Here is a 72089-nt window from a genome sequence, read left to right as displayed (position 1 = left end):
GAATGTGTGTGTACCTCAAACCCACTCTAACTGGCTGAAGAAGAGTGACAAAGGCGTTGAAGGCTTTCCGAACCACTTCTACCGAGAGAAAAGAACCAAGCCAGAAATTGGTGTACAGTCTCAGATCTAAGCTATCAACTGCTTTTCTTCATGTTTCTCTCATACTGTGAGAGTCCACTTGGAGTGATCATGGAGAAAGATCTGTTCTAACATTTTCTTATGATGCTGGTATATTGGTTGACGAATGGACAAGACATGAGTGGTAAAGATGAGACATTGAAATTGGGACATTATCATGGGCCGTCCACTTTGAACTGTAAAGTTATCTGAAGAAGAACGAAAGAGACGCTAGAAGATTCAGTGCCTGAGAGGGGGGGTTGGTCAACTGTGCCATTAAATTGTTTATACTTTTGTGGTATCAGGTTGATTGAAGAGGTCTACACCATGTAAATTGTAGTAATTTAGATTAAGAATGCATTGAGATACTGATCTGTATTATAATCATGATTAAAAAAGTTAATAGTAGAATTATGGGATAATTATACTGAATGTAAGTAAATCTGCTAATATTGATGTGTGTTAAATTGAGGTTTTTACTTTGAGTGATAAGACAAATTTGAATCACTGAGGAATGCTATTCTAAATATTGGTTGGATAAATAGTTGGGTTGTTACTTATGATTTGGAATATGAATGATTTCACTGCCCTATGCTCTATTCCTGAGTATATTTCTGAGCATGAGGACTTAGAGTGATGTCTGTCCTATATGTTTTGATGGGGTCTGTGTTTAGATACTGGTTCTCATGTAACTTAGGGAGCATTTCTAAATATGTTATGTTTTTCTTTTCCTCAAATGGATTATTCTGTGTTATTAAACATGTGCAAGTTTGTCTTGTAGAATAAAGGTTGTAAACTTAGTTTCAGAAGGGAGAAAGCTTACATATAAGCTACGGTATTTGACATTGAGGGGATTTGAATTTTATATTGAGTATGTAATTAATATTCTGATTCTTTAGAAGGGACAATGTCCCTTGAGAGGGGAATGTTGGGGAATAATCAGAATTAGTTGGTAACATAGGTAAGATGTTTTATATTCATCATATGTATTACAATATTACCATATTACAAAACACTGTCTAGAGTTTGTCCCAGCCAAAAATGGACTTGTGTTCTATCAGCACAGCAAAGCTGCCCTCTGCTGATCAGACCTGTGTTGAAATAGAATTTTCTTGAGCCTGCCTGATGTGCCAGATGGGTGGGGTTTTCACTTACGGGACTATTCTATAGGAAAACCAGTAACACTTTATTTTACGGTACATAAATGACCAGGTATTTACTAAAACAATAACATGATAAAATGGTAATTATATATTTGTAATAACCGATACATTTCATTGGGAATAATTAAAACATTGAATTCCCATTGGGAATAATGGTAAAAAGTATCATTACATTGGGTCTCTACGTGCTTGTTACTTGTTGGGGAATAATCAGAATTAGTTGGTAACATAGGTAAGATGTTTTATATTCATCATATGTTTGTAAGTTACTTCTCATCAGAATGTTCTTTTTGTATAATACTGTGGCGGGGTCGCAGTATCTGTTCTATGTCAAGACTAAGTTGCTTGGGCCGGAGAGAGGGGAGAGGTCAAGCGTGTATCTCTTGGCTCCCCAATGTCTGTGTGCCAGTCAGTGTGTCTCTGTGATCTTGTCAAGATAGGATGGATTTGATATATGGCTGTTGATATGGAGGATTTGTTTATGGTTCTGAGTTTGAGAAAAGAGCATAGTTTAGGAGACAAAGCTGAACGATAAATTATGTGTGTCTTTTGCTATTAAAGGATCTCAGCTGCAATGTGTAAGGGACTCTCAGAGAATTCATTGATAGACACTGAATTGATCTGAGAGTCACAGGGTTGTGATAGAGCTCATATAATTAAAGATGGACTTTGATAACTAACTCTGACTTGTGTGTGGTTTGCTCTCATGAAATTTCCACGACATACTGTTGACTTGAAGATTAAAATATCAGGAGGCATAAAATGTGATGCATTAAATTAAAAGAATTTCGAATTTTAAGCTCAGCAATGTTTGTATTGTATCGGTCTATCAAATAAACAAAATATTATTATCACTGTAAACAATAGTGTATGATGCTGAAATGTCATGTTTAAAAAAAAAATGTATTCCACATCTGCAGCGTAAGTACAAATACCGTAGATATGTAGTTACTCTACATAGCTCATAGCTTCATCACTAGAAAGCTCCTTGAGCTGCTTTACTGTAGCAGACCATATCTGAAACCATGGGTCCATTTATTCTGCCTGGGTTAGTACAGTATTTATGGCTGCCATATACAGGCCTGAAGCAAAACTGTGAGGACAGCATACCAGCATGTTTGGATATTCCTTTTCAGCAGTTCTGGCCCAAAATAAGTTCCAGCACTTTTTGTACATAGTCCCAGCATTTTAAGGGACCAAAATTATTGGGACAAATTCACTTGTGTTAAAGTAGTCAAAAGTTGAATATTTGGTCCTATATCCCTAGCACGCAATGATTACATCAAGCTTGTGACTACAAACTTGAATGCATTTACGGTTTGTTTTGTAAATGAATGGTAAATAATGTATTGTGTCATTTTGGAGTCACTTTTATTGTAAATAAGAATAGAATATGTTTCTAAACACTTTTACATTAAAGACGATGCTACCATGATTACGTATTGTCCAAATTAATTGTGAATAATGATGAGTGAGAAAGTTACAGATGCACAAATATCTGACCCCCAAGACAAGCTAACCTCTCACTATTACAATAACAGGAGAAGTCATTATTTTTGGGTGGTATGACATTTGTGCGTTTGTAATTTCAAAAAGGTTCACCTGATATAGATGATAATATCCCCTGACAGTGTTAATTTTAACATTATGGTCATTGTATCATTTAAAATCCAAAGTGCTGGAGTATAGAGCCAAAACAACAACAAATGTGTCACTCTCTTTTGGAGCTCACTGTATGTATTTTCTATTTCCTCTCTCTCCATCTGTTACTCTCCCAACCCTTTCATTTTGTGCCCCCCAAAATGATTAAAAAATGGAACATGGGAGGAAGATTGACAATGTATTAGCTGAGGTGAAAGAGTAAGAATACAGATGAGAGCGGGAGACTTCTCGTAGCACGACGGCGTTGACAGAGATGGTCGCCTCACTTCGAGTCCTTAGGAAACCATGCAGTATGTCGTTTTGTATGTATTATTTCTTACATTGTTACCCCAATACATTTGAAATCTTATTACATACAGCCAGGAAGAACTATTGAATATAAGAGAAACGTCAACTTATCAACATTACGACTAGAGGTCGACCGAATATGATTTTTCAACGCCGATACCGATAGCGATTATTGGAGGACCAAAAAAAGCCGTTACCAATTAATGGGACGATTTTTATATATATGTTTGTAATAATGACTATTACAACTGTGCTGAATTGTCACGGCCGTTGCTTGAAGAAGACCAAGGTGCAGAGTGGTGAGCGTACATTTCTTTATTTTTTAGAAATGACGCTGACAAAACAACAAACGGAAAAACAACTGTGAAGCTTACAGTGCATTAGTGCCACAAACAAAGTTAACTTCCCACACTGAAAGGAGGGTAAAGGGCTACCTAAGTATGGTTCCCAATCAGAGACAACGATAGACAGCTGTCCCTGATTGAGAACCATACCCGGCCAAAACATAGAAATACAAAATCATAGAAAACAAAAACATAGAATGCCCACCCCAAATCATACCCTGACCAAACCAAATAGAGACATAAAAAGGCTCTCTAAGGTCAGGGCGTGACATGAATGAACAATTTTATTTTAACTTAATATAATACATCAATATAATCTATTTAGTCTCAAATAAATAATGAAATATGTTCAATTTGGTTTAAATAATGCAAAAACACAGTGTTAGAGAAGAAAGTAAAAGTGCAATATGTGCCATGTAAAAAAGCTAACGTTTAAGTTCCTTGCTCAGAACATGAGAACATATGAAAGCTGGTGGTTCCTTTTAACATGAGTCTTCAATATTCCCAGGTAAGAAGTTTTTAGGTTGTAGTTATTAGAGGGATTATAGGACTATTTCTCTCTATACCATTTCTATTTAGTTTTCCTTTGACTATTGGATGTTCTTATAGGCACTATAGTATTGCCAGCCTAATCTCAAGAGTTGATAGGCTGGAAGTCATAAACAGCGCTGTACTTCAAGCATTGCAAAGAGCTGCTGGCAAACGCAGGAAAGTGCTGTTTGAATGAATGCTTACGAGCCTGCTGCTGCCTACCACCGCTCAGTAAGAATGCTATATTAAATATCAAATCATAGACTTAATTATAATATAATAAACACACAGAAATACGAGACTTAGGTCATTCATAGGGTCAAATCCGGAAACTATCATTTCAAAAACAAAACGTTGATTCTTTCAGTGAAATACGGAACCTCTCCGTATTTTATCGAATGGGTGGCAACCTTAATTAAGTCTAAATATTGCTTTTACATTGCACAACCGTCAATGTTACATCATAATTATGTAGAATTCTGGCAAATGAATTGCGGTCTTTGTTAGGAAGAAATGGTCTTCACACAGTTCGCAACTAGCCAGGCGGCCCAAACCGCTGCATATTTATTGACTCTGCTTGCACTGAACGCAAGAGAAGTGACACAATTTCCCTAGTTAATATTGCCTGCTAACATGAATTTCTTTTAACTAAATATGCAGGTTTAAAAATATATATATATATTTTTAAACTAATATGTTTATAATTTTCCAATAAAAAATAAAATAAAAAAGACAGCAATACTAACAATGACATTCATTGTACTGTTGAATGGGATGGCCAATTTAGAGGACAAAACAAAACTTAACTCACACATACACAAAATAAAACAAAATCCTATTAGGTGGTACATGTATAAGAAGACACCATATAGTCATTACAAGCAGTGTAGTTAAACCAAAAATAAATATTGAGTGGAGTACAGCACAGAGTAGCAGCAGATCATCAAAACAGTTATGAAGCGGGACTAGACCATTTATCCAGTATCGGCTGCCATATTTTGTAAAACATTGGACTTCTATTGGAGGTATTGTATCGAATCTTTTCCATATGTATTACATTCCCTAAATCCCGTAACCACATTTCAAAGGTAGGTACAGTCTCCAGTTTCCAAAATTGCAATATGAGTCTTTTGGCTCATAGAGTACAAAGAGAGACAGCTTTCCCTTCGTGGTTATTCCCATCAACTGTACCAAACAGAGCGGTCAATGGGTCTGGGGCTAGAACTCTATCAAAGGCACTAGATAAGTAATTAAAAATGAGAGCCCAGTAAACATGTAACTTAGGACATGTTCAGAATAAGTGGGTCAACGTCCCCTCATCCTGCTTGCACCTCTCACACAGTGGTGAGGTGTCCGGGAATATTTTATGCAGTTTTACTTTTGAGTAACGTAACCTGTGTATCACCTTAAACTGTACAAGGTTGTGTCTGGCATTCCCTGAACTGTGGTTTATATTCCTGAGAGCTTCTACCCAGTCCTCATCTGAGATTTCTGAACCAAGTTCTTGTTCCCAAGCCCTTTTAATGTGTCTGTGGATACCTCTATGTGGGCCTGTAGCACATCATACAGTCTAGAGACCGACCCTTTTGAATGGGGTTTGACAAGGATCAAGCGATCTAATGTAGGACTATTTGGCTTCATGCCATACTGTGGGGTATGTGTCCTTACGAAATTCCTGATTTGTAGGTATCTGAAAAAATGTGTTGTTGGCATGTTGAACTTTCCCTGTAATTGTTGAAATGAAGCTAACTGACCATCTATGTATAGATTACCAATTGTTGTGAGCCCCTTCTCCCTCCACTGTGAAAACACCACATCATCCAATGCGGGGTGGAAAGCATAATTCAGGCAAATCGGGCTGTCAATGTATACAGTGGGTATGTTAAGAAAATACCTAATCTGTTTCCAGATCCTAAGCGTATGACAAATGACTGGGTTAGAGTCATAAGTGGATTTTTTCACATATGATGGGCTATTAAGTTAACAAGTGCAGGGAGTGAGGAACGTTGACAGGAGGCCTGCTCAATCAAAAGCCTTGAAGTCATATTATTCTGTCTCATCGCAGGTAAACTTTCCCTCCAGAAAGACACAATGTTCAGATTAGCAGCCCAATAATACAGTTTAAAGTAAGGAAAGCCAAAGCCCCTCTCTATCTTGCACTTGCATAAATGCTTCTTTGAAATTCTGGCTGCCTTGTTATCCCATAAAAATGGAGTTACTATTGAATCCAGTTTCTTAAAATAGCTTTGTGGTATGAAATTGGGTAGACATTGGAAGAGGTAAAGAAACCTGGTTAGGACAACCATTTTAATTTATACGTTTATACGACCAACCAAGGTGATAGTTACGACCAACCAAGGTGATAGGCAGAGTTTTCCAAAAATCTATATTTTGTTTAAGCTGATATATTTTCATGTCCCAATTCGCTTTCAATAGCTGATCAAGTTCTCTTGTCACTACAATGCCAAGGCTTGTGAACTTGTCCATCACTGTTCTAAACGGGGTAGATTGCAGAAATTGCATATCCACAGGCCGTGATATTGGCATCAACTCACGTTTTTGCCAGTTTATCTTGTAGCCAGAGAAGGAGCCAAATGTGTTTATCAAGTTAAGTAAGGGTGTAATAGAAGTTTGAGGCTTGGACAAAAACAAAAGAACATCGTCTGCATATAGGGAAATGTTGTGCTGTGTGTCCTTTATTTTAACAGAAGCTATATCAGCACATGCCCGAATGCGAGTAGCAAGGGGTTCCATGGCTATAGCGAAGAGAGCAGGCGAAATAGGGCACCCCTGTCGGCACCCCTTGAACAAGCGGAATGACTGCGACATTTCTTGATTGGTTACCACGGACGCCATTGAGGGTGCATCAATAATTCTCATCCAATTGATAAATTCCTTTCCAAACCCGAAGTGCTCCAGAACCGACATCATATACTTCCACTCAATCCGATCAAAAGCCTTCTCTGCATCAAAAGCTATTACCACTGCCTCAACCTTATGATTGTGATACATTACGTTGAAAAGGCGTCTCAAATTGTAGTATATATGTCGGCCCGGGATAATACCTGTCAGAAATATATGTTTTCAATCGGTTTGCCAATATCTTTGTCAACACCTTGTTTTCTATGGGGAGTAACGATATGGGGCGATAAGACGACATCTCCATGGAATCTCTATCTTTTTTCAAGATCAGTGCTATTGTAGCCTCATACAGTGTTTGCGGGAGTTTGGCATTTTCTTTGGATTGTTTAAACATTCGCAACATAAGTGGAGATAGACTGGCGCAGTACTTCTTATAGAATTCTATTACATATCCATTGGGCCCAGGGGCCTTGCTGTTTGGAAATTGTGCTATCGCTGTGTTAATTTCCTCTAAAGTTATCCCAGCATCGAGTGCAGCAGCTGCTCCCCTGTCTAGTTTAGGAAGTTCACATTCAGCGAGAAAGCGTTTCATAGTTTGTGAATCAGTAGCATCTCATTTTGATTGGTATAGCTCTGAGTAAAACTGCGCAAAGCATGTATTAATATCCTGCGGATCTGTTACTATTTTACCCTTCTTGTCTTTTATTTTGTGATTAGCTCTAGATGCCTGTACATGCCTTAGCTGGCTTTTCTTATTTTAAAGCCAAATTGTTGCTGTCATACAAAACCCAGAAGAAAAACGTCCCACCATGCGGGAGCTTGTCATGCCACCTGTATTAATAATAAACATGAACATAAAACACAGACCCCATCCCCCCTCCCATCCCTTTTCTGAGTGACTTCCCCAAACGAAGCACTCCTTGGCTAACACACAAACCTTAGGGTGTCTAGACATACAGCTTGAACTAATCGTCGTCTATAGATGCTCCGCATATAAACTAATATTAAATAACACTTAACACTTAACTCTCACGTTAGGGAGTGAGTGGCGCTAAAACATGATATGCTAAACAATGCTATATTAGCCACAACATCTCACCTATCATATAAGTCCCAATTTCTGATCTTCTAATCGAAAAGACATAGGCCGGAAATTCAAACACATTCCTGGCCTGTATTTGGTCATTTAGCCGGCTGACACAGCCGTTCTGTATCCTCAGCCAGGGAGCTTGCTTGTCAAGAACAGATCGGCCTCTTTTGGGTTGTCAAACGTACGTGTTGATCCTTCGACTGTCACCTTAAACCGGGCCGGGAAGAGGAATCCATATCGGATGTTGGCCACCCTGCATTTGTTGCGTACCTCATCATACTCTTTCCGTTGGTTCCTCACCTCCAAGGTAAGATCTGGGTAGAAAGACCCTGGCTCCGTTGTAGTTAAGGGGAAACTTTTGACTAGCCAGCTTGAGGATGGGATCCCTGGTCTGGGGATAGTTTGATTTGATTTGATTTAGTGCAGCCGTACAATGAATGGCCTTGGTAGCCCGCCCTTGGCCGGGTTCGTTGCCTGAGATCTGTGTGCGCGGTCGATCAGGATGGCCGTTTTGAAGTGTTCACTCCCCAGCAATGCCTGTATCAGCTCCGAGACAAATTCAGTGGGTTTCCCTTTCCCAGTGTCCTCATGGATCCCACATATTCGGATGTTCTGGCGTCTTGAATGCGACTCGAGCATTTCCAGTCGGGCTTTCAGGGTTTTGTTGTCATTTTCGAATGTTGCGCACTGTTTCTCTATGTCCTGTAGCCTGGCCTCGTGATCGACTGTTGTCTGCTCAACCTCATGCACCCTTCCCTTAGTTGCCTTCACAGTTTCGGCCAAAGTCCCAATACTCTTTGAGATATCATCCAACCTTGTGTTCACCTTCTTGCTTAGGGAGTTTATGGCAGCCAGTATGTCACTTTGAGTAGGCTCTGTGGGGAACTCTTGGAAGCTAGCCTCTTCAGCTAACTCCTTGTGGGTCGGCGCCGTTGAAATTGGTTCGCTGTCTATCTCATTCAAATGATCTTATCTTTAAGTTATAGGTCGTGAGAGGTGAGAGGTTACTCCATAGCACGCTCTCGATGATAGATTAACAGGTACCGCATTGATTATATGCAGTGCAGGACAAGCTAGTTAAACTAGTAATATCATCAACCATGTGTAGTTAACTAGTTATTATGTTAAGATTGATTGTTTTTTATAAGATAAGTTTAATGCTAGCTAACAACTTACCTTGGTTCCTTTCTGCAGTTGCGTAACAGGTGGTCAGCCTGCCACACAGTCTCCTCGTGGATGACAATGTAATCAGCCATAATCAGCGTCCAAAAATGCAGATTACCGATTGTTATGAAAACTTGAAATCAGCCCTAATTAATCGGCCATGCCATGATGAGTATTGCAAGATATGTAAACATTATTAATGTGACATTATTAAAGTGACTAGTGTTCCATTTATTAAAGTGGCCAATGATTTCAGGTCTGTGTCTATAGACCGCAGCCTCTCTGTGCTGTGATGATGATGTGATGGCTATTTAACAGTCTGATGGCCTTGAGATAGAAGCTGATTTTCAGTCTCTCTGTGCCAGCTTTGATGCACCTGAACTGACCTCGCCTTCTGGATGATAGCAGGGTGAACAGGCAGTGGCTCGGGTAGTTGTTGTCTTTGATGATCTTTTTGGCCTTCCTGTGACATCGAGAGCCCTGCGGTTGTGGGTGGTGATACAGCCCGACAGGCTGCTCTCAATTGTGCATCTGTAAAGGTTTGTGAGGGTTTTAGGTGACAAGCCACATTTCTTCAGCCTCATGAGGTTGAAGAGGCACTGTTGCGCCTTCTTCACCACACTGTCTGTGTGGGTGGTCCATTTCATGTGTACGCCAAGGAACTTAGTGTATTATACATTCAAAAGTTCTATCTCACGACTCAATGAAACCTTCACTCTTGCGCAGACATTTAGAAACAAAACATGCCAATTTGAAAAATAAGCCACAGGAGTTTTTTGAGGGAGAATTAAGACGACTTTTGATTAGTAAGACATGTATAAAAGCAACAGATACCATTAATAAGAAGGGGCTAGAGCGTGTTATATGGTGAGCTACCGAGTGACTAGGACAGGCAAGCCCCATACTATTGTGGAGGACTTAATTCTTCCTGCTACAGCGGATATGGCTGGGACAATGCTGGGGGAAAAGGCCCAAAAACCAAATAGACAATGCCTTCATCAAACAACACTGTTTTGCGACGCATCAGTGACATGGCAGCAGATGTTTTGAAACAATTACTGCTTCGCAAACAAGCCAGTGAATTCTATGCGTTACAGCTGGATGAGTCAACAGACGTGGTGGGCCTGGCACAGCTCCTGGTATATGTTTGTTAAGTTTATGTGGGGTCAATTAAGGAAGACATCCTCTTCTGTAAACCAGGACAACAGGAGAGGATATTTTTAAGGTACTGGACAGCTTTGTGACATGAAATGGACTTTGGTGGTCAAGATGTGTTAGTATCTGTACTGATGGGGCAAAAGCCATGACAGGGAGACAAAGATGTTTTGGACACTACAGTGAAAATGATTAACTTTTAGGGAGAGGCGTCCCACTAACGGGACACCTGTTGACAACATCCGGTGAAATTGGAGGGTGCGCAATTCAAATAAATAATCGTAATATTAAACATTCAAGTATCTTACATGCATATCATTTAAAAGCTTAAATTATTGTTCACCTAACTGTGTTGTCCGATTTACAATAGGCTTTACAGTAAAAGCATACCATGCGATTGTCCGAGGACAGCACCTAGAGATCAACATATTTTTCAACCAGCGCAGTTGGCGCCATCGATTTTAGCAATCCACTCGTTCAACATGCAGACAAAGGAGTCCAAAAAGCTACCACTAAACTTCATCCAAACAAGTCGAATAACATTTCTATTCAATCCTCATGTATCCTAAAATGTAAATAAACTATAATATTTCATAAGGAAAGTAGTATGTTCAATAGGAAAGTAAAATTAGGAAGCGTGCACCCTCTTCCACGCATGCGAAAGACTGATACTGTCGGTGCTCTCTCCACCAAAACTCCAAATTCTTGCTAGTTTTTCAAAAAACGATGAAACCTTGAATAAAGACTGTTGACGTTAGGGAAAGCCATAGGAATTGCAATCTGGGAGCCGGAATTACATAGGACCCATAGCTTTCCATTGTAAGAGCCTGGGACCTCAAAAAAATAAAATAATTCCAGTTGTTTTTTCTTCAGATTTTTGCCTGCCATATCAATTCTATTATAGTGTCAGACATTATTTTAACAGTTTTAGAAACGGTAAAGTGTTTTATATTCAATACTACCAATTGTATGCATATCCTGGCTTCTGGGCCTGAGTAACAGGCAGTTTACTTTGGGCACATCAGTCAGGCGGAAATTCAGGAAACTAGACCCCATCCTTAACAAGTTTTAAAGAAAGGCCCCTGAACTTTCTTGTATTTTCTGCACTATGCAATGATATAGGCAGCGACCATGTTACGCATTTATAACATACAGAAGTGCGCTGGTTATCAAGGGGCAAAGTATTGACAAGTTTTTTAAATTGAGAGACGAGCTTAAAGTTTTCTTTTACTGACCATAATTTTCACTTGTCTGACTGCTTGCATGATGATGACGACTGGCTTATCTGGGTGGTGTTTTTTCTCGCCTGAATGACCTGAATCTAGGATTACAGGGACTCTCCACAACTATATTCAATGTGCGGGACAAAATTGAAGCAAATGATTTAGAAGTTGGAGCTCTTCTCTGTCTGCATTAACAAGGACAACACACAGGTCTTTCCATCATTGTATGATTTTTTTTGTGTGCAAATGAACTCAAGCCTCTGGACAATGTCAAATGTGATATAGCGAAGCACCTGAGTGAGTTGGGTGTGCAATTACGCAGGTACTTTCCCAAAATGGATTTGTTATCCCTTTCATGCCCTGCCTCCGGTCCACTCTGAACAAGAGAGCCTCCTCGAAATTGCAGCAAGCAGTTCTGTGGAAATGTAATTTAATCTGTATCGGGCTGCGCTCAGAGTATCCTGCCTTGGCAAATCGCTCTGTTAAGACACTGATGTCCTTTGCAACCACGTACCTATGTGAGAGTGGATTATCGGCCCACACTAGCATGAAAACGAAATACAGGCACAGACTGTGAGTGGAAAATTATTTAAAACTGAGACTCTCTCCAATACAACCCAACATTGCAGTTATGTGCATCTTTTCTAGCACACCCTTCTCATTAACATGTGGTGAGTTATTCACACTTTTCTAATTTACAAGGTTTTATATGAAAGATGGTTAAATAAAGAGCAAAATTATTGATTATTATTATATTATTATTTGTGCCCTGTTCCTATAAGAGCTCTTTGTCACTTCCCACTAGCCGGGATATGACAAAACCTCACACTCATTATTATGTTTAATAAATGTATCGTATAGTCAAGTACTTTCAATAGAACAAACTTCACATCAGGATAGGCAACCGAAATGAATAATCCATGAATGTGTGTTATATTAATCGTAGAGGAGGGAGTAAAATGTGGGCAAGCAATAAACATTTCAGAACTACTAGTCGAATAAAACATAGGACAGATGACCAATTTTGGCAAAAACATTTATTTATAGACTAATACACCTGAAACAAATAGCCAAACCGAAAGCTGCAGTCATTATTAACCGATATGAAAAATCCAATGAAACGCAGCCTAACGTGATCAGAAATCTCAAACTAGCAGGCAAATCGCAGCAATGAAGAATTGAGTGCGTGCGCGTTCACAACACCGGAAAGCTGCACTAAAAGAAGACGTTGCTTAAGTTACAGTAGCTATTCAACCCACACATATTTAGTCTAGCATCGCATCGTTTCATGTAACGTTAGCAAACTACTTTCAATATGCCATTTAAAGTAACGTTACAGGGAGACTGCTTGGTTATAATGGAATGGACTAAAAAACAAAGCTAGCTAATTAATGTTAAGCAACTGATTTGTATCGAGTCATACATTTAGCGTGCATGCCAGGCAAGGTCGTAAAATAAAACATAGCTAGTGTGCTTTATTGTAGCTAGCTAGTTAGGTGGCTGACGTTAGCAGACATTTCTGGTCAAGGATCAGCTGACTTGATACGGTCTTTTGTAGGATACTGACTTGATAGCGTTACAATAAAGTTAACTGTCTGTCTTTATGCTAGCTAAACGCTTCCATTTGAGATGTGGATGTTTTACTTGAGCTAGCAAGCTACTACTGGCTTTCCCCATCAATCAAGCCTGCACTGAAGTGTTATATGTAGTGTCTTGAAGTGAAGTGTCTTGTAGTGAAATAAAATAACTTTGCCAGAATGCCTTGTTTACTTTTGGTGCTGACTGTAAAAGTGTCTTTCTACTAGCTAGGTAACTACTAACGTTAGCTAGCTTAACAGTAACTAGCTAACGTTAGTGATATCAAGGAACTTCCACATCTTGTTACTGTACACCCATGGACTGTTTTACTAGCTCTTCCATTAGAAATGTGGATGTTTTACTTGATCAATAAAACCTGCAATTAAGTGATACTATATATGCATTGTCCTGTCGTCAAATAAAATAGCTAAATGCATTTGGCATTGGGTACTGTAAAAGTGCTTTTTAGACTCGGTTTAGACTCACAGTTAGCTAGCTACTGTAGCTAACACTAGGTAGCTAGATTGTAAGAAGCAGTTTGTCAACAAATGCAATTGCATATAGCCTAAACATTGCTAATGCTGGTTTGATTACATATGTAAATTATTGATGATTGAAGGGTCACCTATAGGCTACTGTTTTGGAATTTAAATGAAGAATTAACCAGCTGAGAATATCGAATGTAAAAAAATGACCCGTTATCTCTCTTCAGTTCTCGACCAGAGTGCTGTTATGTACAGCCCCAAAGAACTGGAGGGCGAAGTGGATCACTCGTTTTTCAACAGCGACTGTGATTGTGACAGCATCAGCAAAGAGCGAAAGAAAGAGTGAAATAAGCTCTGAGGCTAGAAAGGAGCCAGACATCCAGCCGGAGGCTCCACAGAGAGCAACGTAGTGGTACAGAGAGGTCCGGTGGTGATACCTCAACCGAGGACCGAGGAGAAGGGTCATGGCTTTGAGGCCGAAGACAGGAGCAGCTGGTCTTCTAGCATATCTTCCATTAAATCAGAGGTAGGCATGATAATGGTGAGGCTATTTGGTGAATGGCTGTAAGAAAGGCATGGTCAATGATAGTCTGATGAAAATAACCACTGTCGTATTTTACCCTTTCTCTTGACTTTTTCCCATCCCTTTACCCAGGTCAAGGTAAAGTCACAAGGAAAGGGCAACGAGTACTTTATTCTTAGGGACTCCCGAGTGGCGCAGCGATCAAAGGCACTGCATCTCAGTGCTAGAGCCGTCACTACAGACCCTGGTTTGATTCCAGGCTGTTTCACATCCGGCCGTGATTGGGAGTCCCATTGGGTGGCGCACAATTGGCCCAGCGTCGTCCGGGTTAGGGTAGGCCTAGTTAAATATGTATATATATATTTTTAAGTCTGTGTGGCTTCGTCATTCTACTTTACGCCACTTTGGCATTAGCCACTCAATACAACTGCCCAGGCTTGGGGTCCTTTGGGATTGAGGCCTAATCAATGTCAAGGAAGCATCATTATTTGAAATTCGAAATTAAAGATATATGATTTAATCCTAAAGATGTCCATTAGAATTCCAATTATTTTTATACAATACAGTACAGATTTAGAACAAACAGTAGTCACATAAAATGTGATCCTCATCATTCATGTTCTTAGTGGCAATCACTTTCAAAAACATGTCCATCAAAGGTTTGAATAGAGTTCCATGACCAGGGAGCTGATTAATAAAAACATGTCTAACCTTGGTCTGTTATAATATTTGTAGTAGTTCTAAACTATATTCACTTACCTGTCTAGTCGGTGGTGAATGGGGACAGCGGTGCAAAGGAGGAATCTAGCATCAACTCCAAGAGCTTCAGCGACATCCGCACGGCGCCATTGGCAGAGGAGCAGATAATGATGAAGATGGCTATCACCAGAGCCAAGATGAAAGCGAGGAAGAGTCAGGGAGGCCACCGGGTCAAAGGTTCCAAAATTGTATTATTTATTTCCTAATTATTTAGGAATCCCATATATCCTTATCTCAAAATGTAAATGAGCCATACAATTTCTTATCTTCATGTATTTATTATTTTATCTATTTATTATTTATAAATTACCATTGAGATTATAAATGTATTTTCCAAAGGAGGCCTGGCCAATATACAGTTGAAGTCGGAAGTTTACATACACCTTAGCCAAACACATTTAAATTCAGTTTTTCACAATTCCTGATATTTAATCCTAGTAAAAGATTCCCTGTTTTAGATCAGTTAGGATCACCACTTTATTTTAAAATTGTGAAATGTCAGAATAATAGTAGAGAGGATTATTTATTTCAGCTTTTATTTCTTTCATCACATTCCCAGTGGGTCAGAAGTTTACATACACTCAATTAGTATTTGGTAGCATTGCCTTTAAATTGTCAAACGTTTCGGGTAGCCTTCCACAAGCTTCCAACAATAAGTTGGGTGAATTTTGACCCATTCCTCCTGACAGAGCTGGTGTAACTGAGTCAGGTTTGTAGGCCTCCTTGTTCGCACACGCTTTTTCAGTTATGCCCACAAATTTTCTGTAACTGTTTCCTCCAGCATCTTCACAAGGTCCTTTGCTGTTGTTCTGGGATTGATTTGCACTTTTCGCACCAAATACGTTCATCTCTAGGAGACAGAAGCCTATCAGAAGCTTCTAAAGTCATGACACCAATTTCTGGAATTTTCCAAGCTGTTTAAAGCCACAGTCAACTTAGTGTGTGTTAACTTCTGACCCACTGGAATTGTGATGCAGTGAATTATATGTGAAATAATCTGTCTGTAAACAATATTTAAAAATGTACTTCTGTCATGCACAAAGTAGATGTCTTAACCGTCTTGCCAAAACTATAGTTTGTTAACAAGAAATTTGTGGAGTGGTTGAAAAACAAGTTTTAATGACTCCAACCTAAGTGTATGTGTCACGGCTGGCTGAAGGACTGGACCAAGGTGCAACATGGTAAGCGTACATTCTCTCTTTATTGAAAATGACGCCAACAAAACAAAGAACAAAGCAAACCGTGAAGCTTTGGGCTATGTGCCCTGAACAAAGACAAAGTTAACTTCCCACAAAACAGGTGGGGGAAAAGGGTACCTAAGTATGGTTCTCAATCAGAGACAACGATAGACAGCTGTCCCTGATTGAGAACCATACCAGGCCAAGACATAGAAATACAAAACATAGGAAAAAGGACATAGAATGCCCATCCTAGTCACACCCTGGCCTAACCAAAATAGAGAATAAAAAGCCTCTCTATGGCCAGGGCGTGACAGTATGTAAACGTCCGACTTCAACTGTAGCAGCAAACAGGCATGTAACATTATGCAGGGGTGTCAAACTCATTTCAGGTGAGGGGAGTTCTTAACTAATTAGTGACCTTAACTCAATGAGTTCCACTGTCATGTTGGTGCATTTTGGACTTATATCCCCTTTTAAACATTTTGTGTTTGAACTATAGACTTCTGATTTTGACCATTGGAAGTGTCTATTTCTTCTGCATCCGAAGATACCAATTCTTAATCAGAGAGGTACGTGGGGCTGCTTTAATCGACATCCACATCATCGGTGCCCGGAGGGCATGTAACGGCTGTTGGAAGGAGAGGACCAAAACGCAGCATGGTACGTGTTCATACTTTATTAGAACTGAACACTGAAATAACAAAGAGAATGAATGATAACCGAAACAGTCCTGTCAGGTGCAGAAAGACACAAAACAGAAAACAACTACCCGCCACACAGGTGGGAAAGGGCTACCTAAGTATGGTTCTCAATCAGAGACAACGATAGACAGCTGCCTCTGATTGAGAACCACACCCGGCCAAACACACAGAAATAGAACACATAGAACCCACAACATAGAATGCCCACCCCAAACTCACGCCCTGACCAAACAAAATAGAGACATAAAAAGGATCTCTAAGGTCAGGGCGTGACCAGTTGTTGTTGGGGGTGCCTTGCTCGTTTGTCTCTGATTAACAGGGGCTGAACTAGAGCAGCGTTTGTGAGACAAAGGAAGATCCTTAAGGGGACCGGGCCGGGTCTTTTTACAAATACGTCTGTGAAGTCTTAATGGTTTGAGATACTAACTATTAAAAGCTATCTACTCTGATACTCCCACAAACATGCACATGTAACATGTTTTACCTTATGACGCTCACAAGCTACACATGAGTTGTTAAAAGGAAAGGGGGTCTCCTACATAGAAGATCATAGGATATCCCATAACATAGTGTCTAATACTGTAATAAGGTCACTTAGTTGCTGTCAACTCCAAACTCTACACAGTTGGATATTAATTTGCCACTGAGATGTATTTATTTCTTTTGACATTTGTCAATAAAACTCATGAATGCAACTGTTTATGTCGAATTGTTTTGTGTTCTACTTGTAGCCCTGGTTGTCCTGCAAATACAATGGTGAAACACTTAATTGTGAGGCTAATTATAGGGGCTGGACATGCAGATAAATGAAAGTCAGATGAATGGAAAGCCAATTTTTGCTGGGGCTTCAGGGCTGATAGGGTTAATTGATCAATCAAGTACAAGGGAGGAGCGAAAACCTGCAGACACTCGGCCCTCCATGGAATGATTTTGACACCTGTGCATTACAATACATTGAATCAACAGTATAGTGTTCCAATATGCAGGCAAAATAAAAAATCACAAAATACAGACAAAACTAAAGGCATTCACATCCTCTGTTTACCAGGTTGTGTTCTTATCTAGACTGCCATATAATTCAGTTGGATTTTGGAAGCCTTTGTTTCGTGACTTTATCTTTTGTTAACCCAAGGTTGAAACCCGTACCTAATGAGACACGGCAAGAAGCCTATCAGGAAGCTCCGCCACAGGAGCTTGTCCCCGTCTTCTACTTCATCCGAGTCAGAGACGGATGAGCGCTACAGCAGTGGGGAGAGCTGCTCCTCTGAGCCCTCTCACTTTGTGGACATGGTAGGATTACGACTTGTTCTTGCCTAGCTGGCTTAGGCTAGTCGTTCTCAATCTGGCTCCTGGAGAGAGCTTCTGTACTGCCCGGCTTTGTACGCATTCCCAGTGGTTACTTCAAGGAAGAGAGGAAAGAAGGATGCATTTTAAGAGTATTCGGACAGGGTCCAGCTATTTGTCCCAGCTCAGCAGTGAAACACCTGGGTTGAATTCACTACAAACCAAACGGAGGCAAACGGGCTGAAATGAGGCACCTAATAAGAAACACTCGTTACCTCATTACCTCATATCAGTCTCAAAATTATGAATGTCGCATACTCTTTGCATCTGCACAAACGGCAGCTTTTACTGATCATTCCGTACCACACAAATTGATTTAATTATTTACGAACTAAATAATAACGCAGTATACGCTATTGATTAGAAACTTGACATATATATATTTTTGACCTTTATTTAACCAGGCAAGTCAGTTAAGAACAAATTCTTATTTTCAATGACAGCCTAGGAACAGTGGGTTAACCGCCTGTTCAGGGGCAGAACGACAGATTTGTACCTTGTCAGCTCAGGGGTTTTGAACTTCCAACCTTCCGGTTACTAGTCCAACACTCTAACCACTAGGCTACCCTGCTGCCCCATATATGATGGAAACAGGTCCCTATCGGACTAGCAACAACATGACTGATTGTTTATCAAAAGAGGGAAGAGTAGAGAAGGGAAAAGGGAGAAAGAAAGAGAGACAACACTTATACATTTGTAACTACGCTCACGGTAATCCTAATACTTTGCCCCTGAACTGCTGCCCGTTTGGGGTAAGAAATAATTCATGTCTATACGTGTTTGAATATCTTCCTTTGTTGTTTATCTCTGATCGACCCAGGCCTTTGTGAAAAGGGTTCCGTTGGGCCTTCCACCGAGCTCTTAAGTGTAAGGCTCTGATTGTCCACAAGAGGTCACAATGTCCTTCTTAGTTGTCCATGGCTTCAATGCCTTGTACTGTAGTCTAAAGCAGAGCTAACAGGGTGGTGTTTACATTCACTCATTCTGGAAGAGTGGTCCTCTGAAGACAGCTAATAAGCCATGTCGATGATCCCCAGTGGGGTAATGAGAGCAGTGTAGCCGACGATGGTTTGAAGAGAGTAACAGGATGATCCTACTTAAATTCACTTTCATAGATACAGTTTTTAGAATAGCTACTCAGCCGTAACATTGATTGTTAGAGAGGCTACTTATCGTCTTCACCTCGTGTTGATTTTCAGGGTTGTGGAGGCCTAAGCTGCAGCTTGAGTCCTTCGGGTCTGATATGTTAATTATCAACTCATCCTTTATACACTCTGGTTAAAAGGGGCTGTTCCATCATGCTGACACGCTCTCCGAGCTCCCTTGGCGGTGGCTACTTACTGGGGCAAAGTATCATCAAAACTATGATCTCGTTAGAAATCAAAAATCACATTCCTATCTTAAAAACAATACTCTAATCATCTTTGATATTTCAGGAAGAAATCCTGACATAAACCGTGTGTCTACTGTTCAAGTTACAATATTTTTGTTATAATATTTTTATACCATTTTTAATTACATCACAAAATAGACATTAGTTTTCCTCTCATCATTCCACACATTCGGATGTTAGGAATATTGATCCAGTGTTCACTTTTGGACGTTAGAGTTTTTCAGCGGCAAAAAGTCTCAGTAATAAAGCCACATTCTAATCACCAATACTAAAGACCAAAAGAGTCCTCTGCTGCATACAGTTCACGACCGGGCGTGAGTTGTCCCAAAACCCCCACATCAATCCCTCCTTCTACCAGACACCTCTGCAGGTGAGAGGGGTCCGGTAGAAGCTGATCCATTGTAAACCTGATTTTTGGATCCTCACAGGAGAGTCATGACATGGCTAACTAACAAAATGTTAATCTGCTGTTTCCTCCTCTGTCATCTCTCCCTCCTCTCTCTGAAACCTTCCTTAGTCGCCTGGGGAGTTGCCTGGCCATCGTCTGCCCTAGTGGAGGCAGTACCAGGAAGAACTACTCCTTTAGCAACGACGAGGTGTGGCAGACCGACTGGGAGAACCAGAGGCTGCTGCGTCAGTTGTCGCGCCCCTCGACCCACTCGCGACCATGCAGCACTAGTAGCTCCCGTAGGAGATCCAATGGAGGATGAGGGAGTCCGCCCCCTGTCTGCCTCTACCACAGTGCCCTCAACAGGCAGCGTGAGCAGCAGCGCATCGAGAAGGAGGACCTGGTGTGTGTTCTTCTCTTTTTGTATGTTTAACTTATCTTTTGTCATTGGGTGTTTGGCTTTATTGTTTCAACGTTACATTGCGTTTATTAGGATTTTTGTTTATTTCAAGCTCAAATGAGTCAAGACTTGCTTCAAAGGGGAAATACAGTGTCGTGAAAAAGTATTTGCCGATTTTCGGATTTTCTCTATTTTTGCAGCTAACAACCAGTTTTTGAGTGTAAGGGGGCAATTACTTTTTCACACAGGGACATTGGGTGTTGCGTAACTTTGTTTATGAAATTAATGAAATAGGTATGTAATTGTTGTGTTATTTGTTCACTCAAGTTCCCTTTATCTAATAATAGGTTTTGGTTGAAGATCTGATAACATTCCGTATTAAACATATGCAACAGTAGAGAAAATTAGAAAGTGGGCAAATACTTTTTCACAGTACTGTAGCTTGAAAAAGTTACCCTTTACTGCCTAGAACTCTTCCATGTTATGTACAGACTAAAAGTTATATGTCCTTAAATGAGGCATTGCTGGCTAAACCCAAAGTCCCAGACAATCCTCCAAAGGTCAATATTTATGTGAATTTTCAGGAAAACATATGTAATGGACATTTCGGTTCCATTTTCACACAAACTGCTGTCTGCGCACACACTTTTAGTCCAAAAACTATAATCATCTACCTGTGAGGCAGTGGAGGCTCATCAGAGGAGGAAAGGGAGGACCATCCTCCTCATTGAATTTCATAAAAATTAAATGTGTTAAACTTTTAAAAAGTTATCCTTTTTAGGTTAAACTATACTAAATATAATCATGTCAAAAAATAATTGATTAAAACACACACATGGTGTGGCTGACATGTTGTCCACCCAATCAAAGGATCAGAGAATGAATCTAGTACTGAAAGTATAAGCTACAGCTAGCTAGCACTGCAGTGCATAAAATGTGGTGAGTAGTTGACTCCAAGAGAGAGAAAGACAATAGTTGAACAGTTTTGAACAAATACATTTCTTCCAAACTGAAGGAGAAGCATGAGAGAAATATACAGTGCATTTGGAAAGTATTCAGACCCCTTCACTTTTTCCACATTTTGTTACGTTACAGCCTTATTCTAAAATGTATTAAATTATTGTTTTCCCCTCATCAATCTACACACAATCCCCCATAATGACAAGGCGAAAACAGGTTTTGGAAAATTTTAGCAAATTAAAAAACGGATACATTTGATGAAACCAAGGTTGAACTTCTTGGCCTGAATGCCAAGTGTCACGTCTGGAGGAAACTGGACACCATCTACACAATAAAGCATGGTGGTGGCAGCATCATGCTGTGGAGATGTTTTTCAGCAGCACAGATTGGGAGACTAGTCAGGATCGAGGCAAAGATGAACGGAGCAAAGGACAGAGAGATCCTTGATGAAAACCTAGCTCCAGAGCACTCAGGACCTCAGACTGGGGCGACGGTTCGCCTTCCAACAGGACAACGAACCTAAGCACACAGCCAAGACAATACAGGAGTGGCTTCGGGACAAGTCTTTGAATGTCCTTGAGTGGCCCAGCCAGAGCCCGGACTTGAACCCAATCTAACATCTTTGAAGAGTCCTGAAAATAGCTGTGCAGCAATGCTCCCCATCCAATCTGACAGACCTTGAAAGGATCTGCAGAGAATAATGGGAGAAACTCCCCAAATACAGATGTTATTTTTTGTTTTATTTATTTAACTAGGCAAGTCAATTAAGAACAAATTCGTATTTACAATGACGGCCTACCCCAGCCTAAACAGGACAACGCTTGGCAAATTGTGCTCCGCACAATGGGACTCCCAATCACAGACAGATGTGATACAGCCTGGATTCAAACCAGGGACTGTAGTGATGCATTTTGCACTGCGATGCAGTGCCTTAGACCGCTGTGCCACTCAGGAGTCCTAAAGTGCGAAGCGTGTAGTGTCATACCCAAGAAGACACAAGGCTGTAATCGCTTCCAAAGGTGCTTCAACAAAGTACTGAGTAAAGGGACTGAATACTTATATACATGTGATATTTTTTATTTGTAATAAATTTGCTAAAATTTGTAAAAACCTGTTTTTGCTTGTCATTATGGGGTATTGTGTGTAGATTGATGAGGGGAAAAAACGATTTGATCAATTTTAAAATAAGGCTGTAACCTAACAAAATGTGGAAAAAGTCAAGGGGTCTCTATACTTTCCGAAGGCACTGAATGTTATATTTAGCTCACACAAATATAAGTGTTTTATTAGATTGTTGAGAAATATATATATTTAGCCAAATATACATATCAGAATTTAGCCTTACTCAAGTCTCCTTCTAAATGTTATACTATACTTTTAACAACAAAAATTTGTCTAAAGGTTAACTAAGATAATTTTGTCTTCCAGTATGATATTTTCCTTTGTACATTTTCCTGTATCACCATTTTTTTTCAAAAGGTCAACTCTGGTGGGACTCGAACCCACAACCTTTGAATCACCTCACATTCACAAGCCTAGAAGTCCAATGCGCTATCCATTGCGCCACAGAGCCACCTGTTGCGCATGTGTGAAACTGAATCTTTTGAATTTTGTGTGTGTGTGTGTGTGTGTGTGTGTGTGTGTGTGTGTGTGTGTGTGTGTGTGTGTGTGTGTGTGTGTGTGTGTGTGTGTGTGTGTGTGTGTGTGTGTGTGTGTGTGTGTGTGTGTGTCTGTGTGTGTGCGCACGCAAGGAGCGAGGGCCTATTCAAGGAGAATTGCCGGGGGTGTGTCTGAGAGCACAGGCCGGTCAGTGAAAGCGGACACGGTATTGGCCACAGAGAGACAGTAGCAGGTGGCAGTGGACACGACAGTGGTGGCAGCTCAGATCAACATTATTTAAAGTTCAAGGCCAACCCCAACCTCTACTCCAACAGCCCGGCACTATGAGAGATAATGGTTTTAACCACTGTAAATGTTTAATGTAATGGTTGTATGGCACAGATTACTATTTTAAAAATAGGTCCCACCTATTCCTTCCTAGCACTCATACAATTTTGGGGTTGGATCTTCTTAAACTGGTTGAGCGCCTAATCTACTGCTCTCCAAACTTTATTTCAAGTATGGAAATATTAAACACAATTATGCCCAGAGATAAAGGCATTCCAGTAAAATAATCATGGCTGAGGTGGTCACCGGTGTTAGCAGTTGATGTTAATCTTTAATACCACAGACCCCTAAGCAAATCAGGGTGAGGAAAATAGGTTTATTCGAAGAGGACAAATCATATGGGGAGGTAACATGAACTAACTCACTTTTGTACATCGTGCTGGTCCGTACAATTATTTTAGCGCCCAATTAACGTAAGACTTACAGATCAACTGTAATATTAATACCATTGTAAAGCACAATTTCTCCCCTTTCCAACAAAATTAATGACGAGACCTTCATGATGCCCATCTCTACATGATTCAAGAAGGCAATGAGCTCCGTCGGTGGGTGGGGAAGTGAAACCTATTGCGTGATAGTGAGAAGGAGAGATGTTGTGTGAGGAAACGGCTTTTTTTCACTCGATCTGTCCAACTGTCCAACTGTGATCTGTGCTACACCTGGTGGAGAGAGGCTGTAAGACGGAATTAGTTGCTTTATGGGTGCTGTACGTTAACGCCATGGCACGTCACGATGTAACGTACAGCGTCGGAGGTGTCAGTTTTTTCAACTTTTCTCCAATACTATAGAGCCGTTACCATGTCAATCAACGCAATAATAGAAACGTAGTTCACACCCCAGATTTTGATGTCAACACAGTCGCTACAGTCCCAGTAGTTTTCTTTGCAGCCTCGTTTGAATGTCGCGGTTGCGCACATTTGTATGGAATGGGGTTAGCTTACGTTAGATGGTCCTTCTCCCCTGTCCTAAGTGATGCTCTCCCAGTGATTCTCTCCTGTGATTATCTCCCCAGAACAAAGGGACAGGATCTAGTTTTATAACCCAGCCCTAGCCTGTGGTTGACCAATTAGAATTCCTTGCAGTACAGCTGGGCCAATTTCAGGCTCACTGTATAGACAAATTCCTCCCAAGTAAAAACCTATCTAGTAAACTTCACGTAGGGTGACGTGTCGACGCAGAAAGAGGAATCATTACAATTGCACTGTTCGATACCCCCATATGGACGTGGTATAATTGATAGATTTTAAATTAATCTCAAGTATTGGGAACAGCATAGTTTCTCTTGACTCTAGCACTGCTTTTAAATTGATAGTGAAGCTATTTTACATTTTTAGATACAGAAAGTATTAATACCCCTTGACTTATTCCACATTTTGTTGTGTTACAGTTTGAATTCAAAATGTATTAAATTGTTTTGTTTTTCTCACCCATCTACGCACAATACCCCATAATGACAAAGTGAAAACATGTTTTAAATTATTTTGCTAATTTATTGAAATTTAAATACAAAAATATCTCATTGGCATAATTATTCACAACTCTGGGTCTTTCAGGTATCTTGAGACCTTTGCACACCTAGATTGTACAATATTCGCCCATTATTCTTTTCAAAATTCTTTCAACTCTGTCAAATTGGTTGTTGATCATTGCTAGACAACCATTTTCAAGTCTTGCCATAGATTTTCCAGGAGATTTAAGTCAAAACTGTAATTCGGCCACTCAGTAACATACAGTCAGGTCCATAAATAATTGGACAGTGACCAAGTTACTATTATTTTAGCTGTCTACCACAGCATATTGGAGTTTAAATTAAATCATGAATATGAGCTGAAAGTGCAGAGGGTATTTACATCCAGATCTGGTGAATGGTGTAGGAATTACAGCACTTTTTAAATGTGGTCCCCCCCAAAAGTTGCTCAGCTGTTCTGTGGCCAGGTATGTGTTATTCCCTCATTAGTTAATTTACAATTAAGCAGATAAAAGATGTAGAGATGATTTTAAGTGTGGCATTTGCCTTTGGAATCTGTTGCTGGTAACCCTCAATTTGAAGGCCAAAGAACTGAAACTGCCAGTGAAGCAAGCCATCATTAGGCTGAATAATCTAAACAAACCCATCAGAGAGATAGCAAAAACATTAGTTGTGGCCAAATAAACTATTTGGTACATTCTTTAAAAGAAAGAACACACTGGTGAGCTCAGGAACACCAAAAGGCCCGGAAGACCACAGAAAAACAACTGTAGTGGATGACAGAATCATTTTTTCCCTGGTAAAGAAAAAAAAACATCACAACAGTTGGCCAGATCAAGAACACCCTCCAGGAGGTAGGCATATTTGTGTTTAAGGCAACAATCAAGAGAAGACTTCACCAGAGTAAATACAGAGGGTTTACCACAAAAACCAATGGTTTTACCAACAACCATTGGTAAGCCTCAAAAATAGGAAGACCAGATCAGAGTTTGCCAAAAAAACATCTAAAAAATCCTATATATTTGTCAGGATGATTTGGGTCTGTACAGATGTTTGATGTATTAGAATAATTGATTATGCTTATGTTATATTAATAAAAGGGGAGGGGATATAAGACCCCTCCCTCCTTACATTTATAGGGTACTAGACTACATATTGACAATATATATATTCATTGTAGAGGTTTAGTATTCCACAATGGTTTTTTAGTTCTTTCTCTTTCTTATAAAAAGACCCCTCTTATAATGTGTGACTGAGACAGAACTCTGCAGGGGAGTGTGGGAGATAAGAGAGTACTCAGATATTCCACAATAAATCAGCTTTGGGGAGGGACATTTATTGCCTAGCTTTTAGATACACACTGAAACTCTATGTTTGTATAGCTATGGATGCAGGGTTTTTGTCTCAGGAGGAAAAAGGTAATAGCGTAGTCAGTGACATCACTAAGGCGGGACTTTGGTTTAATAAAACAACTTGAGATCTTTTGTTTGATGCAGAACTTACTCAGAAACATGCGTGCTATGTTCCTGTTTGTCAACTTCTGTCTGCACTTGCATTAATACAGGGTTTTGAATGATTTAATTAAATATATTGTCATAATGCTAATTTCACCAATGAGCCAATGATGATACGAAAGAAACGAACCCTAATACAGTTCTGGAAAAACATCCTATGGACAAATGAGGCGGCAGGTATCTTAGTGGTTGCTGGATTGAATCCCTGGGCTGACAAGGTAAAAATCTGTCGTTCTGCCCCTGAACAAGGCACTGTTACCCGGTTTGCCGGCATTGTAAATAAGAATTTGTTCTTAACTGACTTGCCTAGTTAAATTTAAACATTTTTTAGCACTTGGTATTTGGGACAAAATGTTAAATCACTTTGACACTTTGACAATTGTTTTGCAGTATTACTTTAGTGCCTTGTTGCAAACATGTTTTGGAGTATTTTTTATTCTTTGCAGGCTTCTTTCTTCTCCCTCTGTCAATTAGGTTAGTGTTTTTGGAGTAACTACAATTTTGTTGATCCATCCACAGATTTCTCCTGTCACAGCCATTCAACTCCAACTGTTTTAAAGTCATCATTGGCCTGGTTTCCTTCCTCAATGGTTTCCTTCCTAGGAAGGACGCCTGTATCTTTATAGTAACTGGGTATATTTGTCAGCAGCATACCACCTGGCATACCACTGCTTGCTTGCTTCTGAAGCTAAGCAGGGTTGGTCCTGGTCAGTTATTGGATGGGAGACCAGGTGCTGCTGGAAGTGGTGTTGGAGTGCAGTAGGAGGCACTCTTTCCTCTGGTCTAAAAAAAAAAAGTCCCCCAATATCGCATGGCAGTGTTTGGGGACACTGCCCTGTGTAGGGTGCTGTCTTTTGGATGGGACCTTAAAAGGGTGTCCTGACTCTGAGGTCATTAAAGATCCCATGGCACTTATTGTAGGGGTGTCCTGGTTAAATTCCCAATCTGGCCCTCAAACCATCATGGTCACCTAATAAGCCCCAGTTTACAATTAGCTCATTCATCCCCCTCCTCTCCCCTGTAACTATTCCCCAGGTCGTTGCTGCAAATCAGAATGTGTTCTCAGTCAACTTACCAGGTAAAGTAACAGATAAATAAAAAATTGATACATCATCCAAAGTGTACTTAGTAACTTCACCATGCTCAAAAGGATATTCAAATCAAATTGTATTTGTCACATGCGCTGAATACAGCAGGTATTCTGTGAAATGCTTACTTGCAAGCCCTTAACCAACAATGCAGTTCAATAAATATAGTTAAGAAAATGTTTACTAAATAAACTAAAGTAACATTTTTTTAAATAAAAATGTAGCACAATAAAATAACAATATTGAGGCTATATACAGGGGGTACCGGTACCGAATCAATGTGTGGGAGTACAGATTAGTAGAGGTCATTTGTACATGTAGGTAGGGATAAAGGTAATAAAATGCATAGATAATAAATAGCGAGTAGTAGCGGGGGTCAATGTACATTTTCTGGGTGGCCATTTGATTCATTGTTTAGCAGTCTTATTAGCTTGGGGGTAGAAGCTGTTAAGGAGCCTTTTGGACTTAGACTTGGTACTCCGGTACTGCTTGCCGTGCGGTAGCGGAGAGAAAAGTCTATTACTTGGGTGACTGGAGTCTTTGACAATTTTATGGGCCTTCCTCTGACACCGCATAGGATATAGGTCCTGGATGGCAGGAAGCTTGACCCCAGTGATGTACTGGGACGTAAGCACTACCCTCTGTTGCGCCTTACGGTCGGATACTGAGCAGTTGACATAGCAGATGGTGATGCAACTGCTCAGGATGCTCTCGATGATGCAACTGTAGAATTTTTTGAGGATCTGGGGACCCATGCCAAATCTTTTCAGTCTCCTGAGGGGGAAATGGTGTTGTTGTGCCCTCTTCATGACTGTCTTGGTGTGTTTGGACCATAATAGTTTGTTGGTGATGTGGACACCAAGGAACAGTCTCAACGTCAACAGTGAAGAGGTGACTCCGGGATGCTGGCGTTCTAGGCAGAGTTGCAAAGAAAAAGCCATATCTCAGACTGGCCAATAAAAAGAAAAGATTAAGATGGGCAAAGGACAAAGGAACTCTGCCTAGAAGGCCAGCATCCCGGAGTCGCCTCTTCACTGTTGACATTGAGACTGGTGTTTTGCGGGTACTATTTAATGAAGCTGCCAGTTGAGGACTCGTGAGGCGTCTGTTTCTCAAACTAGACACTAATGTACTTGTCCTCTACCTCACTTGTGCACCGGGGCCTCCCACTCCTCTTTCTTTTCTGGTTAGGGCCAGTGTGAGCTGTTCTGTGAAGGGAGTAGTACACAGCGTTGTACCAGATCTTCAGTATCTGGTCAATTTCTCGCAGGGAATAGAATAAGAATAAATTGTTTCAGAAGGAAGGACTTTATTTCTGCCCATTTTAAGCCTGTAATCGAACCCACAAATGCTGATGCTCCAGATACTCAACTAGTCTAAAGGAGGCCAATTTTATTGCTTCTTTAATCAGAACAACAGTTTTCAGCTGTGCTAACATAATTGCAAAAAGGTTTTCTAATGATCAATTAGCCTTTTAAAATGATAAACTTGGATTAGCTAACACAACTTGCCATTGGAACACAGGAGTGATGGTTGCTGATAATGGGCCTCTGTACACCTATGTAGATATTCCATTTGAAAAATCTGCTGTTTCCAGCTACAATAGTCATTTACAACATTAACAATGTCTACACTGTATTTCTGATCAATTTGATGTTATTTTAATGGACAAAAAATGTGATTTTCTTTCAAAAACAAGGACATTTCTAAGTGACCCCAAACTCAAGAAACGGTGGTGTATATTTTATTTTCCACCCGTCTACCAATAAGCGCCCTTTGCGAGGCATTGAAAAACCTCCCTGTTCTTTGTGGTTGAATCTGTTTTTGAAATTCACTACTACCCGACGGAGGGACTTTACAGATAATTGCATGTGTGGGGTACAAAGATTACGTAGTCATTAAAAAATTATGTAAACCACTATTATTGCACACACAGTGAGACAATGCAACTTATTATGTGACTCCTGCTCTTATTTAGGCTTGCCATAACAAAGGGATTGAATACTTAATGACTCAAGACATTTCAGCTTTAACTTTGTATTAATTTGTAAAAAGAAATTGGGAATTGATCCCCAAATGCTCGTTGTTTGCAGTGATTAGTAATGTGTCATCCTATATGTCAAAAAGTCACCCTTTTATCTCCAAACCTCCCATTGTTATTGTGCAATGAGCAGTCAGTATGCTGGCTGGAACAGGCTGTACAGTACTGTAGCTGTCTTGCAGTGCTCTCTTTCACTCTCTCTCTCTCTTGCTCTCGCTCTCTTACTCGCCTCCTCCTCTTGATGAGTTTCCTCTCCTTCACACTCTTGCATATCAAAAAGATAGTTTGACCATCTGTAGATTATAATTTGAGACTATCCAAAGTGTGACCTGAGAGAAATATGAATACCTTGTCCTTACCTGGCTCTATGCCAGTTTTATGATATTGTTATACACACTGTCTGAGAGATTGTATTGGTTTACACAAAACATTTTCTATATATTTTCTAGCAAGGGGTTTAGATATAGTACCGGTCAGTTCTGCCTCCTATGTAATATGCGAGACCATTCTTACCCTTTCCCCTGATTCCATTCCTATTTCTTCCTGACGGTCTCACTTACTAAGATTCTCTCCAAAGGGCTTGTTGGTGGGAGTGTGACTGCACATTACATTATGAGCTACTGGCCGACCACTGGTTATTTCTTCTCGTTTTTACCTCTGATTTTCAAGGCTCACTATCCTCTCTCCCGGTTTCATTAAGGTCTCTGGTGGTATGGCCTTGGAAACATTTCTGTTTCTACATGAACGGTCTACTCAAAGTGTATGAGAAGTCATATTAGATCATTGAAATGTATATAAAAATGCCATATGATCTTGCCATAATGACCAATTTCTTTGTGTTTTGGTAATGTATTTGGCTAATACTTAAGTTCAATTTTCACTTTTATTTATTCAGTTTCTCATTGAAATAAAATCTATTTGCAAGAGACCTAGCTATTGAACATGATCGGAGGGGTCAAGTAGTTTTTATTAGTGTGGACTGTGTGTAAGGAAGAGTTTCTGTAAACTCATGCCATGCTCTTCCAATAAGGGCAAGGTCATGGCTAAGGGCCAACCAACCAGTTAAATTAGGGAGAGGAGCAAAGGGTTGCTCTCGTGTAATATAACAAGGAATGGAAAAGGGGTGTGGGGGTCGATGTGGGATCTATGACATCATAGAACCTCCTCTGCATGCTCATGTTTATTTACCGGATTTAACCAAATCCATCTCTGAATGAACTACTGCGCAACATAAGTTGAATTTAGTACTCTCTCTTTCTCTCACTCACACACATACAAAAGCTGTGCAGTAGACATAACTGTGTTCACAGTTAATGTACATATGTTGTGTTTTTACCCAACTACCAGCACATACTTTGCGACTGTCACAAATTGAGATACCGTTATCTTTTGTAAATCATGCGTTAAAGGTAGAGTCAGCGATATGACTAGATGCAGAAAGTAAACAGCATAGTGGATCAATTTCCGGCATCAACCAAGAGCGCTAAAGCGCGAAGATCAACTTCTCCGCTGTTTTGGTGCCCTGGCTCATCTGCTCGTGGCAACATCATTTCGCTGAGTTTGCCTTGGAAAGGGGCAATCAACAGTTGCTATATCCATTTTTGGACACCATGACTCTTTCCACATTTTGTTACGTAACAGCCTTATTCTAAAATATATTTTAAAAATTCAAAGTCCTCATCAATCTACACATAATACTTCAAAATGACAAAGGAAATATATATATATAATATTTACATTAGTATTCAGACCCTTTAGTCAGTACTTTGTTAAAGCACCTTTGGCAGCTATTACAGCCTTGAGACTTCTTGGATATGAAGCTACAAGCTTGGGACACCTGTATTTTGGGAGTTTCTCCCATTCTTCTCTGTCTTAGAAAGACATTATACAGGTACCCTTCACATAAATTGTTATCACCCTTTCTCACCAGCCTTTCCTGCTGAGGCTAGAGTCAGTGAGGCCCACCCGGGGCATGAAGAAGGCAGAGAAGCTGGCAGACTACCAGTGCCAGGCCGGATACCTGGGCATCGCCACCACGCTCTCTGCCATAGACAGATCGCCCTCCAATATGGAACGGACCTCCAGCAGAACGTCAGCAGGTAACCTCTCTGAAGAACTGATGCTCAATAGCTCTCAATAGCCCTAAGATCAAATCAAATCAAATGTATTTATATAGCCCTTCGTACATCAGCTGATATCTCAAAGTGCTGTACAGAAACCCAGCCTAAAACCCCAAACAGCAAGCAATGCAGATGTAGAAGCACTAAGACCATACTTATTTCAGTCATTCCTTAAGAGAGACTGAATTTGCATCTTTTATTTATTTTATTTTAAAGGATCACTTTACTCAAAATGTCTTTTGGTATTTAGTCCACTGTTAATAATCTTTTTTTTTTTAGCATGTCATGTTTTCGAGATCATAGGTACTGAGCACTTCCAATGTAGCCAGGACAAACTTATTTTCACAATTCTTTTACATGATGAAGTAGAATCATGTTGAAAAATTATGTTAACATTTATATTTATATTCCTAAAACATAAGTTGAAAATTATACTGTTGCTGCTTCCTGTTGTCATGTATTATTTATACTGTAGCCGAGTGTCAAAACACCGGTTTTACATGTCCAAATTCATAAATAATATGCTAACATAAGTTGTGATATTTTGAAGACCAAAACGTAAAAATGACTCCCTACTGTATACACACGTGTCACACTTGTGTTCAGATTACTTGTATATTGGTAAATTAGTAACTACACATACATAGGGTTGTGGCCGTCACAACATTTCATCAGCCGGTGATTGTCAAGCAAATAACTGCCAGTCTCACTGTAATTGACCGTCTATTAACATAAACACATTTAGCATCTTTTGGTTTCCGCATCTTCTGGCTTACAAGCCACTGATGCAGACCTTTGGAGCATCTACATTTTAAAAAGTCTAATAAATCCATGTAGTATAGCCTAAACCTTCACAATAAATTCATTATTTATTTTAGACAGGTCTAAAGAAACATGATATGGAGAAAATGTAGTCTGTTTCAGAAGAACAGAATCGCATACTGTGAGTTGTCCTTATGTTAGGTACTGAGCTGGCTATGCCATGTTGGCTACACTAGTTCATTTAGCAGATGAGATTTTCTTAGAATTCCATGGCATTATTGTATAGTATGAAGAATGCAATTGAATAAAATAGAAAGGTTATTTTCTCCAAACGATTTGAGGGAGTGAGCACATGTGGCTATTCTGTGTTGATAGGTTAACAAAGAAACAGGTACTCATATATGCTTCATTTAGAGTTACTAATGTAACTTTAGTTATGATATGTTTTGATTTTTAATGCATTCTAAGGCTGCATGATGCGACCTCTAATGATGATTTGAAAAAAGTTGCATGAAAGGCATTAACTCTGCTTAGTTTTTTTGTGCAGGCTTCATCAGTCTCTCTCTCATTCACAATTTGACAAGCACTTGATAATGCATCCCCTTTGTTTGGCTGTAATGCCCCCTAAAAAAATCCATGCCATTTGCAGCCAGTGGCCGTTATAATTATAATTCCCTTCTCCCTGCATGCTGCTTGCTTCGAAGCACCTCTCACTCACATGGCTCTCTGTCACGTGATCCGGGTCTTTCTTAAAGACTACAAGTGAAAACAGACACATCAGGGACGCAAATGCGTGCGTCCTTATCCAATTCCGAGGCGCATATTGAAAATATTGGAAGAACTGTCCACATGTACTTGTTGCCAGCAAACAAGATGATTAGGATTAACGGACAGCAAAAGCACTAGCCTATATCAATCTACTATCCCCAATCAACACAGTCTCACAATCAATTCGTACATATATGTACAAAATGCATTTCAGCTATATGTACAAAATGCATTTCAGCAAATTTCGTGCGTTTTTCTACCTTAATTCGTGAGAAAAGACACGAATTTATGTGCTCCTTAATTCGTGCCGGCCAAAGTTGTGGGCCCCATGGTTGCCCACTTGTAGATTGACCCATTGGTTAGGTTAAAGAGTCGTCTGTCCGTAGGGTGGGGATTAGGGTTAGGTCCAGTTGGAGTTAGGTATAGTTAGTAGAATGGTTAAGGTTAGGGTTAAGGTTAGGGTAAGGTATAGTCGCGTATATGGTTGTTGCAAAGGCTTGTGTGCCTACTAGTTAAATTCGTGTCTTTTCGCACGAATTGAACCACACAAAAATGCACAAAAACGCACGAAATCTGCTGAAATACATTTTGTACATATATGTGCGAATTGGATGTGAGGCTGGGCTGCCCCAATAGTACAAAAATTGACCTATTCTGTGTGAGATATAAATATTCCAAACATAGTCTGGGTCTGTTGTGGGATGTGATCGATTCCAAATTAATACAACCACTAGCATCTCAAAAACTGTTTTACGCAATGAGGCTGATGCAACTGATCAGAACATTTAGCTTAAAATGTTGATAACCTATTAGGCTATTTCGTCACATTATAAGTGCAGCAATGCGCACAACAGTAGGCTATAAACGTGAATGTTCCATTAGCGGGATAACACCATTATCAAAAGTAACTGCAAATTATGCATGTAATGCTTTTATTATAAAGGTACATTTTTATGGAGAAAATCTTCCCCAAACTTCAAACTCACATGCTGCGTATGTATGCCAGTTAGGCTCTACAGTGCCTTGCGAAAGTATTCGGCCCCCTTGAACTTTGCGACCTTTTGCCACATTTCAGGCTTCAAACATAAAGATATAAAACTGTATTTTTTTGTGAAGAATCAACAACAAGTGGGACACAATCATGAAGTGGAACGACATTTATTGGATATTTCAAACTTTTTAACAAATCAAAAACTGAAAAATTGGACGTGCAAAATTATTCAGCCCCCTTAAATTAAAATACTTTGTAGCGCCACCTTTTTGCTGCGATTACAGCTGTAAGTCGCTTGGGGTATGTCTCTATCAGTTTTGCACATCGAGAGACTGAACTTTTTTGAAAAAGTAGCCCATTCCCATTCCAGGATAATATATAATTCACAATTGGCTATACTTTAATCCTGTTTGTAAAATGGAGGGGCAAGCAACGTGCTTTTCCTGTGGTTCAATATTAGGAAAGTTGAGAAATAAATATAGTAGCCTGTAGAAAGATGATGGGATCCTCCTCTTTTAATAGATGCCATCACTCTGTTTTCTCACGCAATTGCATAGCCTATAGAAATGTTGTGCAATATGAGATCATGGGCTCTCATGAAGTGTTTGATTCGATTTTTGATCACATTTCCATTGATGTCAGAGTAATTAGAGTGACAATTGAGTGCTGAGTACCAGGCCATTAGCAAGTTTGGTAGGCTACTAAAGACCATCAGCAGCGTCACGTTCACTCGGTCACCTTTATGGTGTGTGGCGGTAATACGGTCACCGTAACACGCGTCAACATTTACGAAGCAGTCACTCCAGACTGAAATTGATTAGCTTGTTCTACTGTAATCAATAGTGCGTCAATATTGCATGGAAATCAATGGAACTGGGACAATTTGCTGTGAACAGGGGCTTTTATAAAGAGAGCACTCCTATTTTCCCTTGCCATTTGAGTTTGAATTTCACAACGGTACCAAACCGAAGATTTGAATCTGTTTAAAGCAATCAATTTAGTGTCTTGATCTTGATGACTATATAGTTTTATATTAACATCACCAATCAGAGTTTTTTTTAAATGTCATTTTCCCAGATGGTGGGAGATGATGTGTTTAAAGTGCACAAAATTATAACAATTGCTCACAGCTGTTTTTGTTTGTTTTTCCCCCATGGATTATATTTAGCTCACAAATGTCAATTGTGATGTACTGTAGTACTCAAATGTACATAGCCCATATCTTTTTACATTGAGGGAGTTCAATTTGGTAGAAGGTAGTACATAATTTGTGTAGTATAGTAATACTAGTAGTACCTTTATTATATGTACCTTATACTTATTATACTAGTTGTACCTTTATTTAACTAGGCAAGTCAGTTAAGAACAAATTCTTATTTTCAATGATGGCCTAGGAACAGTGGGTTAACTGCCTGTTCAGGAGCAGAACGACAGATTTGTACCTTGTCAGCTCAGGGGTTTGAACTTGCAACCTCCCGGTTCCTAGTCCAACGCTCTAACCACTAGGCTACCCTGCCTCCCCAATGTATTAGTGGGTGTATTAATGTATTAGTGATAGTATTGACCCCTGTTGTCTTGTTGTTTCTTCAGGAAAGATGCCCAGGCCTGGCAGTACCAACCACCACCACAGTGCCAGGGCATCATATGCCATCGCTATCGCCGCCACACCCCTACCCAGGCATGCCAGTGCGGCAGCGTCCCGGCAACCTGGTCCTGAGAGCTGTGCTCAGGGAGGAGCACCATTCCCCAACTCCCCACCTTACCAAGACCTTACCAATAAGGCAATTACTTGCCCCTAAACACTGATCCAAGGTCAGTTTGACATTCTTCCCCCAGATGGTTATGTTGAGTTTGTTAGGAGTGTCCCTCACAATGAAGGATCTGTGTCAGAGAGGTGCGAAGCCGGAAAGTGGTCACACTTTGTCGAAACTAAATCTCCATTGTGCTCTGATCATGCACTTGTCCAGTGATTCTGTTTTAGCACACAATACTCGTAAATAAAGGGATCTGACACTGATTGGCTGTTTCCCAGATGTAGAATAAGCCTTGAAGAACTTTCAATTGAACTTTTTATTTATTTATTTTTCCTTGGAGAATACTTTTTAGTCCAGGAGTACGTTTAAGTTGGGTCCGGGAAACCAGTCCTATATGATGTAAGAATGATATTGTGTTGCCGTTATACAACCGTTCTCATAAAACTGTGTCACTATTGCTACCCAGGACCAATTCTAGCTGCTATAAAGTATTGTGAACTGTACTTCTGTTGTAATGGAAGATATAGCCTGGCTATATCTTGTCACAACAGAACTGACTGGCTCAAACGTAGGAAAGCAATTCCACAAATTAACATTTAAGAAGACACACCTGTTAATTGTAATGCATTCCATTTTTTGGTTACTACATGATTCCATATGTGTTATTTCATAGTTTTGATTTCTTCACTATTATTCTACAATGTAGAAAATAGTAAAAATAAAGAAAAAGCCTTGAATGAGTAGGTGTTCTTAAACGTTTGACCGGTAGCTAATATGGTTCAGGTATAATAAAAAAAAAAATATATATAATTTTGTCAGCTTAGCAGGTGGTGTAACGCTCGTCGTTGGGAGAGAGAGAGGAGGACCAAGGTGCAACGTGGTGGTAAGTATTCAGAGTCTCTTTTATTGAAAACGAATACTTGCACAAAAACAACTAAACGAAACGAGAACGAAACGAAAACAGTCCTGAATGGTGAAATACAAACACAGAACAGAAAATAAACACCCACGCAACACAGGTGGAAAAAGGCTACCGAAGTATGATTCTCAATCAGAGACAACTAACGACACCTGCCTCTGATTGAGAACCATACCAGGCCAACCTCAAAAACCAACATAGAAAAACCAACATAGACAACCCACCCAACTCACGCCCTGACCATACTAAAACAAAGACCTAAATAAAAGAACTAAGGTCAGAACGTGACAGGTGGTGCCTATCAATATGCTTAGTGAATAGAGGAAGTACTATGTATGCCATGCTGTATTTCCACTCTTGTGAAATTTGTTCAAGTGGAACTTTTCATCAATGTTTCTGTTATTGTTGTGTGTCACACCCTGACCATAGTTTACTTTGTATATTTCTATGTTTTGGTTGGTCAGGGTGTGAGCTGAGTGGGCATTCTATGTTTCATGTCTAGTTTGTCTATTTCTATGTCTGGCCTGATATGGTTCTCAATCAGAGGCAGGTGTTAGTCATTGTCTCTGATTGGGAACCATATTTAGGTAGCATGGGTTTCACTGTGTGTTTGTGGGGGATTGTTCCTGTATCTGTGTTTTCACCAGATAGGGCTGTTTTTGTATTGATTCGTGTTTTACGTTTGTTGATTAAACATGGATCGCAATCTACACGCCGCATTTTGGTCCGACTCTCCTTCACCAAAAGAGAACCGTTACATTATGATGAATAATGAGAGAGATATTTGTGTACTAGTAAAGCTTTTTTAGAATATCATGGGAGAATTAGTCATACTTTTTTATTGTGATCCTGTGCAAATTTCTTGATGTTTTCCAATAAAGCTGCTTGTTGCCGCACCACTCATGTCTGTCCGTGGTCAAAGGAGCTCAAACAATGTCCGCAGGACTTTCCCACTTGTGGCAGCTGTCTTTTGTAGGCCAGTTAGCCGCATAGCACTCACATGGCAACAAAGACTGCCAATGCAGACACACTTAGCGGACAGCATATCTGGCATGTTGTGGATATGAATAATTATCCCCCACAATGACAATGTCACACGCGCACACACAATGGCTACAACAGTGGCAGGGGATATAGGCCAGTGATTGGCTGTGTCATGGTCAGAAGTCCAACAAGTGAGCGACATGCTAGCTGCCAGGGATGACTGGCCCAGCACATCTTGGCCATGTTCTGTTATCTCCACTCGGCACAGCCAGAAGATGACTGGCCACCCCTCATAGCCTGGTTCCTCTCTAGGTTTCTTACTAGGTTCTGGCCTTTCTAGGGAGTTTTTCCTAGCCACCGTGCTTCTACACCTGCATTGCTTGCTGTTTGGGGTTTTAGGCTGGGTTTGTGTACAGCACTTTGTGACATCAGACGATGTAAGAACGGCTTTATAAATACATTTGATATAAGTCATAAGAGAACAAAACAAGGAAAATACTTAATCAGTAGTTGTAATTAATTAGTACTATAAGCTTACTCAAATAAATTGGTTTGTGATGGTTAGCACATGAAAAGTAATACATTTGTATATTTTTTGTATTTATGTCACCCCTTCACCCAACATTTATAGTAATGTGTATGTATAGATTGGTAAAACCTGATATTTGAGAAAATGAGAGTAATATTGGATTTGTATTGCATCTGTTACATACATAACAGACTATGAAGTATGGCAGCTAATGAGACACTGTGCTATATGATTCCCATCTAGGTTGGCTCCCAATAGAAGGATCTCTATAGAAGCCCAAGGAAATGGGATGGATATTTCTAACCCTATAACAGCCCAAGTCAGAGCCTGGAACTAGTAAACCTTACCTAAATGTTTTGACCTATTGTTATGTTATACTCTATGTTATATATTGTATACATTACAATATTTCAATAAAACAAATATGAATGACAAAGGAATGCACCAAAGCAGAGGGCTTAGTAGGTATTTTTCATCTTTATTCTTATTAAAATAATGTTTATTGTGGGACACATGAGATACACAACACAGGAACATAAGGTCCTTGGTAGACAGCAGCTGCTGTGAAGAGTACATTCCTTTTGCTTACTATGAGAGAAAGAACTGAGAAAAGTGGATGCAATCTGTTTGCAGTAGGCATGTAATTCAATTGGAAAAAAACTTTTCTGTACCAGTTTGACAGTCAACTGGTAGACCTGGAGGTGTTTTTTTTTGTACATATTGGGTAAGATATATACAGGTTTCAGAGTCGGTGCGTTGCTCACTTGACCAAATACACTGGCGAGAAGGATAACTAGCAACCAATTCCTGGGCTGGCTCAATAGAATACACATCTACCCCGATAATTCACCCAAGCTGTTATCATTATATGATACAATTAAGACGTGGTGAAGGGTTTCCTTAAGGAGTTGTGAATGCTTATGTGTACTTTTTGATCTCGTCGTAGAGCACCAAGACGAAGGCACCGCCCATGCCTCGGATCACGTTGGACCAGGCCCCCTTGAAGAAGGCTTTCCCTCCCTCGTTCTTGGCGATCTTCTTCCAGCAGTCGATTGTGCCAGTGTACATGATGTCCGCTATTGAATTTGACACATTGATCATTAAAATGCGATATATAGGCCTACTGTAGGAAACTCAATTACTTTTGCCAAGCGTAATGTGCGCGTCCATAAAACCAATGGAATATTTCCATGGATCAGTTACTGTAGGCCATTCATTGATATGAATCAACGACTAGGCTTACAACTGGCTCACCTGATTTGCGTCCTGACTGCATCATCATACGACGTCTGACGGTGTCAAAGGGGTATGAAATGATACCGGCGGCTGCGGTGACGCTCTGGGCAATCATCCAGCTGACGAAGATGTGCGTGTTCTTGGGGTCGGGCAGCATACCTAGAAGATGACGTAGAGCAACATAATTGGGATTCTGCGCCTATTTCTTTGTAAAATACACGACTTTTAACAACGTCCCAATTGCAAACAGCTACTTAGATTTATGATTTGACGTTAGCTCATGCTCCTTACCCTTGGCTGTGTCGTAGACTCCGAAGTAAGCAGCTCTGTAGATGATGATGCCCTGGACAGACACGTTGAATCCCTGGTACAGACCCTTGATACCGTCGGCTTTGTAGATTTTGCTGAGACAGCTGCCAAGACCGCTGAACTCTCTCTCGGCTCCGCTTTTTCCGATGTCGGCCGCAAGCCTGGTTCTGGCGAAGTCAAGTGGGTAAACGAAGCAAAGAGAGGTGGCACCTGCCGCGCCACCAGATGCCAGGTTACCAGCAAACCAACGCCAGAACTGTGTCTTCTGGTCCACTCCTCCAAGGAAGATCTTCTTGTACTTGTCCTTGAAAGCAAAGTTGAGGGCTTGGGTGGGGAAGTAACGGATCACATTGGCCAGGTTGCCTCTCCAGAAGGAGATAAAGCCCTGCTCCTTGGGAATCCTCCTGACGCAGTCCATGATCCCTTTGTACTGCATTTCCTTTGTGATTTGTTGGCTGGCATGTTGGACCTGGAGAGCAGAACAACAGAAGACAAATAATTGTTAAATTTATCCTCAATTCAGTAAGCAAAAAAAAGCATGTCAATCGGATTTTCTCATTGTGCTTTAGGCCTACTTTGTATTTAGCAACTGAGGTTTATCTTATAGCAAGAGCCTAAAAATATTGAGTTTGTTGTTGGGACAAATTCCTAATTCACTTTAATTCAATAATAATCACGGGTTTGTACGAATGCATGTGTGCAATTTCTGTTATAATCAGCGCTGTTGTACACTGGCCATTGCTTCATGTCACTTGAGCACGGTCTGTGCGTATTGGGTTGCATGCGTCTGGATAAATTTAGCTGTAGCCTAGGCCTAAACAAAATATCGCTGCTCTTATAACCAAACGATTATCGATATTTTGGCGTAATTAATTATGATCCTATTAAATCGAAACATAACATTACGTGTACTTGAAATCAACACTAAAAATATAAACACATCAAATAAATTAACTTGTTATTCAAAATTGTACTTTTTCTTTAATGACCTGAAATTCATATGATTCGGTTTCATATGATTCGGTGAACGAAAGGCCAACTCCTGAGTCCTTATCGAATCCAATTAGAAAGCTCTATAGCACCTTGGACAGCTACAAGTCACGTGCGTAAGAAACGTCTCCAAAGCGCTTTTCGCATGTCTGTCTGCAGGAATTGCATTTGCGAAATGTATCTAATTTTATTACAATCTAACTCTCAAAGTGTGACTTCTGCGCACTCAATGGATAACCAATAATATAGTAACTTTATGACTGAGACTGAAAAACAATTATTCTCACTTAGGCTTACCTGGAGCAACAACTTTACTCTCTCAATTGGAGCAACAGCTGTCTTGGAGATGGCAGCAGCAATGCCACCGGCCAAAAAGTCCTTAATGAAGCTAACCACCGCGTCCGACATGTTTTCAAGTTCCTCCTCGTGGAGTAGAGGTCAGACCCTAAATGTTCCAGACAGTCCTCACCAAGACACCCTCAAAGAAACCCAACGCCCCTCCAAGTGGAGGAAGCGCCCCCATCCCGCCTAATATATCTGGGCTATATATCGCGAGAATTTGGGGATGATGGATATGCAGACGGTCGAACAGATTGGCGAGGCTAAATAAATATCCTAGGTTAAGGTTCAAATCTTAGCCATGTCCATTAAATAAAGTTTAATGGAACACTTGGGGACTTTTAAAGGGCAAATTCAAGTCATTTTCCAATGACACCGTGGTGTTAGATAATATTTATTATTCTGCTAATTAATAACACCACAACATACATCGCAGCTATTTATCATTATTTATGTAGGCTACTATTTATTCTTTAGGCCAACATTTTATCGCAGTTTAGGGTGGGAACCATGATACAATGTAATTTTAAGCTTAGCTTTTAAATGTATCTTCATAATTCAAAATAGGTCTTATTGTTCTGATAAATGTGATAGGCCTCGCAATGAGGCCATTAAAACGCACACGTTAACAGCGAGGGCGAGAAGGTGACATTGTTGCTGGTATGCGCATGCGACTTTGAAGACTTTGGCTTCACTTGCCAATTCTTTAAAAATGTGATGTTATTAATGATGAATGATGTGGTGGGGATTTGCTTCATAGCCTGACCTGTAGCATATGATGCATTTGAGTTAACTGCCTGTTCAGGGGCAGTTTGACAGATTTGTACCTTGTCAGCTCGGGGGCTTGAACCTTCCGGTTACTAGTCCAACGCTCTAACCACTAGGCTACTCTGCCGCCCCAATAATGTACCTAAAATAATGTTTTTAATCAAATAAAGGATAAGTCAGCCTACTTGCTGTCTATAGTCTGCACTGTTTGGGAAGAATATAGCCTACTATTTTCCTATAGGCTTTGCCTATACTTACAACCCTGATTACCAGGTTAATTATAAAATATCTGCACCAAGACCATTGATTTGCCCTTTCACAAATAATAATGTAGGTGAAAGCCAGCCGGATCCCATTGATAACTAATAGGCTAATGGGTCTGTGTGATTATAGAAGCCCACCTCGTTTCAAACTCCAGGCACAACGTTACTAGTCCTGTACATGCTCCTCGCGTCAGCCTTTCCGTGAGACCCATCGCTACAGCGTGGAGATCAAGAGATCTTGCACGAATAGGTCATGTGTGCGCGCAGGGGGCTTCGACGTCTACAGATACTTAGCCTACAAGTGCGTCGCTCCGTCCTCGACATGCGTAGGAACTTGGAATGGGACCAAATCCTATGCGCACGTACATTGCAATATGCTAATTACGCAAATGAATAGGTGGGATTTATTTTCACTATATGACTACAGTTATGCAACGAGTAAGAGTGATGCGAGTAGCAGCTAGTGTTCACTAGCAAGCGGTTAAATGCTGCTCGCTTGTGGGCGTTCTATCTGCATATGACAGCACATAGCAGCAGGTTCGATTGTGCGTTAAGAATTCAGCAGAGCAAGTTTGTATGAAGGTCTGGTTATTAAATGGATAAATAGTTGAATAGTAATATTCTCTAAAATCTCTGGTGACAAACAAACTTTGCTGCCCTGTTTCCAATCGTGCACATGGCTGGGAGAACATATTCAAATAAGTAAATACATGTTGAAAATGTACAAAAAAACTATGTATTATTAGCTAACTAGCTACAGTGCAGGCTAACTCAAATGAGCTGCTAACGTAGCTAGCTATTTAGCCAACTTTACATACTGTATAGTTGGCTGGCTAAGTGGATTTAATATCACCAGCTACCTAACTTCATATTAGCTGGCTATCTTGATGTATTTATCACTGTTAAGAAAAACTAAATGCATTTGTAGGGAGCTAGCTAACTACCATGGAGGAGGGTGAAAGGATATAGCAGTCCCAACTGTCAAAGTGAGAGAGTAGGCTATTCTGGATAGGGCAGGTACTTTTGTGAGGTTCCAGTCCCTAGAAGTGAGGACAGAGATAATAGTAACAAAATATTCAGTTCTGTCTAGTTTGAGCATATTGAAGTCTGTTTCTTGTGATGTTTTCTGTCCTCAGATACAGAGAGCAGTGAAAGCCTGTCACATTTTTGTTTTTGCCTTAGCACTGCACAGCTGATTCAAATGATCAGCTCATCATCAAGTTTCAAGTGTTATTTATGTATTCATGTGTGATGCTATCCTTGATATGATCCTGCTATATTGTCACATGCTACACATGCATCTATCAATCCAATGTTATCATGATTTGTTCTACTTTAGTGATCCACAATGACCTGGTGATGTAAAAGTCTAATAATAACATTATCTTCCATATTCCTACAGATACCTTGTAACTGGAGATTCCTTCAAAACGATTGCCTATAGTTACCGTGTAGGGCACTGCAAGGTTGGGTGACCAGGGCCATCTGGAACTGCCTCCTGGAGGAATTCAGACATGTGAAGGCTACCTGTGTCCTATATAACTTCATGAGGATGGACAAGAGGACCAGTTGGGGATCTGCAGCTCGAAACCATGTGCCAGAGGAGAAGTCTGCTGCTCAGCAGGATGTTTCAAGGATGGGGTCCAACAATGCAGAGCGAGAGGGTGCTGTTCCCTGGCAACACCATAGACTACATTACACTGATTTCTACTTCTCAGGTTAGGGTGCTGTTTAGGTAAGGGTGTGATGTCTGTACAAAAACAAAACAGACTATTTTAAGTCACCCATATTGAAATCATGTAGAACAATTAGACACCCTATAACTCACACCTACACACTCCTGTATCAATCTGATTGATGGATTGTGCTGTGCAGGCTCAGGTGTATAACTGTGGCTCCTTCCAACTTCAAACAGTAGGCAAGAGGGCCAACCATGGAGAATAGTAAGACACTTCATTATTTCTTTAACTCCGCTATATTGTTTGTCCTCGTGTGTCTGCATGTTTTTCAGCATAAAGTATTATGCAGCCACTTACTGTGGACACACACACAGATTCCTGTTGATCACTGTCTCTACCTAACTTCTTTTCTCAATAACAGTCTCTCTCCTTCACTTCATCCCTATCTCCCCTTCTCCCTAAACCCTATAAGTTATATCAGCTGTGTGTAACTTGGCTAGTTAAATCAAAAATAAAAATATTAGCTGTGTCGGTGAACCCCTCCCGCATCTGAACTGGCAACATAGAGGGCACAGCGTGATCAGAGGTGAGGTCACTTGGTCGGGTTAACAGGAAGTATTATTAGAGATGCTTTACATTGAAATATAAGTAGAGATGCAGTAGTCCCAGAGTTAATGATCCAAGGTCAGTTTTGCATTTCACCTGATGATTATGATGACTTACAGTGTTAGAATACTTTTTTTTAAAGCATGGCTTAAACATGCTATCTCTCTCCATCTGTCTCTCGTCTGCAGGTATGTTTTGATGTGAGAGAGGATGCCAATCGCCAGTCCCGTCATTGCCACCTCACCCACTCTTAAGATAACCTTTGGGCCGACTGGGAGCCCAAGGCTGGTTAGGAGACACAACTAGAGAAACTATTTTGTAATTGTGATGAACTGAGATAATATTAGGGTAACACTGTGATTCATTAATCATATGCTGTCTTCCCTGCTCTGTTCTTACCTCTTTCCCTTTCTTTTTATCTCTCTCATCGCCACCTCTTTCTTCCTGTTTTTATAATGCACACCAGATGTGCATTTGAAGTAAAGATTGAACTTGTATTTATAATATTACAATTATAATATTTATAATGCATGTATTATGTATTTATAACACTTGGATAATGAACTTCTTTCAATAAAGTGTTTGACATTCTCTACTGGTTGAAATTAAGTCTCTCATTTGATGAAATACTACACCTATCCTGTGTTTATCAGATGAAGGAAATTAGATATTGAGTATTTACATGATGCATAGGAAGCGGAGTGTACTGTTTTTAAAATTCTATTTCTGTATACAGTGGGGAGAACAAGTATTTGATACACTGCCGATTTTGCAGGTTTTCCTACTTACAAAGCATTTAGAGGTCTGTAATTTTTATCATAGGTACACTTCAACTGTGAGAGACGGAATCTAAAACAAAAATCCAGAAAATCACATTGTATGGTTTTTAATTAAGTAATTAATTTGCATTTTATTGCATGACATAAGTATTTGATCACCTACCAACCATCAGGGAAAAAATTGTAGACCTGCACAAGGCTGGGATGGGCTACAGGACAATAGGCAAGCAACTTGGTGAGAAGCAACAACTGTTGGTGCAATTATTAGAAAATGGAAGAAGTTCAAGATGATGGTCAATCACCCTCGGTCTGGGGCTCCATGCAAGATCTCACCTTGTGGGGCATCAATGATCATGAGGAAGGTGAGGGATCAGCCCAGAACTGCATGGCAGGACCTGGTCAATGACCTGAAGAGAGCTGGGACCACAGTCTCAAAGAAAACCATTAATAACACACTACGCCGTCATGGATTAAAATCCTGCAGCGCACACAAGGTCCCCCTGCTTAAGCCAGCGTATGTCCAGGCCCATCTGGAGTTTGCCAATGACCATCTGGATGATCCAGAGGAGGAATGGGAGTAGGTCATGTGGTCTGATGATACAAAAATAGAGCTTTTTGGTCTAAACTCCACTCGCCGTGTTTGGAGGAAGAAGAAGGATGAGTACAACCCCAAGAACACAATCCCAGGGTGGCAGGGTAGCCTAGTGGTTAGAGAGTTGGACTAGGAATTGGAAGGTTGCAAGTTCAAACCCCTGAGCTGACAAAGTACTAATCTGTCGTTCTGCCTCTGAACAGGCAGTTAGATTCTCCTAGGCCGCCATTGAAATTAAGAATTTGTTCTTAACTGACTTGCCTGGTTAAATAAAGGTAAAATTAAAAAATCCCAACCGTGAAGCATGGTGGTGAAACCATAATTTTTTGGGGATGCTTTTCTGAAAAGGGGATAAGACGACTGCACCGTATTGAGGGGAGGATGGATGGGGCCATTTATTGCGATCTTGGCCAACAACCTCCTTCCCTCAGTAAGAGCATTGAAGATGGGTCGTGGCTGGGTCTTCCAGCGTGACAACGACCCGAAACACACAGCCAGGGCAACTAAGGAGTGGCTCCGTAAGAAGCATCTCAAGGTCCTAGAGTGGCCTAGCCAGTCTCCAGACCTGAACCCAATAGAACATCTTTGGAGGGAGCAGAAAGTCTGTATTGCCCAGCGACAGCCCTGAAACCTGAAGGATCTGGAGAAGGTCTGTATGGAGGAGTGGGTCAAAATCCCTGCTGCAGTGTGTGCAAACCTGGTCATTAACTACAGGAAACGTATGATCTCTGTAATTGCAAACAAAGGTTTCTGTACCAAATATTAAGTTCTGCTTTTCTGATGTATCAAATACTTATGTCATGCAATAAAATGCAAATTAATTATTTTAAAATCATACAATGTGATTTTCTGGATTTTTGTTTTAGATTCCGTCTCTCACAGTTGAAGTGTATCTATGATAAAAATTACAGACCTCTACATCCTTTGTAAGTAGGAAAACCTGCAAAATCGGCAGTGTATCAAATACTTGTTCACCCCACTGTGTGTATATATTTACAAAAAATATATAGGGGATTGGAAATTATGAAGATAATTACATTGATGGAAGCTACAATCTATATGCAATATTAAAGCTGATCTACCACCCAATTTTTTTTTTATTATTTAAAAGATTGTAAGTCATGCTATGGTTGTGCCGGGGTTGTACTTCAGGCTTTAGGGAAAGTGTGAGTTTGTTATGGCTGTTATGGCAAGTGTCAGACATGCAGAGTGGATGGTTAAGTTAGCATCTCTATTGTTACGGTTTTCTTCCGTCGAAAGAGAGTCGGACCAAAATGCAGCGTGGTTAATTCGATACATCTTTAATAAAGATGAAACACGAACAATACAAAAACAATAAACGTAACGTGAAAACCGAAACAGCCTAAACTGGTGCAAACTAACACAGAGACAGGAACAATCACCCACGAAACACTCAAAGAATATGGCTGCCTAAATATGGTTCCCAATCAGAGACAACGAGAATCACCTGCCTCTGATTGAGAACCGCCTCAGGCAACAATAGACTTTGCTAGAACACCCCACTAAGCCACAATCCCAAAACCTACGAAAAACCCCAATACATAAACACACCACAAAATAAACCAATGTCACACCCTGGCCTGACCAAATAAATAAAGAAAAGACAAAATACTAAGACCAGGGCATGACATCTATTGTCTTCCTGAGAGCTGAAATACCAGAAATGCCTTGACAATGCAGTGTCTAAATTCCAACATAGTGAAATCGCGACATTGGTTGTGACAGATACTGTTCCATAACCCCAAAAATGGAATCACTAGACCGTCAGGTCTGAAATCTCTGGGTCAAAGAAGGCTGGGCATTGGCTAACCCTAGAAAGATGACTCTAGACAAAAGGCAGGGTTAGGGTGAGTTAGCTACAAAGCTTTCGGGAAACTCACCTCCTGGATAGTTATGTTCAAACAATGCAGAGCCAAAATGCCCCTTTCTGTTTTAAGTCAATGCTGACGCAATACACCCACTTTAGAGCAATCTCAGTTCAAACTTGGTAGGATGCTTTAAACACTTTCTCTTCATCGACAGGGGAGCGCAAAACCACAGGACTCAGGGGAATGGAGATTATTTAAGTATTTGCCTCCTCTTTGCCTTCTCTTTGGTGCCATTGTCGGGGTGTCAAATGGTGTGTCAAATCAAATGTATTTGTCACATACACATGGTTAGCAGATGTTAATGCAAGTGTAGTGAAATGCTTGTGCTTCTAGTTCCGACAATGCAGTAATAACCAACGAGTAATCTAACTAACAATTCCAAAACTACTACATTATACACACAAGTGTAAAGGGATAAAGAATATGTACATAAAGATATATGAATGAGTGATGGTACAGAGCGGCATAGGCAAGATGCAGTAGATGGTATCGAGTACAGTATATACATATGAGATGAGTATGTAAACAAAGTGGCATAGTTTAAAGTGGCTAGTGATACATGTATTACATAAAGATGCAGTAGATGATATAGAGTACAGTATATACGTATACATATGAGATGAATAATGTAGGGTATGTAAACATTATATTAAGTAGCATTGTTTAAAGTGGCTAGTGATATATTTTACATCAATTCCCATTATTAAAGTGGCTGGAGTTGAGTCAGTGTGTTGGCAGCAGCCACTCAATGTTAGTGGTGGCTGTTTAACAGTCTGATGGCCTTGAGATAGAAGCTGTTTTTCAGTCTCTCGGTTCCAGCTTTGATGCACCTGTACTGACCTCGCCTTCTGGATGATAGCGGGGTGAACAGGCAGTGGCTCGGGTGGTTGTTGTCCTTGATGATCTTTATGGCCTTCCTGTGACATCGGGTGGTGTAGGTGTCCTGGAGGGCAGGTAGTTTGCCCCCGGTGATGCGTTGTGCAGACCTCACTACCCTCTGGAGAGCCTTACGGTTGAGGGCGGTGCAGTTGCCATACCAGGCGGTGATACAGCCCGCCAGGATGCTCTCGATTGTGCATCTGTAGAAGTTTGTGAGTGCTTTTGGTGACAAGCCGAATTTCTTCAGCCTCCTGAGGTTGAAGAGGCGCTGCTGCGCCTTCTTCACGTTGCTGTCTGTGTGGGTGGACCAATTCAGTTTGTCTGTGATGTGTACGCCGAGGAACTTAAAACTTACTACCCTCTCCACTACTGTCCCATCGATGTGGATAGGGGGTGTTCCCTCTGCTGTTTCCTGAAGTCCACAATCATCTCCTTAGTTTTGTTGACGTTGAGTGTGAGGTTATTTTCCTGACACCACACTCCGAGGGCCCTCACCTCCTCCCTGTAGGCCGTCTCGTCGTTGTTGGTAATCAAGCCTAACACTGTTGTGTCGTCCGCAAACTTGATGATTGAGTTGGAGGCGTGCGTGGCCACGCAGTCATGGGTGAACAGGGAGTACAGGAGAGGGCTCAGAGCCACCAGTTCAGAAATCCCTGTGACCAATCAGGATGACCTGGAGACTCCCAGTCAGTTGGAGCAAAGAGAAGGGGGGCGGGGAGAAAGAAAGGGAAGAGGGGGAGTGAGAGAAAAGGGGTGGGGTGGGAGAGGGGGAGAAAGAGGAAAGAGCGGAAAGAGAGCAGGAGGGGATTGAAAGGGAGGGAAAACAAGAGAAAGAGTGACCAAAAAAGAACAGCGTGAAAAAGGAGCCAGTGCTGTAAAGTAACTAAGTAAAAATACTTTGAAGTACTACTTAAGTAGTTTTTGGGGATATCTGTACTCTACTTTATTATTTATATTTTTGACAACTTTTACTTTTACTCCACTACATTACAAAATATATATATATATATATATATTTTCCCCCCTGACACCCAAAAGTACTACTTACATATCAAATGCCCAGGCAGGACAGCAATATGTTCCAATTTACACACCTATCAATATAACATGTTCTCATCCCTACTGACTCTGATCTGGCCGACTCACTAAGCAGAAATAATGTGCTTGTAAATTATGCCCGAGTGTTGGAGTGTGCCCCTGGCTGTCCTTACATTTAAAAACAAGAAAATTGTGCAGTCTGGTTTGCTTAATATAAGGAATTTGATTTACCTTTACCTTTTACTTTTACTCAAGTATGACAATTGAGTATGTTTTCTACCACTGTACTTAAGTACATTTAAAACCAGATACTTTTAGACTTTTACGCAAGTAGTATTTTACTGTATGACTTTCACAAAATGTTACTTAAGTCATCTTTACTTGAGGTATCTTTACTTTTACTCAAGAATGACAATTGAGTACTTTTTCCACCACTGAAAGGAGGAGAGAGAAAGTAAGAGGGTGGAGAGAAAAGCAACTCAGGAATAGAGAGGAGTGAGAGGGACAGATAAAACGGTGAGAGTAAGAGAAAGGGGTGAGGGAGAGAAAGAAAAACTCAGGAAGAGAGAGGATTGGGAGGGAGGGAGGGAGGGAGGGAGGGAGGGAGGGAGGGAGGGAGGGAGGGAGGGAGGGAGGGAGGGAGGGAGGGAGGGAGAGAGAGATGATTGTGAACTCTTTAATCCCATAACCACCTACTGATGTGTCTGACTTTTTCTTGCTTTCCATAAGGCGTTCACCCGCATGCGTCCAAGTATTGTTATCTTTTGAAAATGTCAGTTAGTCAGTTACACTATCAACCACCCTGTGAACACAAGACTACATTTACAAAGTAAGTAAAAGTAACTAGCCTTGCACATGCCTTGGCTTGTCAGAATGGCTCATCGGAGATGGAAACTATCTCCTGTTTCTATAGTGTGAGGAGGCTTGATGTACAAGTACACCCTCTGGACAGGTCTATCGCAGGGCTTTACCCCCAATCTATCTATTTAACATTTCCAAAGTATCAGTGTCACATTTCCTTAATATCAACTTTTGGTCACCACGTATGAAGTCCATGCAAGTTTAAAAGTGATTGAATATTTTGGATATGACTACTTAATTGGCTTGGTATTGAGAGTGACATCTGGAAAACAAAGACGCAGTATTTTTTAATAGAGATGGTACTGTATATCTGCAATAAGAATGCAACCAAGAATCTGTACTGTTTGAGTGCCTAAATAGTAATCATAAATCCACACGCATACACACACACACACACACACACACAGACTATGTATACATATCTGAATGTCACAGAAACATTTTCACTTTCCTTAGCTGAATGCTAAGTGTCTACTTACAGCTGACCAAAATGTATATGATGTGGTTCTCCCCACCACAGGTTCCTGGAGGTCATAGAGTCACGTCACACAGAGCTAGGCCTACAGAGGACCAGTTGGATTGTAGCTCCAGAGCTGAAGAGACTTAGAGGACCGGGAGTTTGAGAAGCTTTGGAAAAAGTGTGTTATCCCCCTCAAAATCTTTCTATATATGTATAAGTCATTTATGAATAATACGATGTGGCACATGAGTAAAGTATGATTATTTTTTAAATGATAAACATTATACACTGCATTTTCGGCATTTAAGTATGTGCATCAGCGTTGGAGTAAAATCAAATTGACGTCAAATCAAATTACTCTGATTGAAAAAAAATTCATATTTTCAATGATTTCTCAATAAAATGAATGGAGAAGCAATTTATTTAAAATGTAAAAATATACATTTATGAACTCACCAGAAAAAGAAACATCCCTTTTTCAGGACCCTGTCTTTCAAAGATAATTTATAAACATCCAAATAACTTCACAGATCTTCATTGTAAAGGGTTTAAACACTGTTTCCCATGCTTGTTCAATGAACTATAAACAATTAATGAACATGCACCTGTGGAACGGTCGTTAACACACTAACAGCTTACAGACGGTAGGGAATTAAGGTCACAGTTATGAAAACCTAGGACACCAAAGAGGCCTTTCTACTGACTCTGAAAAACACCAAAAGAAAGATGCCCAGTGTCCCTGCTCATCTGTGTGAACGTGCCTTAGGCATGCAGCAAGGAGGCATGAGGACTGCAGATGTGGCCAGGGCAATAAATTGCATTGCCCGTACTGTGAGATGCCTAAGACAGCGCTACAGGGAGACAGGACGGACAGCTGCTCGTCCTCACAGTGGCAGACCACATGTAAACAACACCTGCACAGGATCGGTACATCCGAACATCACACCTGCGGGACAGGTACAGGATGGCAACAACTGCTCTAGTTACACCAGGAACGCGCAATCCCTTCATCAGTGCTCAGACTGTCCGCAATAGGCTGAGAGAGGCTGGACTGAGGGCTTGTAGGCCTGTTGTAAGGCAGGTCCTCACCAGACATCACCAGCAACAACGTTGCCTATGAGCACAAACCCACCGTCGCTGGACCAGACAGGACTGGCAAAAAGTGCTCTTTACTGGCGAGTCGCAGTTTTGTCTCACCAGGGGTGATGGTCGGATTCGCGTTTATCGTCGAAGGAATGAGCGTTATAGCGAGGCCTGTACTCTGGACTACGATTGATATGGAGGTGGAAGGTCCGTCATGGTCTGGGGCAGAGTGTCACAGCATCATTGGACTGAGCTTGTTGTCATTGCAGGCAACGCTGTGCGTTACAGGGAAGACATCCTCCTCCCTCATGTGGTACCCTTCCTGCAGGCTCATCCTGACATGACCCTCCAGCATGACAATGCCACCAGCCATACTGCTCATTCTGTGTTTGATTTCCTGCAAGACAGGAATGTCAGTGTTCTGCCATGGCCAGCGAAGAGCCCGGATCTCAATCCCATTGAGCACGTCTGGGACCTGTTGGATTGAAGGGTGAGGGCTAGGGTCTTTCCCCTCAGAAATGTCTGAGAACTTGCAGGTGCCTTGGTGGAAGAGTGGGTTAACATCTCACAGCAAGAACTGACAAATCTGGTGCAGTCCATGAGGAGGAGATGCACTGCAGTACTTAATGCAGCAAGGTGGCCACACCATATACTGTTACTTTTGATTTTGACCCCCCCCCCCCCTTTGTTCAGGGACACATTATTCCATTTCTGTTAGTCACTTGTCTGTGGAACTTGTTCAGTTTATGTCTCAATTGTTGAATCTTGTTATGTTCATACAAATATTTACACATGTTAAGTTTGCTGAAAATAAACGCAGTTGACAGTGAGAGGACGTTTCTTTTTTTGCTGAGTTTATATACAGTACCAGTCAAAAGTGTGGACACACCTACTCATTCAAGGGTTTCTTCTTTATTTGTACTATTTTTTACGTTGTAGGATAATAGTGAAGACATTAAAACTACGAAATAACACATATGGAATCATGTAGTAACCAAAAAAGTATTACAGTTTTTTACGATTGCTTACACACTAAAATGTAACTTTTCCCACAATTAGCAAAACCTTACACTCAAGGAGCAAAACACAAGGCTAGATTTGCACAACTGTAAGCACATTGTCAGCTTCACACTATTTGCAAAACATTACACACAGTGATTTGCAAAACACTAAACACACTTGTATACATCAGACACAGAAGTATATCATGATGTCACTTCCTTGCAATTCCAAAGCACTGACTGTCAAATTACCACACCTATGAGCCAATCTGTTAAACACAGCCATCAGGTGCACAAACACATGATTGCTAAATTGTAGACACACCAATCAGGTTTAAGCACTATAAAAATGCAGCAGGTAGGTTCACCTGCCTTCAACCAAAATGGAAGGAGTCAGAAGAAGATTGAGGGTGAAAGGAGGAGTACACAGAGGAGGAGAAGGAGGTAGTGTAAGAGGCAGAGGCCGAGCCTTAAGTCGAGGAAGACCTGAAGCAGGAGGAGAACGTGCACAAAGAAGAAGACGACCAAACTTATCAAATGACATTCGTGCAACACTTGTGAACCATGTTGACCCCGGATTGACGCTGAGGGAGGCTGGACTGAGAGTTCAGCCAAATCTTAGCAGATATACAGTGGCATCTGTCATAAGGACTTTTTGACAGGAAAACAGGTAGATCTGTCTACAGTTACAGTAATCAGCAGCTTATTGTCAGCACCATATCAGCACTTGTGATACCCCTTCCTGTGACATTGTACAATAAGTTACATATATTATTCTCTACATAGGATTGAGGGTCGGGAATGACAAGGAGGAAGGGGGCCCATATTCACGCAAGAACAAGAGAGAGATAGTAAACATGGTTTTGGCCAATAATGCTATCAGGCTCTGAGAACTACAAGCCAACATTATCGGTTACCATGCCATATTCAATAATGTCCATCAGGTCTCTCAGTCAACACTGGCACGCATTCTGAAAAGACATCAGGTTCAAATGAAACAACTTTATTGAGTGCCTTTTGAGCGGAGTTCAGAGGGTCAAACGGCTGTGGCATGAGTATGTGGAGGTTTGTATTGTTCACTTTAGCACTGTGATGTTGCATACTGCACACATGACTTTTTTTACATTGACTGTATACTAGACCTATCCTGAACTACACAATCTTGTCTTTCACTATATTTCAGGGAGTTTTGCAGATGGATGTTGAGGAAATCCTGCATGAATTCATATATATTGATGAGGCAGGGTTCAACCTCACAAAAGCAAGAAGGAGAGGCAGAAATATCATTGGCCACAGGGCTATAATCAATGTCCCAGGGCAACGTGGGGGTAACATCACCCTTTGCGCTGCCATTTCACAGCATGGGGTTGTCCTCCGTCATGCCAAAATGGGCCCTTACAACACACCTCACATTCTCGCATTTTTGGACAGATTGCACCACATCGTCACAGCAGTTAATGAAATGCACCAGATGCAATACACGGTCATCTGGGACAATGTGTCATTCCACCGCTCTGCTTTGGTCCAGAACTGGTTTCAACACCATCCACAGTTGACAGTACTATACATTCCACCATACTCTCCGTTTCTAAAAACCTATCGAATAGTTTTTCTCTGCATGGCGGTGGAAGGTTTACAATCTCCAGCCCCAGGCTCAGGTACCCCTCATTCAGGCCATGGAGGACCCCTGTGACCAAGTCGACGCCGTAGCTGTGCAAGGATGGATTTGACATTCAAGACGGTTCTTCCCGCTTTGTCTTGCTAATGACCATATTGCTTGTGATGTTGATGAAATTCTCTGGCCAGATCCAGCTAGGCGAAGAGATAATGTATAGTATGTTTACTGTAGTATTTTCTGTACAATACTGTCCGTTTTCTTTTCAGATATTTTTATGGTTGTTGTTGTAATTTACTGTAATTGTAACCTGTACTGGATACAGTATTTTACATTTGTCTGTTTGCTGAGCTAACAGTGTTATGCACACTACTGTAGTAGCATGAAAACTGGGACATGTTTTGTTGTGATTCTCCATGTTGACTGATTTGGGTATATGGAGAGAAATAAATTATATTTTCCTCAGTCTGCAGCATTGGTCTTGTGTAGTGTTTGTATAGTTGCACTTTCTCTGTGTACTTCATTTACAGTATCATAATCACTGACAATTAGACTTGCTAAAAGTGTTTTAGGTTGGCAACAGCAGTGTGTAACTGGTTCAAAAAGATTGAAGTCATATGAAATGTGTGTGTTTTGTATGGTAACAAAATATTATTTTAATGAAGTCGTGTATAGTTTTGACAAATATTCCATTCGGTACTCCATTCTGCTTGTTTGTTTTATCTGTTGGCCCCGTTGCCTAGTCAACGCCATTTTACCTGCTGTTGTTGTGCTAGCTGATTAGCTGTTGTCTCACCTACTGTTTTAGCTAGCTTTCCCAATTCAACACCTGTGATTACTGTATGCCTCGCTGTATGTCTCTCTCAAATGTCAATATGCCTTGTATACTGTTGTTCAAGTTAGTTATCATTGTTTTAGTTCACAATGGAGCCCCTAGTTCCACTCTTCATACCCCTGATAACTCCTTTGTCCCACCTCCCACACATGCGGTGACCTCACCCATTATACAACCAGCATGTCCAGAGATACAACCTCTCTCATCATCACCCAGTGCCTGGGCTTACCTCCGCTGTACCCGCACCCCACCATACCCCTGTCTGCGCATTATGCCCTGAATATATTCTACCATGCCCAGAAACCTGCTCCTCTTATTCTCTGTCCCCAACGCTCTAGGCGACCAGTTTTGATAGCCTTTAGCCGCACCCTCATACTACTCCTTCTCTGTTCCGCGGGTGATGTGGAGGTAAACCCAGGCCCTGCATGTCCCCAGGCACCCTCATTTGTTGACTTCTGTGATCAAAAAAGCCTTGGTTTCATGCATGTCAACATCAGTAGCCTCCTCCCTAAGTTTGTTTTACTCACTGCTTTAGCACACTAACCCTGATGTCCTTGCTGTGTCTGAATCCTGGCTCAGGAAGGCCACCAAAAATTCAGAGATTTCCATACCCAACTACAACATCTTCCGTCAAGATAGAACTGCCAAAGGGGGAGGAGTTGCAGTCTATATTGCAGAGAGAGCCTGCAAAGTAATGTCATACTTTCCAGGTCCATACCCAAACAGTTCGAACTACTAATTTTGAAAATTACTCTCTCCAGAAATAAGTCTCTCACTGTTGCCGCCTGCTTACCGACACCCCTCAGCTCCCAGCTGTGCCCTGGACACCATTTGTGAATTGATCGCCCCCCATCTAGCTTCAGAGTTTGTTCTGTTAGGTGACCTAAACTGGGATATGCTTAACACCCCGCCAGTCCTACAATCTAAGCTAGATGCCCTCAATCTCACACAAATCATCAAGGAACCCACCAGGTACAACCCTAACTCTGTAAACAAAGGCACCCTCATAGACGTCATCCTGACCAACTGGCCCTCCAAATACACCTCCGCTGTCTTCAACCAGGATCTGAGCGATCACTGCCTCATTGCCTGTATCCGCTACGGAGCCGCAGTCAAACGACCACCCCTCATCACTGTCAAACGCTCCCTAAAACACTTCTGTGAGCAGGCCTTTCTAATCGACCTGGCCCGGGTATCCTGGAAGGACATTGACCTCATCCCGTCAGTTGAGGATGCCTGGTCATTCTTTAAAAGTAACTTCCTCACCATTTTAGATAAGCATGCTCTGTTCAAAAAATGCAGAACTAAGAACAGATACAGCCCTTGGTTCACCCCAGACCTGACTGCCCTCGACCAGCACAAAAACATCCTGTGGCGGACTGCAATAGCATCGAATAGTCCCCGTGATATGCAACTGTTCAGGGAAGTCCGGAACCAATACACGCAGTCAGTCAGGAAAGCTAAGGCCAGCTTCTTCAGGCAGAAGTTTGCATCCTGTAGCTCCAACTCCAAAAAGTTCTGGGACACTGTGAAGTCCATGGAGAACAAGAGCACCTCCTCCCAGCTGCCCACTGCACTGAGGCTAGGTAACATGGTCACCACCGATAAATCCATGATTATCGAAAGCTTCAATAAGCATTTCTCAACGGCTGGCCATGCCTTCCGCCTGGCTACTCCAACCTCGGCCAACAGCTCCGCCCCCCCCCCCAGCTCCTCGCCCAAGCCTCTCTCAGGTTCTCCTTTACCCAAATCCAGATAGCAGATGTTCTGAAAGAGCTGCAAAACCTGGACCCGTACAAATCAGCTGGGCTTGACAATCTGGACCCTCTATTTCTGAAACTATCCGCCACCATTGTCGCAACCCCTATTACCAGCCTGTTCAACCTCTCTTTCATATCGTCTGAGATCCCCAAGGATTGGAAAGCTGCCGCAGTCATCCCCCTCTTCAAAGGGGGAGACACCCTGGGCCCAAACTGTTACAGACCCATATCCATCCTGCCCTGCCTATCTAAGGTCTTCGAAAGCCAAGTCAACAAACAGGTCACTGACCATCTCGAATCCCACCGTACCTTCTCCGCTGTGCAATCTGGTTTCCGAGCCGGTCACGGGTGCACCTCAGCCACACTCAAGGTACTAAACGATATCATAACCGCCATCGATAAAAGACAGTACTGTGCAGCCGTCTTCATCGACCTTGCCAAGGCTTTCGACTCTGTCAATCACCATATTCTTATCGGCAGACTCAGTAGCCTCGGTTTTTCGGATGACTGCCTTGCCTGGTTCACCAATTACTTTGCAGACAGAGTTCAGTGTGTCAAATCGGAGGGCATGCTGTCCGGTCCTCTGGCAGTCTCTATGGGGGTGCCACAGGGTTCAATTCTCGGGCCGACTCTTTTCTCTGTATATATCAATGATGTTGCTCTTGCTGCGGGCGATTCCCTGATCCACCTCTACGCAGACGACACCATTCTATATACTTTCGGCCCGTCATTGGACACTGTGCTATCTAACCTCCAAACAAGCTTCAATGCCATACAACACTCCTTCCGTGGCTTCCAACTGCTCTTAAACGCTAGTAAAACCAAATGCATGCTTTTCAACCGATCGCTGCCTGCACCCGCATGCCCGACTAGCATCACCACCCTGGATGGTTCCGACCTGGAATATGTGGACATCTATAAGTACCTAGGTGTCTGGCTAGACTGCAAACTCTCCTTCCAGACTCATATCAAACATCTCCAATCGAAAATCAAATCAAGAGTCGGCTTTCTATTCCGCAACAAAGCCTCCTTCACTCACGCCGCCAAGCTTACCCTAGTAAAACTGACTATCCTACCAATCCTCGACTTCGGCGATGTCATCTACAAAATGGCTTCCAACACCCTACTCAGCAAACTGGATGCAGTCTATCACAGTGCCATCCGTTTTGTCACTAAAGCACCTTATACCACCCACCACTGCGACTTGTATGCTCTAGTCGGCTGACCCTCGCTACATATTCGTCGCCAGACCCACTGGCTCCAGGTCATCTACAAGTCCATGCTAGGTAAAGCTCCGCCTTATCTCAGTTCACTGGTCACGATGGCAACACCCATCCGTAGCACGCGCTCCAGCAGGTGTATCTCACTGATCATCCCTAAAGCCAACACCTCATTTGGCCGCCTTTCGTTCCAGTACTCTGCTGCCTGTGACTGGAACGAATTGCAAAAATCGCTGAAGTTGGAGACTTTTATCTCCCTCACCAACTTCAAACATCAGCTATCTGAGCAGCTAACCGATCGCTGCAGCTGTACATAGTCTATTGGTAAATAGCCCACCCATTTTCACCTACCTCATCCCCATACTGTTTTTATTTATTTACTTTTCTGCTCTTTTGCACACCAATATCTCTACCTGTACATGACCATCTGATCATTTATCACTCCAGTGTTAATCTGCAAAATTGTAATTATTCGCCTACCTCCTCATGCCTTTTGCACACATTGTATATAGACTCCCCCTTTGTTTTCTACTGTGTTATTGACTTGTTAATTGTTTACTCCATGTGTAACTTTGTGTTGTCTGCTCACACTGCTATGCTTTATCTTGGCCAGGTCGCAGTTGCAAATGAGAACTTGTTCTCAACTAGCCTACCTGGTTAAATAAAGGTGAAATAAAAATAAATAAATAAAAACAGGTGCAGTGATCTGTGAGCTGCTCTGACAGCTGGTGCTTAAAGATAGTGAGGGAGATATGAGTCTCCAGCTTCAGTGATTTTTGCAGTTTGCTCCAGTTTCTTCAAAGTAGCCACCCTTTGCCTTGACAGATTTGCACACTCTTGGCATTCTCTCAACCAGCTTCATGAGGTAGTCACCTGGAATTCATTTCAATCAACAGGGGTGCCTTGTTAAAAGTTAATTTGTGGAATTTCTTTCCTTAATGTGTTTGTGCCAATCAGTTGTGTTGTGACAAGGTAGGGGTGGTATACAGAAGATAGCCCTATTTGGTAAAAAACTACGTCCATATCATGACAAGAACAGCTAAAATAAGAAAAGGGAAACGACAGTCAATCATTACTTTAAGACATGATCATTCAATCCAGAACATTTCAAGAACTTTGAAAGTTACTTCAAGTGCAGTCGCAAAAACCATCAAGCGCCGTGATGAAACTGGCTCTCAAGAGGACAGCCACAGGAAAGGAAGACCCAGAGTTACCTTCTGCTGCAAAAGATAAGTTCATTAGAGTTACCAGCCTCAGAAATTGCAGCCCAAATAAATGCTTCACAGTGTTCAAGTCATACACACATCTCAATATCAGCTGTCCAGAGGAGACTGCAAGAATCAGGCCTTCATGGTCGAAATTCTGCAAAGAAACCACAACTATTTTTATTTATTTAACCTTTATTTAAGTAAGTCAGTTAAGAACAAACCACTTACTAAAATGACACCAATATTAAGAAGAGACTTGCTTGGGCCAAGAAACACGAGCAATGGACATTAGACCGGTGGAAATCTGTCCTTTGGTCTGTTGAGTCCAAATTTGCGATTTTTGTTTCCAACCGCTGTGTCTTTGTGAGACACATAGTAGGTGAATGGATGATCTCTGCATGAATGGTTCCCACCGTGAAGCATGGAGGAGGAGGACAATGACCCAACACACCTCCAGGCTGTGTAAGAGCTATTTGACCAAGAAGGAGAGTGATGGAGTGCTGAATCAGATGACCTGGCCTCCACAATCACCTGACCTCAACCCAATTGAGATGTTTTTTGATGAGTTGGACTGCAGAGTGAAGGGAAAGCAGCCAACAAGTGCTCAGCATATGTGCAAACTCCTTCAAGACTGTTGGAAAAGCTTTCCAGGTGAAGCTGGTTGAGAGAATGCAAAGAGTGTCATCAAGGCAAAGGGTGGCTACTTTGAAGAATCTAAAATCTAAACTATATTTTGATTTGTTTAACACTTTTTTGGTTACTACATGATTCCATATGTTTTTTCATAGTTTTGATGTCTTCAGTATTATTCTACAATGTAGAAAATAGTACAGAAAATTAAGGAAAAGCCCTTGAATGAGTAGGTGTGTCCAAACTTTTGACTGGTGCTGTATGTATATTCAAACCACTTCATATATTGAGTGACTTCAATTCCATTGTACCCCATATGCATACATGCATGTTCAGTATTTCCTTTGTGTATTCATGTACTGTATGTGTTGTGTGTGCATTGGTATGTGGAAAACTGTAGTGGTACACCTCATTGTAGGATTTTCGAAAAATGTGTTGATTTGACAGCGAAGGACTTGGAGCCGTGAAAGTGAGAGGTCTGCTAAGGAAACTGGGACTGAGCCAGAGAAAAACCTCAGACATCAATGACAACAATGATCAACATGTTTCATCTTCTATCAGTGGTGAAGACACCAAAGGTAAGAACAAAAGAAAGACATTCTGTATATCTTCAAATTCCATCAGAAACAGTATGAGTCAAAAGATGTGATGCTGTACACCACGTTTGGCAATGTATCTTACTAGCTAATCATTGTGTTTACTTGATAGCTACCTACACAAATAGGTAGCTAGAACAAAGTGTTAATAAGATTCAAATTAATTAAAAAGATTTAAAAGCAATACAAATATTCACTATTTTGACTTAAGTATTAAGTATTTACATATACTTGAAAAAAATTGTACTAAGTCGATTCAAAACACAATTTACGAATTGCACACACAAAAAACGTTTTTTTTTGCAGGACGTAACATATCATAACGAGATGGATGACATTGCACACAATTGGATGACGTAGTACACAAAAAAACGGGAACCTGTTTTTGCTTGTGAACACCACTTTCAAAACTACTGTCTGAAATTATACAATAATTAAGTATTATAAGTAAGTATTAACTATTACATGTAGAAACATAGTCTCGACGGTCCAGTGGGTTGAAGCATGGTGCTTGCATCACCAGGGTTGTGCCTTTGAATCCTGTAGTGTACACACATTTAATGTAGGTGTCCCTTTCAATTGTATGTTGCATGGATAGAAGCATCTGCTAAATTACCATGTTATCAATATTATTATCAAACATTACATCCAGAGACTACAATAGTTAGCGATTGCTGTGACCAAGAGTTACCTATAGAGGGCACTGTAGTATCATACCAGTCAAAGGCACCTCACCCTTATAAAAGACTGCACAGTTCTACATCTTCAATCCATTCAAAGTCAGCTAAATTAATATGTATCATTTTAAATGATTAATGTTGGATATTTTCTGGTCTGGGTACCCCCTAACCCTTATGATATTGAAGCTGTTACTCTCCAAGGTATGACTGGGTTAATATGCAGACCACATTTGGGAAATAGGGGGCAATTTCCCTTGAAATGAAAGGTGTGATCTGTAGATCTTCCACATGCAAACAGCCCTTATTGTCTTAAATAATTATTTATTAATAAATTAATAAAGTCATTTATGAGTTACATTTAGGCACATGTAAGTTCTTCACATTTCAAGGGGCATGTGTCCGTAGCTGAAATGATCATTGATGTGTGCCATTGGGACATTTTCCAGTTTGCGCATTGATACTAAACCATGCTTTTTCCTTTACCCATCATGCCCTTGTGCTTTCAGCCAGACCCAGGGCCATGTCAAAGTCAAAGGAGGAACGTGAGGTATCCATCGTCATGGAGACGTGGCTGAAGGACAGGTTGAGGGAGGGTAGTCCAGAGAATGAAATCCCAGTTTGACCAACTGGATCCAGACCAGACCTGCAAGGTGAGTCTGTTGACTGCTAGGGATTGGAGACAGGTGAAGTTTCAATATAGTTTAAATCTTAATCAATGTATTGGCCTGGTATTGAACTGAAGAAAGAACGAAGATTCAAAGTATTCAAGGTACTTAAACATCTGTGTTTGCCAGGGCATTTGTCTAGGTGTGCCTGGAGGAGTTTTTGCAGGTGCTTAAGACCTTTGGCCTGAATCTAAAGAGGGAGCATGTGGGCCCGCTGTGGCCTGGGACTCAAAAAGACGGGTGTGATCTATTACCCAGAGTTTCTCTGCATGTTTCAGGAACACAGCGAGAAAGGGGTCATCCCATGATATCAAGCAAAGAGGCACTGAGTTTGAAGGTAGGCCTTGAAATACATCCACAGGTACACCTCCAATGGACTCAAATGATGTCAATTAGCCTATCAGAAGCTTCTAAAGCCATGACATAATTTTCTGGAATTTTCAAAGCTGTTTAAAGGCACAGTCAACTTAGTGTGTGTAAACTTCTGACCCACTGGAATTGTGAAGCAGTGAGTATAAGTGAAATAATCTGTCTGTAAACAATTGTTGGAATAATGACTTAAGTCGTGCAGAAAGTAAATGTCCTAACCGACTTGCCAAAACTATAGTTTGTTAACAAGAAACGTGTGGAGTGGTTGAAAAACAAGTTTTAATGACTCCAACCTAAGTGTATGTAAACTTCCGACTTCAACTGTACATATGAGATGAGTAATGCCAGATATGTAAACATTATTAAAGTGACTAGTTGTCCATTCCTTAAAATGGCCAGTGATTTCTTGTCTATGCCTATTGGCAGCAGCCTCTAATGTGCTAGTGATGGCTGTTTAAAACCTCTACAGGATCGGTGTCCTGACTTCGGGACGGTTGAGCTAACGTAGGCTAATGCGATTAGCATGAGGTTCTAAGTAACAAGAACATTTCCCAGGACATAGAAATATCTGATATTGTCAGAAAGCTTAAGTTCTTCTAACTGAACTGTCCAATTTACAGTAGCTATTACAGTGAAAGAATACCACGCTATTGTTTGAGGAGGGTGCACTGTTATGAACTGAAAATGTATTAATAGACCAGTTAGGCACATTTGGGCAGTCTTAATACAGCATTTTTAACAGAAATGCAATGGTTCATTGGATCAATCTAAAACTTTGCACATACACTAATGCCATGTAGTGGCCAAAATGGATACTGCACCTGGGCTGAAATAATACATTATGGCCTTTCTCTTGCATTTCAAAGATGATGGTACAAAAAAAAGAATGGCTGTTTTTTTCTTTGTACTACCTTTTACCAGATCTATTGTGTTATAGTCTCCTACATTCCTTCACATTTCCACAAACTTCAAAGTGTTTCCTTTCAAATGGTACCAAGAATATGCATATCCGTGCTTCAGGACCTGAGCTACAGGCAGTTAGATTTGAGTATGTCATTTCAGGCTAAAATTGAAAAGAAGGGGCGGATCCTTATAAGGCCCGAGGATGTGTGGTATATGGCCAATATTCCACGGCTAAGGGCTGTTCTTATGCGCGACACAATGCAGAGTGCCTGGATACAGCCCTTAGCCGTGTTATGGTATATTGGCCAAACACCAAAAACCTAGATGCCTTATTGCTATTATAAACTTTAAACGTAATTAGAACAGTAAAAATAAATGTTTTGTCATACCCGTGGTATATGGTCTGATATACCACGGCTGTCAGCCAATCAGCATTCAGGGCTCGAACCATCCAGTTTATAATTAAGCAATAAGGCCCGAGGGGTGTGGTATATGGCCAACATACCAACATACCAAGAAGGGCTGTTCTTACGCACAACACAACGCAGAGTGCCTGGACACAGCCCTTAGACGTGGTATATTGGCCATATATCACAAACCCCCGAGGTGCCTTATTGCTATTATAAATTGTTTACCAAGGTAATTAGAGCAGTAAAAATAAGTGTTTTGTCATACCCGTGGTATACATTCTGATATACCACGGCTGCCAATCAGCACTCAGGGCTCGACATGTTGCGTTGTGCCTAAGAACAGTCCTTAGCCGTGATATATTGGCCATATACCACACCTCCTCATGCCTTATTGCTTAAATATACCACACCCTCTCAGACCATATTACTTAAGTATATTGCAATTTATCATATCATATATTGTACCATGTCATAACCCTGATACAGATGATAATATTGAGGGAATGGCCGTGTCCGAAATCTGTCTTGCCTATTACTTACTAAAACTACATACTGCGTACTAATTGTATTACATACTACTTAAAACGTACTGTTTTTGTGTTTTTTATTTTTTATTTAACCTTTATTTAACTAAGCAAGTCTAGTTTAGTAAAAAAACAAATGCAGTAAGCAACAAATATCAATTTACTAGGCTTATACATACTGGGAATAGGTAATCTAATGCGTAATTGATTTCAGCCATTCGTTAATTTTGGTACAGTGCATCAACATCTCTGATTACCAGCTGTTGTCAAATACAAAGCATACCGGACTGATGTTGTGTGACTAGGCCTGGCCCGCAGTCGGTGTTCAAATTCATCCCAGAGGTGTTCGATGGGGATGAGGTCAAGGCTCAATCAGTTAAGCCAGTCAAGTTCTTCCACACCGATCTCGACAAACCGTTTCTCTATGGACCTCGCTTTGTGCACTGGGGCATTATCATGCTGAAACAGGAAAAGGCCTTCCCCAAAATGTTGCTACAAAGCATAGAATTGTCTAGAATGTCATTGTAGTGTTAAGATTTCCCTTCACTGGAACAAAGGGGCCTGACCCAGGTCACAATATTTCTCAGCCAGTGATTGTCAAGCAAATAACTGTCGGTCTCATGGTAATTGACCGTTAATGAACATAAACACATTTAGCATCTGCTGGCATCCACACATAGCCTACAAGCCACTGATGCAGACCATTTTAAAAGTCTAATAAATCCATGTAGTATAGCCTACACCTTCGCAATTAATCCATTATTAATTTTAGACAGATCTAAAGAAGCCTGATTTGAAGAAAATGTAGTATATTTCACAAGAACAGAATAACATACTCTTATGTTAGGTCCTGATCTGGCTATGCCAAATGGCTGTGGGCTACACCAGTAAATTTAGCAGACAAGATTTGCTTAGAATTCCGTGGCATTATTTTATATTATTTCAAAGCATGAAGAATACAATTAAACAAATCCAAATAAAATGTGAACATTTTCTCCAAATGATTTGAGGGAGTGCACACATGCGGCTATTCTGTGTTGAGAGGTTAACAAAGAAATAGGCTCTCCTATATGCTTAATTTAGAGTTATTAATGTAACTTTAGTTGTTCTACAAACGCTGGGCTATATGTTTTGATTTTCAACACATTGTAAGGCTGCATGAGCTGTGCTTTGTTTTCTGCACAGGCTGTATACACACTTCATTAGTCTCTCAGTCACAATTTGACAAGCACTTGATAGTGCCTCGGATTTCAGGGCGGCATCCCCTTTGTGGCCTTAATGCACCTTTAAAAAATCTGTGCCTTTTGCGGTCAGTGGCTGTTGTGCCCTCTGCCCAGAGTGCTGCATTGTGCATTTCTCCTTAAGTGCTGAGAGCTTCTAAGCACCTCTCACTCACATGGCTCTCCATCATGTGATCGGGTCTTTCTCACAGGCTACAAGTGAAGACAGACACATCGGGGACGCAACTGTGCGCATCCTTATCCAATTCCGAGGTGCATATTGAAGATATTGGAAGAACTGTCCATTTTACAAAAGCCAACCTATTCTATTCTGTGCGAGAAATAAATATTCCAAACAATGTCTGGGACAGTAGTGGGATGCAATAGAATCCAAATTAACACAACATTTTTTTTACACAATGTGGCTGACACAACAGATCAGAACATTTAGCTTAAAATATTGTTAAATTATGATGCTATTTAATCACCTTATTATAAGAACAACAATGCGCACATGGCAGTAGGCTATAAGCGCAAACGTTCCATTAGGGGGAAAACACCACTGTCAAAAGTGACTGCAAATGCGATTATGCATGTAAATGCTTTTATTATAAAGGTGCATTTTTATGGTAAAAATAATCTTTCCAAACTTGTAACTCAGGCGTTGTTTTTTTTCTGCCAGTTACGCTCTAAACCTCTTGTAAATAGGATTAATGTTATTTGGCCACTTTAGTATAGTATAGTATAGTATATAGGCCTATGGGCTAGGTGACATGAGGTGTGCGACTATGATTAGAAAAAGTAGCACAAAAAAAGGCAATTTCTTTACAAGTGATAATATATAATTCACAAGTGATAGGGTACATACATATACAGATAGGGTACTTTACATATGCTAAATAATATATGTGTGAAATTTGTTTTGATTTAGAATGGACCATTATCATGCACCTCTCTCGAAACAGAGGCAGCGGAAAGAATACAGGAAATCTATGCACTTAAATAGCGAATGGAGGACACTTTTCCTGTGGTTCATTTTCATGGCAGCCAGGTAGACTATACTCCTGTTGTAAAGATAAACAATGTGCTTAATATTAGGAAAATTGAGAACTAAATATAGTAGGCCTAGTGTAAGGATCGACGCTGGAGACGAGAAGCAGGGTGTGAACATTTAACAACCATGGACAGGAACAGAATACGAGCAGTTTCTGGACAGGGTAAACAGAAACGACATTAATGCTGACTCAGGGATGAAACAGAGGAAACAGACAGATATAAGGAAGGCATTCAAAACGTGAAGGAGTCCAGGTGAGTCCAATGAGTGCTGATGTGTGTAATGATGGTGACAGGTGTGCGTAATGAAAGGCAGCCTGGCGCTCTCGCGCACCAGAGAGGGAGAGCGGGAGTAGGCATGACAATATCCCCCTCCTCTCTAGGGGCATGACCCGGAGTCCCACCTGGGCGAGCCTGACGGGCCGGCAGAGACATGGGCGCCGGCAGAGGCGTGGGAGCCTGGCGAGCCGGCTGAGGCGTGGGAGCCTGAAGATCCTGCTAAGGCGTGAAAGCCTGATGATCCTGGTAAGGCGTGGGAGCCTGATAAGCCGGCTTAGGCATGGGACCCTGATGGGCCGGCTGAGGCATGACGAGGGATGGGAGCCCTATGAGCCAGCTGAGGTGTAGGAGCCTGACGAGCCGGCTGAGGCATGACGTGGGTTGGGAGCCCGCCAACCCAACCAGGGCAAGGAAACCTCTCAAGCTAGCTAAGGCATGGAAGCCCGATGCGCCAGTTGAGGCACCCCTGGTTCCATTGGCGATGGCACCCGGACCCGACGTTACCAACAAAACTAAAAACTAAAACCTCCCTGATGCTTCGTATAGTGGTATCAGCAATCTGTAATGATCGACGCTGGAGATGAGAAGCAGGTACAGGGAGTGAACATTTAACATTTAATAACCATGAACAGGAACAGAATACGGACAGCGTCTGGCCAGGGTAAACAGAAATGACAATAATGCTGACACAGGGATGAAACAGACAGATATAGGGAAGGCAATGAAAATGTGAAGGAGTCCAGGTGAGTACAATGAGCGCTGATGAGCGTAATGATGGTGACAGGTGCGTGTAATGAAAGGCAGCCTGGTGCCCTCGAGTGCCAGAGAGGGAGAGCGGGTGCAGGCGTGTATCATGACACTATACGAGAACCAAATGCAGACACAGGAGGCAGATGGTTGGAGTTTAAGATCTTTAATAAATCCAAAGGGAATAGGCAAGAGAATGGTCATGGACAGGCAATAGGTCATAACCAGATCAGAATCCAGAAGGTACAGAGTAGCAGGCAGGCTCGAGGTCAGGGCAGGCAGAATGGTCAGGCAGGCGGTACAGAGTCCAGAACAGGCAAGGGTCAAAACCGGGAAGACTAGAAAAAGGAGAAAAGGCAAAGCAGGAAAACGAGACAAAACGCTGGTAGGCTTGGTCATACAAGACGAACTGACACAGAGAGACAGGAAACGAGGACAGGTGAAACAGCGGGACACCTAGCCTATAGAAAGCTGATGGGAACCTCCAATTTTTAGTAGAGGCCATCACTCTGTTTTCTCGCACATTTGCATAGCCTATAGGAATGTTGCACAACATGAGCTCATGGGCTCTCATGAAGTGTTTGATTAGATTTTCAAAGACATTTGCATTGATGTCAGAGCAATTAGAGGGACAATAGAGTACTGAGTACAAGGCAGTTAGCAAGTTTGGTAGGCTACTAACGACCATCAGCAGCACCAGAGTTTGGAGAAGGGTAATTACCATGATTAAACAGTCACATGGAATTTGGCTGCCTTCATGACTCGTGACCGCTGGTGTGGCGGTAATACAGTCACCACAACAACCCAGACCATTATTCCTCCTCCACCAAACTTTACAGTTGGCACTATGAATTTGGGCAGGTAGTGTTCTCCTGGCATCTGCCAAACCCAGATTCGTCCGTCGGACTACCAGATAGTGAAGCATGATTCATCACTCCAGAGAACGCGTTTCCACTGCTTCAAAGTTCAGTGGCGGTGAGCTTTACACCACTCCAGACAACACTTGGCATTGCACATGAAGATCTTAGGGTGTGTGTGCGGCTGCTCGGCCATGGGGCCGAGCAGTTATTGTGCTGACGTTGCTTTCAGAGGCAGTTTGGAACTCGGTAGTGAGTTGCAACCAAGCACAGACGTTTTTTACCCGCTTCAGCACTCGGCGGGGCCGTTGTGTCACCACTTAGCGGCTGAGCCATTGTTGCTCCTAGACATTTCCACTTCACAATAACAGCACTTACAATTGGCAGGTGCAGCTCTAGCAGGGCAGAAATTTGACGAACTGACTTGTTGGAAAGGTGGCATCCTATTTATTTTTTTAATCTGTTATTTTACCAGGTAAGTTGACTTGAACACGTTCTCATTTGCAGCAACAACCATGGGAATAGTTACAGGTGAGAGGAGGGGGATGAATGAGCCAATTGTAAACTGGGGATTATTAGGTGACCGTGATGGTTTGAGGGCCAGATTGGGAATTTAGCCAGGACACCGGGGTTAACACTCCTACGATAAGTGCCATGGGATCTTTAATGACCTCAGAGAGTCAGGACACCCATTTAACGTCCCATCCGAAAGACGGCACCCTACACAGGGCAGTGTCCCCAATCCCTGCCCTGGGGAATTGGGATATTTCTTTAGACCAGAGAAAAGAGTGCCTCCTACACCACTTCCAGCAGCATCTGGTCTCCCATCCAGAGACTGACCAGGACCAACCCTACTTAGCTTCAGAAGCAAGCCAGCAGTGGTATGCAGGGTGGTATACTGCTGGCATTACAGTGCAATGTTTTATACACCTGTCAGCAACGGGTGTGCCTAAAATAGCCGAATCCACTAATTCGAAGGGGTGTCCACATACCTTTGTATATATAGTGCATGTTCATCTCAGTTGGTTCCTTTCTTTTTCTCTCTGTCTCTCTCTCTTTCAATGTGCTTTCCAGTTCATTCAACAGAACGTAATGGTGAAAGCGATATATTTTATAGTTTCAGATATACACTATGTATACAAAACATATTATATTGAAATGTACATTTGTAGCACCAAGTGATTAAAAAAAAAACGGTATATGTTCTCCTCATGTAGACTAGATGAAGGTGTCTTCATCTGTCTAGCTCTCAACCATGAGGTTCAAAACCCAGATATGTTGTTTTGAAAATGGCAACTTAATCTGTGCTAAATTAATTTGCCTCTATGTGTATTTCTCCGGTTGACTAGTTTGAGATGTACTGCATGTGTATGTGTATATGTGTGTGTGTGTGTGTCTGCCTGCGTCTGCATGTATGAGCATATACAGTGCCTTGCGAAAGTATTCGGCCCCCTTGAACTTTGCGACCTTTTGCCACATTTCAGGCTTCAAACATAAAGATATAAAACTGTATTTTTTTGTGAAGAATCAACAACAAGTGGGACACAATCATGAAGTGGAACGTCATTTATTGGATATTTCAAACTTTTTTAACAAATCAAAAACTGAAAAATTGGGCGTGCAAAATTATTCAGCCCCTTTACTTTCAGTGCAGCAAACTCTCTCCAGAAGTTCAGTGAGGATCTCTGAATGATTCAATGTTGACCTAAATGACTAATGATGATAAATACAATCCACCTGTGTGTAATCAAGTCTCCGTATGAATGCACCTGCACTGTGATAGTCTCAGAGGTCCGTTAAAAGCGCAGAGAGCATCATGAAGAACAAGGAACACACCAGGCAGGTCCGAGATACTGTTGTGAAGAAGTTTAAAGCCGGATTTGGATACAAAAATATTTCCCAAGCTTTAAACATCCCAAGGAGCACTGTGCAAGCGATAATATTGAAATGGAAGGAGTATCAGACCACTGCAAATCTACCAAGACCTGGCCGTCCCTCTAAACTTTCAGCTCATACAAGGAGAAGACTGATCAGAGATGCAGCCAAGAGGCCCATGATCACTCTGGATGAACTGCAGAGATCTACAGCTGAGGTGGGAGACTCTGTCCATAGGACAACAATCAGTCGTATATTGCACAAATCTGGCCTTTATGGAAGAGTGGCAAGAAGAAAGTCATTTCTTAAAGATATCCATAAAAAGTGTCGTTTAAAGTTTGCCACAAGCCACCTGGGAGACACACCAAACATGTGGAAGAAGGTGCTCTGGTCAGATGAAACCAAAATTGAACTTTTTGGCAACAATGCAAAACGTTATGTTTGGCGTAAAAGCAACACAGCTCATCACCCTGAACACACCATCCCCACTGTCAAACATGGTGGTGGCAGCATCATGGTTTGGGCCTGCTTTTCTTCAGCAGGGACAGGGAAGATGGTTAAAATTGATGGGAAGATGGATGGAGCCAAATACAGGACCATTCTGGAAGAAAACCTGATGGAGTCTGCAAAAGACCTGAGACTGGGACGGAGATTTGTCTTCCAACAAGACAATAATCCAAAACATAAAGCAAAATCTACAATGGAATGGTTCAAAAATAAACATATCCAGGTGTTAGAATGGCCAAGTCAAAGTCCAGACCTGAATCCAATCGAGAATCTGTGGAAAGAACTGAAAACTGCTGTTCACAAATGCTCTCCATCCAACCTCACTGAGCTCGAGCTGTTTTGCAAGGAGGAATGGGAAAACATTTCAGTCTCTCGATGTGCAAAACTGATAGAGACATACCCCAAGCGACTTACAGCTGTAATCGCAGCAAAAGGTGGCGCTACAAAGTATTAACTTAAGGGGGCTGAATAATTTTGCACGCCCAATTTTTCAGTTTTTGATTTGTTAAAAATGTTTGAAATATCCAATAAATGTCGTTCCACTTCATGATTGTGTCCCACTTGTTGTGATTCTTCACAAAAAAATACAGTTTTATATCTTTATGTTTGAAGCCTGAAATGTGGCAAATGGTCTCAAAGTTCAAGGGGGCTGAATACTTTCGCAAGGCACTGTATTTGCGTGTGACGTAGTTGTGCACCATTAGTCCTTTGATCGAGAGAGGATGTGTCCATCTCGACGTGATGGCCGCAGAGAGAGCTGATTGACCCTTGACCCGGCTGTGTGGGGCGAGGAGGGGGCCCTGTCAGAGGGCTAATGACCAGCGGCTGCTCAGGGGCATTATGGGCCATGGCTAAGTGACTTGGCCGGATGACCACCCTCTGTTCTGACCTCTATGCCTCTCTTTTGTCCCCCATCCTGCCCTTTTCTTGCACCCCCTCTGGACACAAACACACGCACACATACACACACACCCTCTCTAGATTCGGCCTGGAGGTCGCAGACCCTGAATTTGAAAAGCTGTTGGACAGGCTGCCCCTGGACAAGGACGGAAATGTCCAGTACCCCGTCTTCATGGCTGCTTTCGACACAAGGTAATCCCCCAACTCACCCCCACCCCTTCTCTCCTTGTCCACTCCACCATCCCTTCACTGATGTTACCTCCCCCCC

The 72089-nt window shown here is 41.3% G+C and overlaps 2 protein-coding genes and 1 non-coding gene across 3 annotated transcripts; 1 reads left to right on the top strand and 2 right to left on the bottom strand.

The window, feature by feature from the left end:
* Positions 1-14831: 14831 nt before the first annotated feature.
* LOC112262421 lies at positions 14832-44825 on the top strand. The gene is made up of 8 exons (XM_042330602.1): positions 14832-14844; positions 15007-15121; positions 16625-16785; positions 20081-20374; positions 31300-31468; positions 35601-35822; positions 36584-36647; positions 43504-44825. The coding sequence occupies exons 1-6, from the start codon at positions 14832-14834 to the stop codon at positions 35725-35727; spliced, it is 879 nt and encodes a 292-aa protein (XP_042186536.1). The 3' UTR covers positions 35728-35822; positions 36584-36647; positions 43504-44825.
* trnar-ucu lies at positions 22793-22884 on the bottom strand. The gene is given in 2 exon segments: positions 22793-22828; positions 22848-22884. It is a non-coding gene; the product is annotated as a tRNA-Arg (tRNA).
* On the bottom strand, positions 38655-41248 carry LOC112261444 (ADP/ATP translocase 2-like). The gene is made up of 4 exons (XM_024436770.2): positions 41029-41248; positions 39724-40210; positions 39451-39591; positions 38655-39272 (listed from the first exon to the last, which is right to left on the bottom strand). Exons 1-4 carry the CDS (start codon positions 41137-41139, stop codon positions 39115-39117), a joined length of 897 nt encoding a protein of 298 aa, XP_024292538.1. The 5' UTR covers positions 41140-41248; the 3' UTR covers positions 38655-39114.
* Positions 44826-72089: the final 27264 nt, after the last annotated feature.

Source organism: Oncorhynchus tshawytscha, linkage group LG11 (genome assembly GCF_018296145.1).
Source record: "Oncorhynchus tshawytscha isolate Ot180627B linkage group LG11, Otsh_v2.0, whole genome shotgun sequence".
Classification (NCBI taxonomy): domain Eukaryota; kingdom Metazoa; phylum Chordata; class Actinopteri; order Salmoniformes; family Salmonidae; genus Oncorhynchus; species Oncorhynchus tshawytscha.
The sequence above is the reverse complement of the archived record's forward strand: the minus strand, read 5'-3'. Positions and strand labels throughout refer to the sequence as shown.

What these genes read in the sequence shown, in the direction of transcription:
- LOC112262421 (XM_042330602.1), top strand. An exon ending in GGGAGGCCACCGGGTCAAAG is followed by an intron (nt 15,122 to 16,624) that starts GTTCCAAAATTG and finishes TTTGAACTATAG; the next exon opens with ACTTCTGATTTTGACCATTG. An exon ending in GAGGACCAAAACGCAGCATG is followed by an intron (nt 16,786 to 20,080) that starts GTACGTGTTCAT and finishes AACCTTCCTTAG; the next exon opens with TCGCCTGGGGAGTTGCCTGG.
- LOC112261444 (XM_024436770.2), bottom strand. Translation starts at nt 41,139, where the DNA reads ATGTCGGACGCGGTGGTTAGCTTCATTAAGGACTTTTTGGCCGGTGGC. An exon ending in AGTCTACGACACAGCCAAGG is followed by an intron (nt 39,592 to 39,723) that starts GTAAGGAGCATG and finishes GTCATCTTCTAG; the next exon opens with GTATGCTGCCCGACCCCAAG. An exon ending in GCAGTCAGGACGCAAATCAG is followed by an intron (nt 39,273 to 39,450) that starts GTGAGCCAGTTG and finishes CAAATTCAATAG; the next exon opens with CGGACATCATGTACACTGGC.